General features: G+C 37.7%; 2 protein-coding genes and 1 pseudogene across 2 annotated transcripts; all 3 read left to right on the forward strand.

Annotated features, from left to right (window-relative positions):
• Nucleotides 1-14,912: 14,912 nt before the first annotated feature.
• On the forward strand, nt 14,913-17,100 carry LOC108047791. Its single transcript, XM_017128148.2, has 3 exons — nt 14,913-15,372; nt 15,850-16,018; nt 16,081-17,100. The coding sequence occupies exons 1-3, from the start codon at nt 14,999-15,001 to the stop codon at nt 16,810-16,812; spliced, it is 1,275 nt and encodes a 424-aa protein (XP_016983637.1). The 5' UTR covers nt 14,913-14,998; the 3' UTR covers nt 16,813-17,100.
• Nucleotides 17,101-31,176: 14,076 nt separating this feature from the next.
• LOC123037910 lies at nt 31,177-32,552 on the forward strand (annotated as a pseudogene).
• A 7,677-nt stretch (nt 32,553-40,229) lies between these two features.
• LOC108039504 lies at nt 40,230-41,641 on the forward strand. The gene is made up of 3 exons (XM_017116535.2): nt 40,230-40,594; nt 40,653-41,127; nt 41,191-41,641. The coding sequence occupies exons 1-3, from the start codon at nt 40,230-40,232 to the stop codon at nt 41,602-41,604; spliced, it is 1,254 nt and encodes a 417-aa protein (XP_016972024.2). The 3' UTR covers nt 41,605-41,641.
• The last annotated feature ends 30,448 nt before the right edge of the window (nt 41,642-72,089 follow it).

The following is a 72,089-nucleotide window of genomic DNA, read 5'->3' on the forward strand; positions in this document are numbered from 1 at the left end:
TCTGCCAACAGCATTATGTCTATGTGGTTTTCATTGAGGAATTGAGTTATTTCAAGTTTGTGCCGTGAAACGCCATCGATTATTTGGATTGTTGGGAAGCGATATTTATTATTTATTAATTATTATTATTTATTTATTTTTTTTTTAATTTCATTTGTAGGCGACCTTGATGTATGTTTAAATTTCTTTTTGAGTTTTTCCGGCTCGAGGTCAACAATTAAAAAATGTTTTAAATAAAAGTTTTTAAATTTTATTTTTTATTTTTTCCGATATATTTCGGTTGCACTTCGGCAACCGTCTTCAGGGCAACTATAATTAACATAAAAACATAAAATAACATAAATTTAGACAAAAAAAACAAAGTCTTAAAAATTATTACACCTACATAATTTTACAAGTCTGCACCGTCGGACGTGGAGATTAATACTAGTTGTTATTAAGTAAGTGTCTGTAAATGTGAGCGCAATTTTCAACGTCTGTTTTAAAATTCAGTCTTATGCTTGTGGGTGTGTTTGTTATATGTAACATTTCTATGGTGAAGCGTTTTTTGTAATGTTGTTCTTGTTCCAAAATAGTCGTTGCTTCAAAATTTGGTGAGTGACCGCTGGTTTTACAGTGGGCCATAAGTGCTGTTTTTTGTATATTAGCTTGGTGTCTTAATTTGAAGTCCGATCTGTGTTGTGATATTCGAGTTTTTAGTTTGGATTTAGTTGTTTCTACATATATACTGTCACATTTTTTATTTATATCTCCATTGCATGGTATTTTATATACAACATTGTTTTTGTCAAACATTTGTATTTTGGACTTGGTCTTGTTGAATATTGGTCGTAGGGTATTGTTGGGCTTGTGTGCTATTGTTATTTTTTGTTTATTGTAAAATTCAGACTTTTTAAGGCGTTCTGATAGTCTTGGTATATATGTTACGGACATGTATTGTGTAGGTTCTCTACATTTTGTTTTTTGTTCCATGTTTTGGTGTCTTTTAATTAAAGTTCTAATTAGATGGTTTGGGAAGTCGTTGTCCTTTAAAATTTGTCTTATTTCATTTTTGGTTTCTTCATGGAAAATGTTGTCCGAAATGGCTAGCATCCGTTGTATACAACCTACTGCTGTACTGATTATCATTGTTTTAGGGTGTTTTGAGTTGAAGTTGATGATTCGTCCTGATGCTGTTGGTTTTTTATACCACTTAAGTTTTAGAATGTTCCCCTGTCTATGAACCATTGAGTCCAAATATGGTAGTCCTCCATCTTCTTCCTGTTCCAGTGTGAATTTTATGTTTTTATTGAAAGAGTTTAAAGCGTCAAGTGTGTTTTGTATTTCGTCTTCTTTTACTATTGCGAATAAATCATCCACATACTTCGTCAAAAGTCTTGGTTTGCTGTTCTAGTTTTTTCAGAGTGTTGTCTAATAGCTCTTCCATTACTATGTCTGCAATTATTGGTGAAGCAGGGGATCCCATCGGCATTCCTTTTAGTTGTGTGTATATATCGTCATTAAATTTAAAGTATCTGTTGTCTTGTATGCAAAATTGTACTATGTCCATAAACATTTTTTTTTTTTCGGCATATTTGTATGTTTTTTTATTTTTGTCCATTTTTCTCTAATTATACCCGTTACTCGTAGAGTAAAAGGGTATATTGTATTCGTGCAAAAGTATGTAACAGCTAGAAGGAAGCGTTTCCGACCCTATAAAGTATATATATTCTTGATCAGGGTCACTAGCCGAGTCGATATAGCCATGTCCGTCTGTCCGTCTGTCCGTCCGTATGAACGCTGAGATCTCGGAAACTATAAAGGCTAGAAGATTGGCATTTTGCATGCAGATTCTAGGAGTTCCTACGCAGCGCAAGTTTGTTTCAAAAAGGTGCCACGCCCCCTTTAACGCCCACAATCGGTAATATACGATTTTAAAAATTTAAATATTTCGGAAAAGTAAAAATGCAGTTTTATTGTGTTTATCAATACCTATCGAAATGTAGAAGAAATTTTTAAAATCGGACCATTCGTTAAAAAGTTATGCGTGATCAAAGTTTCTATCTCCATCTCCCTCGCACTTATTTTACCTGAGTAACGGGTATCTGATAGTCGGGGCACCCGACTATAGCGTTCTCTCTTGTTTTTGTCTATAGGTATGCTGGGAAATAGTGAGACTACATCAAATGATATTAATTTTTCATCATCACAGATGTACGTGTTGTTGATTCTTTCTTTAAATTCTACTGAGTTTTTTATTTTGTAGCTGGAGTCTATGGTGATGTTCTTTAATATGTTTGACATATATTTACAAAGTCCGTGTGATGGTGATCCTATAGATGAGCATATGGGTCTTAATGGCGTCCCTTCCTTGTGGATTTTTGGTAGTCCGTATATGCGTGGTGGCAATGCCGTTGTCGTGACTAACTTATTCCTTTCGCTCCGTGAAATAAGTCCTTTTGTGAGTAGATTTTCCGCTAATTCATTGTTTCTTGTTTGAAGTTTCGATGTTATATCCTTTCGTAAAATCCGATATGTGTTCCTTTCCTCCAAAATGTTATTCATTTTTTGATTGTAAGTATCTTTGTCCATAGCAACTGTCTTGTTTCCTTTGTCAGAAGTTAAAATTAGTATTTCGTCATTTTCCTTTAAAAATTTTCGTGTCTGCCCCACTGTGTCTAGTGTTGCGCGATCTATTGCACTTTCCCGAACCGACGTCATATAATCTTTAATAAGTAAAGAGAATTTAGTGCGTGACTCTTCTTGTTGCTCTTTACCTGTAAGGGTTTGCACCAATTCCTCTCCGTCCGCTATATACTTGAAGAGAGGGAAATTCTTCTTCTCTATTGGTATCGCGAACTTTGGACCCTTTGCAAGAAGTGCTTTCACGTCTGGCGGGAACTCCACATTCGTTTTGTTGACAAACCAATCGTTCGTTTTGTTGTTGTTCGTGAATATATTATTCCGTTCCTTTTGTAGTTTTCTATACTTCCTCTCATGTCTCTCTTTCAATGTTGTTGTTAGTGCAGACGTGTAAAATTATGTAGGTGTAATAATTTTTAAAGCTTTTTTTTTTATTGTCTAAATTTATGTTATTTTATGTTTTTATGTTAATTATAGTTGCCCTGAAGACGGTGGCCGAAGTGCAACCGAAATATATCGGAAAAAATAAAAAATAAAATTTATAAAATTTAAACTTTTATTTAAAACATTTTTTAATTGTTGACCTCGAGCCGGAAAAACTCAAAAAGAAATTTAAACATACATCAAAGTTCGCCTACAAATAAAATTACAAAAAACGGAAGGCACGCCGTACGTATACACCAACACAAACATGGGATATACGCATATTAAAAACCACTATAACAACTACAAGGACATAATAAACAAATTCCAGACAACAAATAAAAAACAAGTAAAATTAAAAGATGGTATCATCTTTTTGTTAAAATGTAGAAAGTCCCAGTTAATTCCAAATTTTTTAAAGAATACAACTAAATGTAACAAGCTATTTATATTTGACAATGACGCACATCCAGACATTAGAAGAGCCTTAGCTAGGCATTCAAATATATTCCACAAGAAAGTACTAAACATTATAATAAAACACAAACATGACTTAATGAAGGAACTAAACAAAATGGTAAAGGAAACCAAAGAAATTCTGGAGAGGCAGTTAAACTCAGCTGACTTACAAACGTTTATGAAGAGCGAGATAAATGTCGCGAACAAACTAACAACAACATTGAAAGAGAGACATGAGAGGAAGTATAGAAAACTACAAAAGGAACGGAATAATATATTCACGAACAACAACAAAACGAACGATTGGTTTGTCAACAAAACGAATGTGGAGTTCCCGCCAGACGTGAAAGCACTTCTTGCAAAGGGTCCAAAGTTCGCGATACCAATAGAGAAGAAGAATTTCCCTCTCTTCAAGTATATAGCGGACGGAGAGGAATTGGTGCAAACTCTTACAGGTAAAGAGCAACAAGAAGAGTCACGCACTAAATTCTCTTTACTTATTAAGGATTATATGACGTCGGTTCGGGAAAGTGCAATAGATCGCGCAATACTAGACACAGTGGGGCAGACACGAAAATTTTTAAAGGAAAATGACGAAACACTAATTTTAACTTCTGACAGAGGAAACAAGACAGTTGCTATGGACAAAGATACTTCCAATCAAAAAATGAATAACATTTTGGAGGAAAGGAACACATATCGGATTTTACGAAAGGATATAACATCGAAACTTCAAACAAGAAACAATGAATTAGCGGAAAATCTACTCACAAAAGGACTTATTTCACGGAGCGAAAGGAATAAGTTAGTCACGACAACGGCATTACCACCACGCATATACGGACTACCAAAAATCCACAAGGAAGGGACGCCATTAAGACCCATATGCTCATCTATAGGATCACCATCACACGGACTTTGTAAATATATGTCAAACATATTAAAGAACATCACCATAGACTCCAGCTACAAAATAAAAAACTCAGCAGAATTTAAAGAAAGAATCAACAACACGTACATCTGTGATGATGAAAAATTAATATCATTTGATGTAGTCTCACTATTTCCCAGCATACCTATAGACAAAAATTAGAGAAAAATGGACAAAAATAAAAGAACATACAAATATGACGAAAAAAAAAAATGTTTATGGACATAGTACAATTTTGCATACAAGACAACAGATACTTTAAATTTAATGACGATATATACACACAACTAAAAGGAATGCCGATGGGATCCCCTGCTTCACCAATAATTGCAGACATAGTAATGGAAGAGCTATTAGACAACACTCTGAAAAAACTAGAACAGCAAACCAAGACTTTTGACGAAGTATGTGGATGATTTATTCGCAATAGTAAAAGAAGACGAAATACAAAACACTCTTGTCGCTTTAAACTCTTTCAATAAAAACATAAAATTCACACTGGAACAGGAAGAAGATGGAGGACTACCATATTTGGACTCAATGGTTCATAGACAGGGGAACATTCTAAAACTTAAGTGGTATAAAAAACCAACAGCATCAGGACGAATCATCAACTTCAACTCAAAACACCCTAAAACAATGATAATCAGTACAGCAGTAGGTTGTATACAACGGATGCTAGCCATTTCGGACAACATTTTTCATGAAGAAACCAAAAATGAAATAAGACAAATTTTAAAGGACAACGAACATTAATTAAAAGACACCAAAACATGGAACAAAAACCAAAATGTAGAGAACCAACACAATACATGTCCGTAACATATATACCAAGACTAGAATTTTACAATAAACAATACCCTGCGACCAATAGTCAACAAGACCAAGTCCAAAATACAAATGTTTGACAAAAACAATGTTGTGTATAATATACCATGCAATGGAGATATAAATGAAAAATGTGACAGTATATATGTAGAAACAACTAAATCCAAACTAAAAGCTCGAATATCACAACACAGATCGGACTTCAAATTAAGACACCAAGCTAATATACAAAAAACAGCACTTATGGCCCACTGTAAAACCAGCGGTCACTCACCACATTTTGAAGCAACGACTATTTTGGAACAAGAACAACATTACAAAAAACGCTTCACCATAGAAATGTTACATATAACAAACACACCCACAAGCATAAGACTGAATTTTAAAACAGACGTTGAAAATTGCGCTCACATTTACAGACACTCACTTAATAACAACTAGTATTAATCTCCACGTCCGACGGTGCAGACTTGTAAAATTATGTAGGTGTAATAATTTTTAAGGCTTTGTTTTTTTTGTCTAAATTTATGTTATTTTATGTTTTTATGTTAATTATAGTTGCCCTGAAGACGGTTGCCGAAGTGCAACCGAAATATATCGGAAAAAATACAAAATAAAATTTAAAAACTTTTGTTTAAAAAATTTTTTAATTATTAATTATTATTATTTATTAGAATTTTTTGATTTTGCTTGTTGAAACCGAGTCTTCAGTTCTTTATAGACTAGGCAGCCTCTCCACAGTTAGCACATTTTTGTCTTTGAGGCTTCCTCGCTTGCGGGGCACGGTTCAAAGTTGTGGAAGCCTCCACAAGCTACGCAGACTGATCGAAGCCCGCAGTTGTTTCTAGTATGTCCGTACTCTTGGCGGCTTGTGCATTGCAGCGGACCGTTCCGCTTATGCGGTTTTACAAAAGTATTCTCATTTTCGACCAGCGCAACACTTTTCTTTACTAGGGCATTTGAGTTCTGTTCGCCTATGTAAGTTGGTGGGGTCTTTGACTTCTTTTGGACCACTTGTCCATGTTCGGATTGATTATTTTCAACAATCTGTTGTTACTAGATGCCCCTGGTTGTTCGCTGCCTGTATTAGGGCAGTTTTTCTTTTGGTTTTTTCAACCATTTTTTTTTGCGGGCTAAGTTTTCTTTTGATTTGGATGTAGCGATCCATGCCAGTTAGTACAGCCGGGCTCGCTTGTTGTTGTTTATTTTTTTTCGGCGCTGCAGAAGTAGACAACGCATTCGATACCGCGATATCCTGTTTTTGTTTTATTTTTTAATGTTTGTCAACAAACCCAACTGATTGACAGTAAAAACGTAGCAAACTTAGTTCTGATTTCGGTCACACTGGAATTGAAATTTTTCCCTAGGCGAACTTTTTTTTTTAATTTTTAACAAATTTGGAAAAATAAAGTGGCGTTAGATCACTACACTCAAAAGAAATTAAGAACGAAAAAATCAAGATCAAATCTCGATTTTAGTTTTATTTCTTCTTAATCATTCAAAAAGAAACGTTCTTTGAATTAAAAGGAAATTCCTCTCTACTTTATCTTTCGAGAAAACATTGCTCGGAAAGTTAGCGATATACTTCGTCAAATGTCTTTAAAATGATCTGCCAGCAGTTCGTTTTTTTTTCAGTTTGGTGTGAACAGTAAAAAAATACAGATCGCAAAAGAGTAATTACATACCTCCATAGCCTCCAAAAGAAAAACGAAAACTTTGGAAAAGTGGCGATTTATTTCTCAACATAATCTCCTTTTAGATCGTTACACTTGACCCAGCGATGCTCAAACTTCTTTAACCCGTCTGAAAAATACGTTTTCTCGAGGTCTGCAAAATAGGCCTCTGTGGCGGCGACGGCCTCCTTATTCGACGCAAATTTCTGTCCAGCGAGTGACATTTTCAAGTTTGGAAACAAAAAGAACTCACACGGGTCCAAATCTGGAGAATATGGTGGATGGGGTAGCAGTTCGTAGCCCAATTCGACCAATTTGACCTTGGGATGGCGGAAATTTGGACAATAGCCGTCTACGAGAATTTACTACACGATAGTAAATTTCTCTTGCGATAGTGGCGCCATCGGGCGGTGAGGCTAAGTACTTATCGGACTTCCCTCGTACTGACATTGTGGGTGACATTTGCGTTTTGCCAGGATGTGTCATTCCTGTTGCAAATACATAAGTGCGCCCAAGAACAGATACCCATTTCAATCGTAAATTAGCCAGAAAATTATAATTTTGTACGCTAACGCTTCTAAACAACTATAGTTTTAAAATTTAAATCACTCTGAATTTACCTATCTTTAAAAGTTGAAACATTTGTAAAAAGTTAAAGTTGTCTATTTCCGCAGTTTTTTTAACGGCTCTACCATTTTTTTTTTCAAATTATAAGCTTAAAACGTCTTTTTATTCCGCAATTTTTGACATAAATTTACTTTTTGTTTAAAGTTTGTTAAGCAACAGAAACGCAATTTTTATCAGTGCTGACAGGTAGCTTTACTTGGACATGGCAAGAAGAAGAAAAATGTTCACTAAATGTTTTTAAAAAATAAGTACATTTTAAAAATAAAAATTAAGTGGTATGAAATAAACAGCAAGTTTAACGAAGAACCCAAAATGGTCTAAAAACATCATACTAGACAGGCTTGGTTTTAAGCTAAATATAAGCAAAAAATCCTAAAAACTACGAAGTGTTGAATAATTCAACCAATCGTTCTATTAACAACCAGGGAATATTCTTATTAAGAAAATTATATTAATATAATATAAAATGTAAAAGTTACACTGAACAATTTTGCTGATCGGAAAACTTTGGCTTATTGATTGGTAAAATTTGTTGTTTTACAAGATATTGCTATTTTTTGGTTAATATAATATGATGTTTTTATATTATTTCAGAATCAATCTCGCAGTACATGCTGTCATATACTTTCAGTTTGACTGGAATTAAAAATTCGGCTTGACGAATTACAGTGGCTCACAGCTTAGTTGACCCACACCTAATTTTCAACATTAAACAGGTATAACTCCTGAACCATAAGAGATACGCATAAAAATAAAACGCAGAAAGGTTAACTGTCGTTTTAACTTCAAAAATATGTTTTCATTTATTTATTCTAGCAAGGAACTTATTAATTAAACAAAAAAATCTAAAAATACTGCCTTTTTCAATGTCACAGCTTATTTGACCCAGTTCATCAAATTAATTATAAAAATTTGCAAAAAAATATTTTTTTTTACTTTTAGTATTTGGTATGTCCGCCCTTTTGGTCCACAACTGACTTCAGTCGATTGGGAATAGATTCGACCAATTTTTTTGAGGTTCCTGGGGTGATTTTAGCCCATTCTTCGAGCAAAGCCGTTTTCAAGTCATTTTTATTGGAAATATTGCGCTCCCGAATTTTTGAGTCCCGCAAAGCCCACAAATTCTCAATAACATTAAAATCGGGTGACTGAGCTGGAGATTTCATTATATTGGGACAATTATATCCCAGCCAATATTGAACAATACCCTACTTATGCTTTGGGTCATTGTCTTGGTAGAACCGAAAACCCTGTTTTATTCCCAATTTCTCAGCACTTTGGAGTAAATTATCCTTAAGGATATTAAGATAAACATTTTTATTCATTATGCTTTCAATAAATTTTATGTTTCCGACTCCTGCTGCGGACTTACAGGCCCAAACCATAACGTGTCCGCCGTCATGCTTAACGGTGGGTTTTAGATGTTTGTCCTGCAGCTCTGTATTGGCTTTACGCCATAGCTAAGAACGTCCTCGGACCAAATATATTAAATTTTGACTCATCAGCGAAAATTACGTAATATTTTTGGGTCTAAATGTATAGCGTAAAGCCAATACAGAGCTGCAGGACAAACATCTAAAACCCACCGTTAAGCATGACGGCGGACACGTTATGGTTTGGGCAAAGACCAATATAATCACTAAGATGCGTAACGCCCATACATTGGTTTTGCAATATGCAGCTCGTTTTTTGGTGGCGACGAAAATTCCGCTCTCTCCGCTCGCACAAAGTTGAGAGCGTAAAAATCTAAAAATAGAATTGCACGAATAAGGAAGTGTGTATGTGCGCGTATTTGTTCGAGAAGACGATTTTCGTCCAGAAATCATTTCTGGACTGAGAAACTAATTGTGTGTCAAAAGAACTTCTATGATTGAACAGGATGATTATTTAAATTGCATTTATGTATATATGGCAATGAAGCTTGATGTAAAACTTTTTTATATACCTTAAAAATTAATATCTGCATATTTAATTCAAAGTTTCGTTTTACATATTTAAATTAAAGCTAAAAACATAACTTTTAATACAAAAAATATAAAACTGCTTGATTAAATTTAAAAATATTTCAATAAAGTTTTATAGATTTGAATATACTATGATTGTTAAACAAAAACAAAGCGAACTATATTAAAATTGAATATATTTAAAGGATATTTAATTAAATATATTTCGCTTTTTTATTATCCATGGCTGTTTTTATTAACTTTAAAATGGAAATATTAAATTTAATTTTTATTCAAATATATTAAACTTTGATCTAATGACTTAAAAAATGTTAAGTAAATACAAATAACATCATATCTAATATTATCAACCTGCATTTAAATCTATTCTTATTTACTCAAGCAGTTTTATATGTTTTGTGTTAAAAGGTATGTTTTTATAATTAATTGAAATATATAAAACGAAACATTTAATTTAATATGCAGATATTCATTTTTATTTATCCATCGTTTTTTTTGTATACCTAATAAATATTTAAAGCTAATATTATTACTTTATAAAAAGTTAAACTATTTATAATAACACGAATTGAATGCTTAATTATAAAACTAAGCTACAGGATATCCTATTTATATTTAATATTACGTACATACATATTTATAACTTTTTTCCAAGTTGTCAAAAGCGTTTTTTTATATTTTTTAGAATGTTTTTTCAGTGCCATTTTTTTTTAATTTTTCAATAAAATATTATTTATTTATTAGTGTCGCTTACAATTCACCCAAGCGCGCGTTTTACAAATCAGGCGCAAAATCATTTAAACAACTTTAATATTCATAAGATATACTAAAAATGGGTAATTTTTATAAAATGTACATATATATAATATTTAAGTATGTATTTGTATATTAACTATTTTAATTAGGTAGTATAATTAATATATAAACTATTTTAATTATTAAATAGTATATTCAATATATTGACTACTTAAATTATTTAAACCTTTTTTGTTTCCCCTTTTGGTTTCTCTTTTTTCTAAATAATTAAAATAGTTAATTTACAAATATTTATAGAAATTTAATTTATATTATGATAATCATTTTATATAATGTTATTATAATACGTATCATATAAAAATACCACATATTTTTTAATCCATATATTTAAAATACAATAAATATAAAAATATTCATCCTGTTCAATCGCAAAATTTCTGAGGCTCCTAAAAGTCGTTCACACGTCGCATGCTGAATACCCTAATGACAATTATTCCAATGTGAAGTCATGTATGAAATAAATTATGTAATTTTTTTATACTTAGATATATTTGGTCATTACTAAAAAATATTATACATTCGAATAATTAGTAAATAAAGTAAATATAAAGGCAATACAAAATAAGTATTTTTAATAATGTTATAATTTTAAAATAAAGAGTATATTTCGACAGCGCGCTGCAGCGAATTTCTTCGCTTGTGAATACATGTGTACACATACATTCGTCGGCTGTCGCAGTATGCGTGCAAAAGTGCGGCTGGCTTTAGACATGATACAATAACATAAGGTAGTCTCGTCGGCTGTCTAAACGTTCGGGTTTTGGTCAGTGCGTGTTCGTCTTTCGAAGGGAAAGGTTGTCTAAGGACGAATTTTTTAGGAAATTAACCCTTGAGCAACATGACATTTTGCAATGTGTGCCGCAAACACGTCGATGGCGTAAAGGCACCGAAATGTTTGGAAAAAAGAGCGCTATGGGAGGAATCGCTGTGATACTTTTAAAATAACAAAGAATGTAAACGAAACTTTAATAATCGCAGCGGAAAATATTAGTATAAGTTTTTATGTCTAAACTTATTCTAACATTTTCGGCTGCGATTATTAAAGGTTCGTTTACATTCTTTGTTATTTTAAGATTAGAATATATTTTAGAATTAAGAATCTTAACAAAAGACTCAGTATTCAGAGACAAAAACAACGCCTAATTTCAAATTCAAAATTATTAAAAATTAAATTATAAAAAAAAATTAAACTCCTCTTATTATGAAAGGCAAAAAAAAAGAACCCCTGAACCATCTAAGGGTTAATCCACACATTCTATTGTCCCTCTGCTCGCACTTACTAAACAGTTCCCATCTCACTCGCACTCATTGTTATAATAGTAGGGTACCAAAATTTTGCCGACGAGACTACCTTATGTTATTGTATCATGCTCTCTGGCTGGCTTTTGGGCAGAGAGCGAAAAGCCAGTTGAAAAGCCAGCACAAAAAATTCGTGTGCAAAAAAATCGTATGGCGTTACGCATCTTGGAGTTTATATTGGTCTTTGGTTTGGGCCTGTAAGTCCGCAGCAGGAGTCGGAAACCTAAAATTTATTGAAAGCATAATGAATAAAAATGTTTATCTTAATATCCTTAAGGATAATTTACTCCAAAGTGCTGAGAAATTGGGAATAAAACAGGGTTTTCGGTTCTACCAAGACAATGACCCAAAGCATAAGTAGGGTATTGTTCAATATTGGCTGGGATATAATTGTCCCAATATAATGAAATCTCCAGCTCAGTCACCCGATTTTAATGTTTGAATTTGAGAATTTGTGGGCTTTGCGGGACTCAAAAATTCGGGAGCGCAATATTTCCAATAAAAATGACTTGAAAACGGCTTTGCTCGAAGAATTGGCTAAAATCACCCCAGGAACCTCAAAAAAATTGGTCGAATCTATTCCCAATCGACTGAAGTCAGTGTGGACCAAAAGGGTGGACATACCAAATACTAAAAGTTAAAAAAATATTTGTTTGCAAATTTTTATAATTAATTTGATGAACTGGGTCAAATAAGCTGTGACATTGAAAAAGGCAGTATTTATACCCGTTACTCGTAGAGTAAAAGGGTATATTGTATTCGTGCAAAAGTATGTAACAGCTAGAAGGAAGCGTTTCCGACCCTATAAAGTATATATATTCTTGATCAGGATCACTAGCCGAGTCGATCTAGCCATGTCCGTCTGTCCGTCTGTCTGTCCGTCCGTCTGTCTGTCTGTCTGTCTGTCTGTCTGTCTGTCCGTATGAACGCTGAGATCTCGGAAACTATAAAAGCTAGAAGATTGGCATTTTGCATGTAGATTTTAGAAGTTCCTACGCAGCGCAAGTTTGTTTCAAAATGGTGCCACGCCCCCTTTAACGCCCACAATCGCTAATATACGATTTTAAAAATTTAAATATTTCGGAAAAGTAAAAATGCAGTTTTATTGTGTTTATCAATAGCTATCGAAATGTAGAAGAAATTTTTCAAATCGGACCATTCGTTAAAAAGTTATGCGTGATCAAAGTTTCTATCTCCATCTCCCTCGCACTCCCTTTACCTGAGTAACGGGTATTTGATAGTCGGGGCACCCAACTATAGCGTTCTCTCTTGTTTTAGATTTTATTGTTTAATTAATAAGTTCCTTGCTAGAATAAATAAATGAAAACATATTTTTGAAGTTAAAACAACAGTTAACCTTTCTGCGTTTTATTTTTATGCGTATCTCTTATGGTTCAGGAGTTATACCTGTTTAATGTTGAAAATTAGGTGTGGGTCAAATAAGCTGTGAGCCACTGTACCTTCCGTTATCGTTTGTGTCTAATATAGTTTTCCTTGATTGCTTAGTTGCCGCACCCAAATTACCGAGCGTGATAATACAAAACACACTTGAACTTGTTTAATACATATATTGCCGTGCATACAGATAAAGTGATGGCTCGATCTTTTATTGCTAAGGCAAGTTTTATCAACAGTTACGTCCATGGCCAGATAAATTTCATTTTACCCTGGGCAGTATTAATTTCCGAATCAAAAGGTAAACTAAATTTCTCGTGGGGTCGTGCATGTGTACACGAGTCGACACGTTTCTCTAATACTATATAGATATGTGTATATGTATACATTCGGAAGTCGATAATACCCAAAGTATACATATATTTATGTACATCAAAGGTCTGTTGACCCACTGACAGGCGGTGTTCCCGCTGCGTAGCACCGCCTGCCATTAAACTGGCGTATCAACTATTATGACTTTGAAAAGAACACCTAAAACGTGGCGAATGACGTCGACCAACAGGTTGTTCTGACAACAAGAAAGCAAGCCAAGAACAGAAAATTAAATAGGGCTTCAAGTATGTGTATTTCCATATAATTCATTAGCGTTTTGTTTTTAGTGAATGCGGATGACTTGCAAAATTTCAAGAGCTATACTAGGCTAAAAATTAAGGCACTGAGAAAGCTTCAAGCGAGTAGTTTTTAACGCTTGAACAGTGGAACTTTCTAGGATTTCGTTTTCAGTGAAGAGTAGTCTCGCAAATAAAATATTATTTAAAAGTGCAATCCAAAAACATTATATAATATGATCTTTTATATAATTTTGACATTTTCATTTAATTACCTAGTAATTCTTTTATACTATGCTAATTGTTATTTAGAATGACTATACAAAGAGTGAAACTAATTCAATCGCTGTATGGCGCAATCGACCACATTTTGTAATTTGTATTATTAACTTAAAAATATAACATGTTTTTGTTTTTTTTTTAATTATAATAACAAAAATACGATATTTTAAGAAAATTGGGATCGCCGTTTTTCAATATATTTTAAATTTAATTTTTATTTTATTAAATTCGTTTTTTACAAACTTTTTTATGCATTTTCTATAAGAATATAGTTTTGGATGTGCATGTGGTTCTACATTTTACAGGAAATCACAGCTTTAAGAGAGTGTTAAGAAATAAAAAAAAATAAGCTAGTATTTATTTCCATTTTTTTTCCTTATATTACAATTTTTTTACTAGAACTCAATGCGTTTAATGCCATCCGAATATCAGGCTCCAAATGTAAATACATATCTCCTATACCTACTGTTAGGGAGAGTGGGTGTAGTGATATGGTTTACAGGACAAAAACTTAGGCTTAAAAAGTCATTTTGCAAGTGACCAGGTCAACGACTCACAACATATATCCGGGATTGTGCAGATCTGGTGGGCCGTAAATTCTTTTTTAGTGATAAATACACTTGAATTGATTTTTAACAAAAAGACTCCTAAAACAAAAATATTTTTTTCGATGGAAACTTGTTAAAAAACTGTTAACAAATATGATAAAAGCAAATATTCGTCAAATATATGACATGAAAATTGTCAGAGATTACATTTTTGTACTATCCGTTTTAGTGATACTTGTATTTTGAAAATAAACATTATATTTGTTTCGCTAATGGAAATGTAAATTTTAACCAACATCTCACCACTGTGCTGTTCATCGCTTAATCAGTTTATTTTTATGACGTCATAGCAGTCATTTGTAAAGCTTGAAATTGTCGTAGAAATATCTCCCAAAAGACAAAAACACCACGAGCAAATATAAAACGAAACGTTTCGCCGTCGTCAAATCAGTGTGATCTGAAAGGCGAGCGTTAAAGTGTCGATAAAGAGAGAGAAGTTCCAAAAGCAATTCAACACTTCGAAATGATGGTGATACAAAACAAACAGAAGATCTCGGTGCCTGAGTATCTAAACGAACAGTTTTTCACTGAGACACTAGAGGAGGGGCTAAGAGAGTCGAAAGTGACTTTGAAAGAAATAAACTTTGAGTGGGGCAGCAACCCGGGGGACAACTACTGCTCGGCTATCTATCGGGTCGGTCTCACGTTCGCAAAGTGGGCTGATGGGAAGGAATCCTTAGCAACCGAACAACTCTCCCTGATTGTGAAGACGATTCCTATCACTGAAGCTACCCAGTTTCTGGAGGACGTCAGTGTGTTTACTAAGGAAAAGCAGACCTACACCGATGTCTTGCCCCGTTTGGATATCCTGAGCGGGGGAGACAAATTTGGAGCAAAGTATGTAGAAAAGGTTACATTTTTTGGTAAGCCTTTCGAACTTGGCCAACCATCTCAGAACAATCTGGGTAAAGTGTTGTGGCTATTAATTAGCTTATTAAGTAGCTTATTAATTTGTACCGACAATTTACTCCAGAGATGATATTTTGGTTTTTGGGGGCAGTTGGACTCCTTTATTAAGAAAATGACTAATATAATTTTTTTAATGTACCTTAATTTATTTTTGTGTAATTAATTTGTAGTTCACTTTTGCGTTGAGGTGCTCCGGTTCCCGTCAAATATCGAAACCAAATCCAATACAGCGTTTCAACTAGATCGAAATTTTTTGATGGCGAAAACCAAAAGACGCCTGATAATCGTGAAAAAAACAAGAAAAATGCACTGCATCATGCTTTATTTTCGACATTTTAAAAATATTTTTCAACTGGGTCAAAAATTTTAACTTATCCAAACCCACCTCATCATGTCTTTTCCCAGATACTATCACTCCGTAAAGACTCCGGTGCAGACAATCGTGTTTAGCGATCTTAAAGTCGAGGGATACAAAGTTGCCTCTCGGGAAGCAGGCCTGGACTGGGATCACGCCTCCCTTGTTCTCCAGCAGTTGGGCAAGTTCCATGCCACATCCATGGTGCTGGCCAAAAGGGTAACACTGTCAAAACTCGATTATATAGAATGCCGTTCTGAATACCTTTTTTAATCTCAAAGGATCCTGCCATTGTAAAGCAGTACACCCGCGGTATGTTAAGCGAGGAGATCTTGATGAAAAGTGATACTTTTGAGCAAATGTTTGGCGGCTTCCTCAAGGGCCTAATCAAGAGTTCAGCTGGTTGGCCCGGTTTTGAAAAGATAAGCAAAAACCTACAGCGCCTTTTGGACAACTTTCGGTCCGTATGCGTCGCTGCAGCCAAGCCAAAGAAGGGAGATCGATACGTAGTGCTTAACCACGGGGACATGTGGACGAACAACTTTATGTACGCCTACGGGAACGCGTTGCAGCCTAAGGTTCCCACACAGGCCATCTTTGTGGACTTTCAGCTGAGCTTTTATGGCAGTCCGGCATGCGACCTGAACTTTTTTTTGAACACCAGCATTAAGCTTGAGGTGCTCCAGAAACGCCGCGAGGAGCTAATAAAGTTGTATTACGCGGCCTTCAAGGACGCTCTTGAGTACGCTCGCTTTGATGGTATTCCAACCTACGAGGACCTGCAGTATGAGCTGCGCAGTCGCGAGACCTACGGGCTTTTTGGATTATTCGCTTTCCTACCTATGGTCACCATGCCTAAGGAACTCGCCCAAGACAATAGCATAGAAAACATGCAGGACGAGGCTTTTAAGAACCGCAAGATGGACGCCATTTTTTCGCAGAAGTTTCTCAACGACTATCAAAAGTGGGCCTTACAGCGTGCGGATTCTCTTGGCGTCTTCGGGGACTATTAAACCCCGGCTCGGGGAAGACCTCTCTTACATTTGTGATATAAATACGGTCATCTCCAAGGCATGCAAAGTTTAACTTTTGAGTCTAGGTGTTATTGAAAAAAATCGATATGTATTGTCCGAAAGCTCGCTCCGGCCAAATTGCTGACACAGCGTCTGGCCGGAAGATCGTGCATAGCCGGCAAGCACTACCCATTGGAGTGGCCGCTATGAGTCCCTTTTTATGTTAGCTTTAAGTTCAGTTCATTTTTATATCTCAATAAAGACAGAGCCATCGCTCTTTGATATGAATTTCGGCTCAGCCGTTACACATTTTTTATTATTGGTTGTTGTGCCTTAAGGGCCAACGATAACGGAGGTAGTTCCTCCCTACATAAATCCTAACAAAGAAGGAAGACCGCTAGGCAGACTTGCCCGGGACCACCCCTCCCGCTGCCGACACATTGACTGCTGCGCGGGACTGATTAACTCCCTACATAACTCCCAACAAAGAAGGAAGATCGCTAGGCTGAGTTGCCCGGCACACCCCCTCCCGCTGCCGACACATTGACTGCTGTGCGGGACATTTACTAATTTGTACATATGCTTAATACGCTTTTGGCATTACCACTTTGAATTAATTATTTTTATTTACTTTAATAGTGGTTCGTAGAGTTAAAGGGTACATTGTATGTGTTGAAAAGTATGAAACTATAAAAGTATATGTTCTCGATCAAGATCAATAGCCGAATCCATCTTGACTGTTTCTGTCTGTTTCTTCGTCTGTCCGTGTGAACGTCAATTTATTGGAAAATATAAGAGCTAGAGATTTTGGATTAAGCCTGCAGCCATAGATGCACCAGCACTGATAGCGCATGTTAATTTGAAAAGTTTGGCACGCCTTCTCTTACGCCCACAAATCTCGCAATTTTGAAAAGACATGGTGGGGACATTTAATAAATGTATTCATTATATTTTTCAATCCATATCTATTAACACACAAAAATGTTTTTAATCAAACCATTATTTCAGAGATTATAAAGAATAAAGCCTAGTATCCAGATCGACGAAAACCGTACGCCAGTCATGAGAGAGAGCGAGAGGCAAACAGCTGGCGTTCACTTTTCGTCGGGCCTTTTTTTCACGTCGGTCCCCTGATCGACAAAAAAAATACCAGAAAATTCCATAGCGTTGCCAGTCTGCGGAAATGAAGTTTGGGTGAACCCTAGCGAAAAGATTAAAAAATTTAATCTTTTGGCGTGCGCTTCTCACTGAACATTATAAGAAATGGAGGGAAAAACTCAAAAAACTGACTAAAGTCGGTTGCAGGTGTTTACATGTGAGGACAAAATAACATTAATACTATCTGGGGTGCCTCTTGTCAGAGCAATATGTTTTTTAGGTCCAGAATGTACGAAAAAACACAATAAAAGTGCAGCTATGAACTTTAACTTAGCAAATAATTATCAGTAAATTAAAAAAACAACGGTTAAATTTAAATTGTATTGTTTTTCCATTTCTTTGTACAGCGGCAGACTTGTCTTGCCAAGGTATTTGATAATATCTTTTAAAGGCTCTTTCCCGCTATTTTACAATATTTGAATTTTAACTGCTTGTCAACAAACCCAGCTGATTGACAGTACGACCGTAGCACGCTCAAATCTGATGAACTCTCAAAATTTTGGTCACACTCGAAAGATTAAAGTTTTTACGCTAGCGTAATCGTTTGTCGATCTGGATACTAGGCTTAAAGATAAAAATTATTGACCACGTCGGCTTTAGTAAAATGCGTAAATTTCTACTTAAACTATCCAAGAATGTGTCCCTAAAATGTCAAATGCAAATTCAAAATTAATAAAGTTATGATTAACCCACTTTAGTAAAATGCGTAAATTTCTACTTAAACTATCCAAGAATGTGTCCCTAAAATGTCAAATGCAAATTCAAAATTAATAAAGTTATGATTAACCCACTTTTTAAACAATCTAAACAAAATTTTTTATTTTTAAAATTGCACAAATTTTTAGAATTTCTTACCATTTTTCATTTTTTTCTTTTTTTTTGGTTTAAGCCTAGTACTCAGATCGTCAAAAACTGTCCTCCAGTCATGAGAGAGAGCGAGAGGCCAACACCTGGCGTTCACTTTTCGTCAACGTTTTTTTTCATCTCGGTCCTCAGATCGACGAAAAAAATACCAGAAAATGGCACTGCGTTGCCAGTTTGCGGAAATGAACTTTGTGTGAACCCAGCGAAAAGATTAAAGCCTAGTACTCAGATCGACAAACGAGTATGCCAGCGTAAAAATTTTAATCTTTCCAGTGTGACCAAAATTTAGAGAGTTCATCAGAATTAAAAGTGCTACGGTCGTACTGTCAGTCAGCTGGGCTTGTTGACAAGCAGTTAAAATTCAAATATCGTATTTGCGGGAAAGCGCCTTTAAAAGATAGTATCAACTACCTTGGCAAGACAAAACTGCCGCTGTACAAAGAAATTAAAAAACTATACAATTTAAATTTAACAGTTGTTTTTTTATTTTCTAATTTAAGGTTTATAGCTGCACTTTTATTGTGTTTTTTCGTACATTTTTGACCTAAGAAACATTTTGCTGTGACAAGAGGCACCTCAGTTCCTACGTAGCGCAAGTTTGTTTCAAAATAGTGCCACGCCCCCTCTGACGCCCACAAGCCACAAGCCGTGGCCATAGTTTTGATGCTATTATGAAAATTGTAATTGATATGGATTTGTTTCGTCAATACCTATCGATTGGCCTAATAAAAGTTTGCCACGCCCACTCTAACGCCCAAAAACCCATTAAACGCTTAAGCCTGGCTAGCGCCTACATTTCCGTTTTCATGGCCCGTGGTACCAATGTCTTGGGGTAGATGGCGCAATACAATAGCGCCATCTAACGGATGACTTTGGAGCAGCTGGCCAAGGTGCTCAACAGAGTCAACGTTAATTCTCGATAAGGATTTCTATTAAAGGAAGCATATACATATGTATGTATTTACATTGTACACAGTTGCAATTGCCCGGCAAAGATAACTCCTTTCAAAGAAAGCTATTCGCTATACCCGTTACTTGTGTTGTGCAAACATTAAGACTTTAATATACATAATACTATTTAAGAATGTATGTGTTTAGCCAATATAAGTATGTATGTTTAATATTTCTAGTCAATTCATTACAAGAAGGCATATTTATATTAAGTTGTTTAGCTGAGTAACGGGTATCTAATAGTCGAGGCACTCGACTATAGCGTTCTCTCTTGTTTAAGCTGGTGCCGTACTGCGTGCGCTATATAGCTACGAGCTCGTTTATTTTGTAATTTAACACCTTCTTACGACTCTAGTTGAAGGATCTACGATTCTCCTGCTGAATTTTGGCCAAGTCTTCGATAGCGGGTTTTCAAGAAACATGTTCAGCTCTACTTTGTTAGTTGTAAAAGGTGAGAATGCTTATACCAGCTACAGGGGTTTTCCTGACAAACGCAGTCCCTCTGTCTGATATTATGCGCCTAGGGTTTCCAAACTCTGCCGCTTGACGAGTAAGTCGATCAATAACTCCTTAAGCCGTTTTATTTTTTTCGGGTGCAGCCAGACGAACTTAGAGAACGCATCGATCACAACGAGAATGTAATTATACTTCTTGCTGGTCTGCGCCATTGGTCCTACATGGCTTATTGTCTTTGCTAATAGGTGTTAAAAAACCTTCCTTTCTGCCTGCCTTGCCCTTAGAAACATTACATTCGACTCAGCTTTTTACCACTCTAATTACTTTCATCGACAAGTTCGGTATGTAAAACGTCTTCAGCCCAGCTTCTTGAGTTCTTTTTACTGTGAAAAAAATACGTGCCGCATTTTGCTGCCACTTCGGTGTTCGATGACGTAGTCGTAATCCTGGAGAAACAATGCCCAAACAATGACACTCTTTAAGGAATTTCGCCGAGCTTTTTCATTGTTAAAGCAAAGACGTTGCAGTCGGTTATAATTTTAAACTTTATACCCATTAAATAGACACGCCATTTTTTCAAAGCTTCGACTATAGCCAACACTTTGAGCTCGTAAGAGTGGTATTTCTCTTCAGCTGGCTTCGTTTTTCGGTTTAGATATTGAATAGGGTGCCACAGTTGATCGTTCGGATCTTTTTGGAGAAAAACTCCTTCGTAGCCGTGCATAGAAGCGTCTGTGGGAATCTCCGTTTAAGCTTTTGGATTGTATAATTGTAGCACCGGTGCAGATATGAACGCATTGGCGTTGCTCTTCAGCGAATCGGAAGGGAACTTCCTTACGAAGCAAGTCAGAAAGTGGTTTCGCCTTCATCACGTAGTCTACCTTTCTCTTGAGAAAATGAAACTTGCTTCACTTAATTTTCAAATAAAACTCTGAAGCTTGGTTTAAAACACGCTTTAGCTTTTGGATTCCTTCATTTACATCTTTAGAGGGAATAATGAGATCATATATGTATGTTACAATTGTACCATCTTGCATTATATCCAGTAGAATTGCATAAATGAATCTAGAAAATACGGCTGGTGAATTGGAAATTCCAAGCAGGACATATAAAATCTCAAATTGCCCTGCATGCGTCACGAAAGATGTGTACTTTGTCGAATTCTGGTCAACTGGTACATGGAAAAATCCATTCGTTAAATCAAGTGTTGTATAGGAGCCGTTTCCCTGCAGTCTTTCAATGACATCATCTATAAGTGGCATAGGAAAATGATCTTTGGCAATCTTAGCCGTTTATAGTCGCAACAAAGCCGCTTGCTACCGTCCTTCTTCGGTACCAAGACAACAGGTGAGGCATACTCAGATGAACCAGGCTGAATAATCTTTTCTGCTAGCCATTTCTCAACCTGAATGTCTACAATTGACTTGTCTGGATGTGAAATGCGTTTTTCTTTTGGTTGAAATTTTACCGACTTCTGTGAGAATATCAAGTCCGATGATGAGTACTTAATATCAATTCTGCTCGCAACGTGAAAGTTTAAGTCCAAAAAAGTGTTGTCTACCAATACTTGGGTTAAGAAACTGTCAAGCTTATTTAGATCACTGTTGCAAATGCCGACCAGACAATGCTTTTCATCAACAAGCTCAATATTTCCCAACATCTCAACCACGTCGTCACGGATAAGGCAGAGATCACAGCCTGTATTGATCAAAGCGGAAAATCGAATACATATGCCACTGCTGCTGATATGGTTCGTCATTGAGTTCGCACTTATTCCTTCCTTTTTATACCCTTGCAGAGGGTATTATAATTTTGAAAGTTTGTAACGCAGTGAAGGAGACGTTTCCGACCCTATAAAGTATATATATTCTTGATCAGGATTAATAGGGGAGTCGATATAGCCATGTCCGTCTGTCCGTCTGTTTTAATACCGTTTGTGAGCTCAGTTTAAAAGCTAGCGATCTAAAACTTTCACAGCCGTCCTAAAACATGTGTACGCAGATCAAGTTTAAAAACCGCCCCGATCGGATGGCTTTATCCTATAGCTCACATAGGAACAATCGGATATAACTTGCAATAATGGAAGATATTTTGCGCAGTGTAAAACCTATTGACATAAATCTTTCCAAATCTTATTTTTTTATGAATACCTTGATCAGGGTTAAAGCGCGTGCTGATCGGACGTCTATATCATATAACTCCCATAGGAACAATAGGGTGAAATCGTTTAAAATTTAATGATTTTTAGGATATTTCGCGCAGTATATAAGCTATTGACATGAATCTTTCCAAATCGTATTTTTTATGCATACCTTGATCAGGGTAAAAGCGCTTGATGATCGGACGTCTATATCCTATAGCTCCCATAGGAAAAATAGGGTGAAATCGGTTAAAATTCAATGATTTTTAAGATATTTCGGGCAGTATATGAGCTATTGAATTTAATCTTTTCCAATCATATTTTTTTATGCATACCTTGATCAGGGTTAAGGCGCGTGTCGATCGGACGTCTATATCCTATAGCTTCCATAGGAACAATAGGGTGAAATCGGTCAAAATTTGATGATTTTCAGAATATTTCGTGTAGTGTGTAAGCTATTGACATAAATTTTTCCAAGTCTTATTTATTTACGCATATCTTGATCAGGGTGGAAGCGCTTGCCGATCGGACGTCTATATCTTATAGTTTTTTGTAGGAAAAATTGTTAAAGGCTGCGGAAATATCCCTTTTTTTCTATTTTTATATGACATTTTTGCAGTATAAAAGCATTTGACATGAAACTATGCAAATCTAGTTATTTATGTATACCTTATTCCTTTCGCTACTTTTTCAATTTCGGCTTGCCGAAGTTAGCTTCCGTCCTCGTTTTCAGCTGTCCTAGTACCTGGACAATTCGATGCCTTATGGCCAGGCTGTTCGCACCTGTAGCATTTAATTTGTGAAAATGTGAAGGATCACCACACTTAAAACATTGTTTTAAATGCTGTTTAATCACATTTGGTTTTTTGTCTTCGTTGGTAATATAAGATTTTGCCGTATTAAGCACTTGAGGGCGACTGCCACGAATTTTCTCATATACACTTACTTGCTCCTTAAGTTCCTGCAGAGTCCTGGCCTGATATAAGTTGCTTTTGTTGGCTCTCGAGTCAGGTATACCTTCGATGAAGTACTCAATAAGACTGACGTCATCCAAATTGACAGGCTTTCCAATTTCCATGAGCGAATAGAGATTCTCCTTGTAATCCTCATTTGGGCCCTTTTGGCGATTTTTTGACATTCGGTGAACTTCAATTGCCGAAACCTCAGATCCGAACTCAGCTACTAATGCTCGCTTTAGAGATGACCAGTTGGAAATACCTGACTGGCTTCGAACGAATATTTTCGCAGCGCCTTTTAACAATTGCTTCGAATAGATGAACATTTGAAGACTATTCCACTGGACTGTTGCTGCATTATCTTTAAGCTCCTGGATACAGCTGTGAACAGACGGCTGGCTCGTACCATTAAACTGAGAAAGGGAGTCCTCTATGTCGCGCAATGTAAATGAACTGCGACCGCTCCTGCATCACCGTACTCAGACTCCTCATCCTCGATTTCCTCAGCTGGTATGTTGTAGTGGTCAAGAAGTCTGTCTTGCAATGTCTGCTTTCTACCCCTTGTAGGTAAATTAAGCTGTGATAAGTGCTCCTTCAATGCGTTTACGTTTAACGACAAAATTTCTTCCCTCTGCATTCTGTACTCTTTATTGCTCTCTGTTTACAAAATTTGACAAATTATAATGAATTCTTGAACTTAACTTAATCCCTAAAGATTATAAAATGAAAGACCGATTTTTAAGGGGATACGGCCACAGCCCAAACCGTAAGAGCAAGAGCAGCCAAATTTTTTCACAGTATTCCATTGGGGGCGTGGGCGCCCACTAAGATCCGATATGTCCCCCCAGTGGCCCCAAACAGCTCCAACATCCATTATTCTGAGCAAAAAAAAGTTGATGTATTTGAGCTTAACTTCTAAAGTGGTTGGAATTTCGATATTTTGTTTTTTCCGAATTTTAGGTTTTGAAAAGGCCTAATTAGAAATCTAAAAGAAATTTCGATATCCCTCATAATTTGGGGACTACATTTAAAATTAACTTTTCGATTTAAAAAATCTAAACCGCTGCTCCGATCAAGATGATTTTTCGCTCAATAGTTATTCTATGGCCCAAATGCTTAAGTTTAATTTTTCAAGTTTTTAACATTTTGTTAAGTATTTTTAACGAATTTATTTAGATTTTCTAAGTTATTGCGTTGCATTTTGCGGGAGCCTGTCGAGAGAACGAAACCCAGAGAGCGGATGCCAAGAGAGCGACGGCCGAGAGAGCAACAGCCAAGAAAACTGATGAGGGGGAGGGGTAGTGCTGCAGGGAAAGGGGAGGGGAAAGAGGCAATTTAAGTTAAATTTGTTTTGGATTTTAAAAACTTAAACTGCTGCTCCGATCAATATGATTTTCGATCAATAGTCAGTCCTGTGGATCAAATGCTTAGGTTTTATTTTTCATTTTGTAGCAGAAGTAAGAGCCTTATTTAATTTCCACCATGGAAGAAAATAGAAAATTACTACAAATTCTGTAAGCAAAGCCAAAATGTTTCCAAGTTATATATTAATCTTAAGATTCGAACTTTTGACCAAATACGTATGTACATATGTATATTTGGATATGTTTTGATTTGCTTATATGTACAATACATGTACATACATACAATGTGTGTGTATGTCTCTATTCGAAAGTAGATAATGTGCTTAAATACAAATAAAATGATTTATTATACCCGTTTATCGATCAAATGTGGAATCTGAAAATAATACGTTACTTTGCTGTTTTTGTATTGGATGCCAATCTTTTACTGTGTGTACAAAGGTTTTCGTTTCATTCAAAACAAGAAATTTGAAAACAACAAATTCCAATTTACAAACAAGTATACATATTTGTGCGCAAATTAAAATTGCATTGATAACATTGTAACTGATAAAAAGTATACAAGCTCACGACTTTTACTTGGATCACTTTCATTTATTATATAGCTCTGCCAGTATCCTTCTGATTCTCTCTCTTAAAGAATCTTCTACAAAGGTTGTTTACACAAAGGTTTTCAAAAAACGCCCAAATAAGAAATAAGAAAGTCCTGACAACCCAATTTCCTAACTCCAAACTAATATTAAGCGAACGAGCAAAAAGTCGTATACAATACAATTTTACAAAGCGTTGGGGCTGAGATGGGTGAAATATTTTTTCTGGATGCACCTGGAGGGACAGGTAAAACCTTCTTGACAAACTTATTGTTGGCAAAAGTTCGAAGTTCAAAAAAAATAGCCCTAGCTGTAGCATCTTCCGGTATAGCTGCTACCCTGCTCAATGGAGGTCGAACTGCTCATTCTACATTTAAACTTCCTTTGGATTTAGTTAATTTAGAAACACCTCATTGCTCTATTTCAAAGCAATGTAATATGGCTGCGGTGTTTAAAGACTGTAAGTTAATTGTTTGGGATAAGTGCACAATGTCACATAAAGGTGGGCTTGAAGCCATAAATAGAACCCTGCAAGATATTAATGAGAATACTATGTGGTATTGCAGTCCTGCTAGCTGGAGACGAAAAATGAAAGAGCAACCACTATTAACAATTTATTGGTAAACTCATTTGATGGTTTAGAAGTCTCCTATAAATCGGTCGACTCTGTTCCTGATGCTGATAATGCTGTTCATTACCCTGTTGAATTTTTAAATTCTTTGAATCCTCCAGGAATTCCTCACCATAATCTTTATCTTAGGATTGGAGCACCTGTAATGTTATTGCGAAATTTAAATCCCCCAAAGTTATGCAATGGGACACGATTGCAGATAAAAGGTCTTCATAAGAATGTAATCGAAGCAACAGTATTTACGGGGTGCGCGAAGGGGGAAACAGTGTTTATACCCAGGATCCCATTAATACCATCCAGTCTGCCGTTTCAGTTTAAAAGGCTACAATTCCCTCTAAAAGTTTGCTTTGCAATAACTATAAATAAATCGCAGGGGCAGACTTTGAAGCTGGCTGGACTAGATCTTAGAGAAGATTGCTTCTCTCATGGACAATTTTATGTCGCATGCTCTAGAGTTAGCTCTGCTCAGTAGCCTTATTATTCTCGCTCCTGAAGGATCTTCTAAAAATGTTGTTTACACAGAGGTTTTAAAGTAATCATATTAATTAACATTATTAAACCTAGAAAGTTTGAAATTAGACCTATTCCACTGAAACTTTCTAGGTTTAATAATGTTAATTAATATGATTACTTTAAAACCTCTGTGTAAACAACACACATTAAAAAAAACGCGCAAATTTCTCTACCTCAGGGGTGGTGTGGAAATGGGAAAGTCTTGACAACCGTACTCAAAACTAATTTTAAGCGAACGAAGTCGCGCCGGGTACAGCTAGTTTAATTGAATATAATAGTTAAAAAATATTGATACACTTCGCTCACTCTCCGCTTCTGCAAACAACGCAAACCCTGTGCTCACGCTGATTGATTCGAGGCTTCCTTCCATTTCTGACACGACACACCCTGTGCCCACACTGACGCCGTTTTTTTCAGGCTTTTTACCGGATTTTCGCTTTCCGAAAGGACCTTTGCGCACGATGCTCACCTTGCCATAAAGTCTAGAGCATAGAGTAAGAATCTATATAGAGGTTTCATTTGCTCTGCCCGCACCTCTGCCCATCGAGGCAGAAGCAATAGTATGGGGAGTTCTCTCACCAATCCTTAGGAATCCATAGAAAATACCAACTGCCTATCTTTACAAACACAAAAGTCATGGCATTTCCGATCGTTCAGTTATATGGCAGCTATAGGATATAGTCGGCCGATCCCGGCCGTTCCGACTTATATACTGCGTGCAAAGGAAAGAAGGGTGTCTGCAAAGTTTCAATTCGATATCTTCAAAACTGAGAGACAAGTTCGCGTAGAAACAGACAGACGGACAGACAGACAGACGGACATGCTTATATCGCTTTCACCCTGATCAAAGTATGCATAAAAAAATACGATTTGGAAAGATTCATGTCAATAGGTTTTACACTGTGCGAAATATTTTCTATTCTTGCAAATTATATCAGATTGTTCCTATGGGAGCTATAGGATATAGACATCCGATCCGGGCGGTTTTCAAACATGATCTGCGTACATTTGTTTTAGGACGACTGTGAAAGTTTCAGATCGCTATCTTCTAAACTGAGCTCGCAAACGGTATTGGAACAGACGGACGGACAGACCGACGGACGGACAGACAGACATGGCTATATCGACTCTCCTATTGATCCTGATGAACAATATATATACTTTATGGGGTCGGAAACGTCTCCTTCACTGTGTTACAAACTTCTGACCAAAATTATAATACCCTCTGCAAGGGTATAAAAACTGTTAAATTTAAATTGAATTGTTTTTTAATTTCTTTGTACAGCAGGATACTTGTCTTGCCAAGGTAGTTGATAATATATTTTAAAGTATCTTTTGAATTTTAACTGTTTGTCAACAAACCCAGCTGATTGACAGTACTACCGGAGCAGGCTTAATTCTGATGAACTCTTGAAAAAAATAAATTTCGGAAAAAGTGGCTATAAGTGGCGATTCTAACAATATACATTTTAACAAGAATTTAATACTCTACAAATGTTAAGAATTGGACTCCGCTAGACTCACTCTGTTGCTCTACTTAAAAGTTAGTTTTCTAATTAAAAAAAGCATTTTAGGCAACTCACTTTAACTCCACTTAAGTACAAGGACAGCACAAGTATTAAGTATTAATACTTTAAAACTGGAATGAATAAGTCGAATATCTAAAACACTAGGCATACATCTAAAACATCTGATTTAACAGCTGTTAACTTAACAGAAGCGCACTTTATCAGAATTTCTGAAACGTGACATTGTAAATTGGACTTCTGCTAATTATTGTGGTCCTGGACCCCATACCGCGCTGCTTCAAAATTTGGAGAGTGACTGCTGATCTTACAGTGGGCCATAAGTGCTGCTTTTTGTATATTTGCTTGGTGACTTAATTTAAAATGTGATCTATGTTATGATAATCGAGTTTTTATACCCTTGCAAAGTGTATTATAATTTCAGTCAATATATATATAAATTATATATATTCTTGATCAGCATCACCAGGAGAGTCGATTTAGCCGCCTGTCCGTCCGTCCCTTTCTACGCAAACTGGTCACTCAGTTTTAAAGCTATTTTATATACAACATTGTTTTTGTCAGACATATGTTGTTTTATACCCTTGCAGAGGGTATTATAATTTTGGTCAAAAGTGTTCAACGCAGTGAAGGAGACATCTACGACCCTATAAAGTATATATGATCAGGATTGATCAGGATTGCGTCCTGTCCGTCTGTCTATTTCTACGCGAACTAGTCTCTCAGTTTTAAAGATATCAAATTGAAACTTTGCACACACCCTTCGTTCCTTTGTGCGCTGTATATAAGTCGGAACAGCCGGGATCGGTCGACTATGTGCTATAGGCGCCATATAACTGATTGATCGGAAATGCCATAACTTTGGCGTTTTTAAAGTTAGGAAGTTGAAATTTTCTATGGGATTTTCTGTGGGTTTTATTTTTGGCCAAATTTCATAAAGATCAGCCAACTATATCCTATAGCCGCCATATAACTGATTGATCGGAAAAGCTAGAACTTTGATGTTTGTAAAGTTAGGATGGGTTTTATTTTCGGCCAATCAATCCGACCTACCAACTTTTTTAAGGATCGGCCGACTATATCCTATAGCTGACGAAGCTGAAGTTAGGAAACTAAAGTTTTTTATCGGTTTTATATTTGGCCAATCAATCCTACCTATCGGCCGACTATATCCTACAGCCGCCATATAACTTTGGTGTTTATAAAGTTAGGAAGTTATTTAGTTATGAGTATTAAGAATGCATCATATGAATAATTTTGGAGAATATAATTTACAGAATATTCTGCAAGGGTATATCAACTTCGGCTCCGCCCGAAGATAGCTTTTAAATTAGCAAGTTTATTTTAAATAAGTTTATGCTTGAAAAAACATGTTCTCTGGGTGTAATAAGCCTATAAAGTTTTAGCTACCAGAATTGATAACCTAATATAAGTATGTAATGTTATGTCAACAATTGATTGTGAAGAAATATATATTAAGAGTTTTGAAGATAAATCTACAAGCTACTCCAGTGTCGGAATAATTGCACTGACCAAATTTATAATAGAGAAAGACTGACTACAATCAAAATAACTTGAACTTACGCTCTTTTTATAGCCAGCTGACAGCCGACCATATTTTTCCCATTACTTTTTCCCAAGAAAGCTTAGTCGTGTGCGGGTGCACTGTTCACATAACTTTTCAGTTGAACTAGTGAACGATTGTTCCAAAGAACGAAGAAATTCAGCAAGCCAACTTTTCTATACCCCTGCAGCTCTTACAATTCTTAAATATTTTATATTTTCTTTTGAATTATTTTAAACTTTTTGATAAAGTTAGTTTGGAGCCCTGCTTAAAAATTAAATTGATAAAACCCATTGTTTTATTATAAACAAGAAAGAAAGGCAACTTTGGTAACCAGCTATAACAAAAATGTTCTGGAATATAAAGCCATTTTGTTAATATTTATAAAATTCAAAAGTTTTTCAATCGTAAAAAACATCTAGAACTTTATGCGTATATCTTACGTTATTGGTTTCTGGTTGGGACATTAAAATCAATACAATTCATATGGCTTACATTTATATATTTCATATTTAACAAGAAAGGAAAGCTAACTTCGGGCGGAGCCGAAGTTGAAATACCCTTGCAGAATATTCTGCAAATTATATTCTTTAAAACTATTCATATGATGCATTCTTAATACTTATAAAAAATCCCACCTTCCTAACTTTAAAAACACCAAAGTTATGGCATTTCCAATCGTTCAGTTATATGGCAGTTACAGGATATAGTCGGCCGATCTATATGAAATTTGGTAGGTCGGATTAATTGGCCAAAAATAAAACCCATAGGAAATCCCAACTTTCTAACTTTACAAACACCAAAGTTATTTCATTTCCGATCAATCAGTTATATGGCAGCTATAGGATATAGTCGGCCGATCCTTATGAAATTTGATAAGTCGGATTGATTGGGCAAAAATAAAACCCATAGAGAATCCCAACTTTCTAACTTAACAAACACCAAAGTTATGGCATTTCCGATCAATCAGTTATATAGCAGCTATAGGATATAGTCGGCCGATCCTTATGAAATTTGGTACGTCGGATTGATTGGCCAAATATAAAACCCATAGAAAGTCCCAACTTCCTAACTTAACAAACAGCAGAGTTATGGCATTTCCGATCAATCAGTTATATGGCAGCTATAGGATATAGTCGGCCGATCCCGGCCGTTCCGACTTATATACTGCGTGCAAAGGAAAGAAGGGTGTGTGCAAAGTTTCAATTCGATATCTTTAAAACTGAGAGACTGGTTCGCGTAGAAACAGACAGACGGACAGACAGACGGACAGACGGACATGGCTATATCAACTCAGGAGGTGATCCTGATCAAGAATATATATACTTTATAGGGTCGGAGATGTCTCCTTCACTGCGTTGCACACTTTTGACCAAAATTATAATACCCTCTGCAAGGGTATAAAAATTGTCAATCTTATCAATTAACGATCAGCTTCGTTTGGACATCTTCAAATCGCGTAGGTTCTTTCATCATTAGACCTCTGTCACAGTAGAAAATGCACATCCATTAAGTCAATTGAGAAGTGCACTATTTATTGAGTGCACTATTTATTAAGATCAATTAGAAAACAGAAAACATCGGCAACCCCTCCGAGATTTTTCATAAAAAGACGACAATGAGTACAATGGCAATGGCACATTGAATCATGATGTCAGACCCAGCGGACAATCCTCCACTTTATCTTACTCCGCAGTTCTTCAGGCGCACTCTGGAGCATGGTTTGCAGCAGATCAATCTGCAGGTCCTCGGGGTGCAGCTGATTAATCTGACGCGTGGCGGAGAGAACTACTGCAGCAACATATACCGAGCCATCATTAGGTATCGCAATGCCAATAACTGCGTCCTGGAAACGTCGTTAATTGTTAAGTCATTGCCGGACGAGAAGCAGGCCATTCTGGCCCGCCTGAATATATACAACAAAGAGACCATTTTCTATACAAATATCAAGCCGAAGTTGGAGGCGCTTATGTGGGGGGCGCAAGATGCTTCCAGTCCTTGGACGTTAGCTGCCAAGTGCGTGAATCCAAAATTATAACATTGCTTCACTCAAAAAGTCATTTCCTTTTAAAAGGCACTACTATTCTACCACTCAACCGGAGCAGACCATCGTCTTTGAGGACCTTTTGCTCCAAGGGGTACCAGTTGAAATGCCGTCAATTGGGACTGGACTTCGAACACGCGTCTATGGTCATGCGGAAGTTGGCCGAGTATCATGCCCTTAATATGGTGATGGCCGACCGGGAACCAGAGACAATAGTGGATCGATATCCCTTCGGCCTTCTCCACATGGATGCCATTAAGTCGGAGCCTTTCAAACTTCTTTTTGGGACCCAACTCCTAAAGCTAGCCGCCCTATTGGGTGATTGTGAGGGGTTTGGTTCGATTACCACGAAGCTGTACCATTACCATGAACACTTTACAGAGCGCGTCCTGAAGGCAGTGTACCCGCTTTGCGGACAGCATAATGTCCTTAATCATGGCGACCTTTGGGTGAACAACATATTTTTCAAGTACGATGTTCACTACAACGTGCAGGAGGTAAAAATTGTAAGTATAAGTTTTTTGGAATATCAGATTGACAGATATATACAGATATAATCCCTTATACAGATTGATTTTCAGCTGTGTTTCCACGGCAGTTTGGGCTTTGACATAAACTACTTTTTGAACACTAGCTTGGAGCTGGACGTTCTACGTGACAGGCGGCAAGAGCTTATCGACATATACTACAAGATTCTAGTGGACAAGCTAGAGCACCTGCCATGGGTCAAGCCGCTGCCCAAATATGAGGGCGTCATGGATGAAATCCGGGAACGCGAGGCCTACGGTTTTTTTGTAGCCTTTGGCTTTTTCCCGCTGATGAGCATGATCGGAGTAGATTCGGAGGACAACTCGTTGAAAAACTTCCACAATGAGGCATTCGCCAGGCATAAGGTCCAGCTCATGTTTGAAGAAAACACTAAAACCCTAGAGAGCTTGAAATGTACACTAAAGCGTCTGGATGAGTTAAAAATGTTTGACTAACCGTTTCAAAAATCGAAATATATATATTTTTTTCAAATCAAACATGCAATGATTCAGCCAGAATTTGCGTACAATTCGGGCTGGTGCCAGTTAGCCCTTTTTAAGGGCGTAAAGAATAAAAAAACCGTCGTCTTCCAATAATGCAAACAATAAAATTGAATTCATAAAAAATCAAGAAAGGAAGCCAACTTCGGCAAACCGAAGCTTATATTCCCTTGCAGTTATTACATATCGACTAAATTTCGATTTCTTTGCCTAGAGGCCTTTCTAGAAGTGGGCCCACTTTTTTCTGCACAGTATATCTGGGTATGAGCATAGAGTAAGAAACTATATAGAGGTTTGATTTGCCATGCCCGCACCTCTGCCAAAGCTCTGCTGAGAGCCATGTTCGAAGCTAGCTTCGGTTTCTCACCACACTCAACATGTGCGAGGCACAAGCAATAGTATGGGGAGTTCTCGCACCAATGCTTATGAATAAGAGCGACCAGTGCAGCTGCAGAAACTCACCGCGGGACTCGATTCCAGTTCGATCGAACAAATGAAAAACTTTTTTTTTATCAGTTTTTCCCCTACGTGACATCACTGGCAAAGTCACTCGAAGGCGCGGGCAGAGCAAATGAAACCTCTATATAGATTCTTACTCTATGGTTGTATGAAATGACCAGTCTATATGTTGTATGGTTAGTGGTTTCATAGAGTTAGAAACTATATAGAGGTTTCATTTGCTCTGCCCGGGCCTCTGCCAAAGCTCTGCTGAGAGCTATGTTCGAAGCTAACTTCTTCTAACTTCGGTTTCTCACCACTTCTAACATGTGCGAAGCACAAGCAATTGTATGGGGAATTCTCGCCCCTATCCTTAGGAATAAGAGCGACCAGTGCAGCAATAAGAATTCACCATGGGCATCGATTCAAGCTCGATCCGAACAAATGAATTTTTTTTTTTTTTTTTTTAACATTTGCATTTTATTTATTGGATCTTCTCTGAATTGAGACTAACAATAAGTATATAGAATCTTAAATTAAAAAGCTATCTGACAGTCAAGGTGACTGGCGCGAAAATTTAGGGGCTCTAATAACTATTGCTGAGCTGGAAGGTCATTGCGTTGCAATCGGGTCCGGATGGAAGCCCTGGCTAGGCCCCTGGCGAGCTGGTTTGGATGAGAAGTTAGCTTGGTGTGGTAGGACGCTTTTTGTTTTGATATTTCATCTTTTACGGGTAGAATGCCAAGATCTCTGTGGATGCTGTCGTTCCGAACATACCAAGGTGCCCCAGTGATAGTTCTCAGGATTTTTGATTGTGCTCGCTGAATAATGTCGATGTTGCTGCTGCTCGCGTTTCCCCACAATTGGGAGCCGTAGGTCCAGACTGGCTTAAGCGTTGAATTGTAGAGCAGGACCTTGAAGTCCAGGCAGAGGGGGAGCGCGCGTTTAAAAGCCAATGGAGACTGTTTGATTTTAGTTTTAGGTGAATTTTCTTAGCTTCGATATGTCTCCGCCATGTAAGTCTCCTGTCTAGGTGGATGCCAAGGTACGTTACATCGTCAGCTTGTGGAAGTGGCGTGTTATTCAGGGTTAGCGGGGGACACGTTTGTCTGTTAAGAGTAAACGTTATGTGTTTACACTTTTGCGCATTTATTTTTATACGCCAGTCTGATAACCACCTCTCCACTACAACGAGATGATCAGCTAGTAGTGCTGTTGCCTGAGTTGGGCATTTGGACCGACTTATGATCGCGGTATCGTCTGCGAATGTAGAAGTAGTTAGCCGCTCGTTCGTGGGAATATCTGCGGTGTAGAGGAGAAATAGAGTTGGACCAAGGGCGCTACCTTGGGGAACTCCAGCCTCTATAGCGTAGTTATCGGATGTTGTGGTGTTGCATCTCACGGCGAAGGCTCTGTTGTAAAGGTACGATTCCAGTATCCTGTGAGTGTTTCCTGGCAGGATCGTTCTGATTTTATGGATAAGGCCATCAAGCCAGACTCGGTCGAAAGCCTGTGCAACGTCAAGGAATACCGCACTGCAGTATTCCCGAAGCTCGAATGCAGTCCTTATTTCTGTTGTTAATCTGTTGACTTGCTCTATTGTTCCATGGCTTTCTCGAAAGCCAAATTGATGTGCTGGAATAACGTTGTGCTCTTTCAGATATGGAATGATGCGCGTCAGAAGGCATTTTTCGAACAGTTTTGACAGACACGAGAGTAAACTTATCGGTCTATACGAAGCTGGTATTGTGTGATCTTTCCCTGGCTTTGGGATCATTATGATTACCGATTTTTTCCATTTTTTTGGGAAATAGCCAAGTCGTGTAATCCCGTTGAAGAGTTTACAAATAACCTCAACTGCACAGTTTGGTAGTTCGATTAACATTTTGGGAGTTATTTGATCACCGCCTGGGGCCTTTTTTGGTTTCAATTGCTCGCTGATTACTTTTGCAATTTCATTTGGTTGAAACAGAATTGGCTCCGTCTCAGATTCAATTCGAATTGACGGCGACGGTAGTGCGAATGAATTAGTTGCAGGGTTTGGCTGAAAAACATTTCGAAGGTGTAAAGCAAATGTACAAGCTCTGTCTTTGTCGCTTCTGGCCCAGCTGCCTGAAGAGTCTCTTATGGGGATTACTGTTTCGGCCGGCGCACTTAGTTTTGGGTGGGCCCTCCACAAGGGATGCTTAGTGCTGGTGGGTGAAAGTTTCTCAATGTACTGGCGTTGTGCTTTTTCTTCTTCTTGCCTTAGAGCCCTGGTAAGTCTGCGACCAGCTTCTTTAAGACTTTGTTTTGAGGATGGCGATCTGCTGGTTTGCCAAGTACGTCTCAAACGTCTTTTCTCCAGAACAAGCTGTTCGATTTCATGGTTAGTTTTGTGTTGGTGTGTGTGCCCATCCCTCCCTTGCGGTGTTGAGACTTTGGCTGCTGCGACGAGTACAGACTCCAGGGCATCGGCGTAGCAGTCGATGTCCTCCTTGATGTTGAGCTGTGGAGTTAGTTCAATGTGGGAACTTACGTACTTTTTGAACTTCAGCCAGTTGGTTCGATGCGACGTCAGCCTGTGAGGGTGCTCGATTAATTCAGGGCTTTGATGAAGAGTTATTAGCACTGGTGAGTGGTCCGATGATAGATCCAAAAGCGATTTTGCAGATATTAAATTGCGAGAGATGTTTTTTGTCACAGCAAAATCAATTAAATCAGGTAGTTTTCTAGGATCTGTAGGCCAGTATGTAGGGCTGCCTGGTGAAACGTAGTCCAGTTTGTTGCATGTTTTAATGAGTGCATTATATAGTTGCCTTCCTTTGGGGGTCACAAGGCGGGATCCCCAGTGCGTGTGCTTGGCGTTGTAATCTCCTGCTGCTATGAATCGCTCTCCAAGCGAATTGTAGAAGTCCATGAATTGGTCTTCGGAGACTGTAAAGCGGGGTGGGCAGTAGACAGCGGCAATGGCAAGGTTGCAGTTGCCCAACTGTAATTTTATCGATGTAGCTTGCAGATGATTTTTAGCAAACCGTTGGTGAAAGTGGTGTTTGACGCGGTCTCTTATTAAGATTCCAGTGCCGCCATGCGCTTTACCATCTGGATGATCTGTGCCATAGAACGTGTATCCCCGTATTTGAAAGTTATATTTGCTGGTGAGATGCGTTTCTGCCAGCAACATAACGTCGATGTGGTTTTCGTTCAGAAATTGAGTTATTTCAGGTTTATGCCGTGAAACACCGTTGGCGTTCCACAGAGTTATTCGAAGGCTAGGCATGGTTTATTTGGACTGCTGAGCTGCAAGCATTTGAAGTAAGATATTTTGGTTTTGCATAAGGGTTTGCATGGTGGTTTTCATGAAGGACATAAATTCCATCATATTTTGTTGCAAAGTAATCATCATAGATTCCATGTTACTTTGTGGCTGTCCCATGGCCTGCTGGATGTTATCAACTTTCGGCTCTATGTGAGCTGTGCCTGATCTTAGAGCACTGGCGTAAGAAATTCCGTTGGTGGTAATTGAAGGGCCAAATGATGATCTGGCTGCTTTTGCGAAGAAAACTTCCGGTGTCGTTTGTGATCTCATGTAAGTGTTTTGTGTGTTCAGGGAGCGTGCCGTTGTTGCTCGTTGCATCCGACTTTTCATCGCCTTGTAGACTGGACAGCCTCTGTAGTTAGCTGTGTGGTTTCCTTGGCAGTTTACACACTTTTTAGTGAGAGAGTCTTCCTTGTTGGCAGGGCAGGGTTCGGAGCCGTGGCAGTTTCCACAAGCTACACATACTGACCTGAGGGTGCAGTAAGCCCTGGAACAAATGAATAACTCTCTCTTTTTTTCCGTTTTTCCCCTACGTGGCATCACTGGCAAAGTCACTCGAGAGCGCGGGCAGAGCAAATGAAACCTCTATATAGATTCTTAGTCTATGGTGGTTTCATGTATTTATTAAATCCAGAATTTATAAATTATTAATATTTTATTTAAAACTATTTATAAAAATTATTTTATGTTATTAAAGAATCTATATTTAAGTTATTAATATTGGAATGAAGGAACATTATTTTATTTACCATGTCTTCAGTGGTGTCAATTTTTGACTGCACTCATCTGCAAAAGGACAAATGTAGTACTCATTCACGAAGAGTACAACGCCATATAACTGATTGAGCGGAAATGCCATAACTTTGATGTTTGTAAAGTTAGGAAGTTGGGATTTTCTATAGGTTTTATTTTCGGCCAATCAATCCGACCTACCAAATTTTTTAAGGATCGGCCGACTATATCCTATAGCTGTCATATAACTGAACGATTGAAAATGCCACAACTTTGGTGTTTTTAAAGTTAGGAAGCTAGGTTTTATATTTGGCCAATCAATCCTACCTATCGGCCGACTATATCCTACAGCCGCCATATAACTTTGGTGTTTATAAAGTTAGGAAGTTATTTAGTTATGAGTATTAAGAATGCATCGTACGAATAATTTTGGAGACAAGAAAGGAAAGCTAACTTCGGGCGGAGCCGAAGTTGATATACCCTTGCAGAATACTCTGTAAATTATATTCTCCAAAATTATTCATATGATGCATTCTTAATACTCATAAAAAATCCCAACTTCCTAACTTTAAAAACACCAAAGTTATGGCATTTCCAATCGTTCAGTTATATGGCAGCTATAGGATATAGTCGGCCGATCCTTATGAAATTTGGTATGTCGGATTGATTGGCCAAATATAAAACCCATAGAAAATCCCAACTTCCTAACTTGACAAACACCAAAGTTATGGCATTTCCGATCAATCAGTTATATGGCAGCTATAGGATATAGCCGGCCGATCCCGGCCGTTCCGACTTATATACTGCGTGCAAAGGAAAGAAGGGTGTGTGCAAAGTTTGAATTCGATATCTTTAAAACTGAGAGACTAGTTCGCGTAGAAACAGACAGACGGACAGACAGACGGACAGACGGACAGACGGACATGGCTATATCAACTCAGGAGGTGATCCTGATCAAGAATATATATACTTTATAGGGTCGGAGATGTCTCCTTCACTGCGTTGCACACTTTTGACCAAAATTATAATACCCTCTGCAAGGGTATAAAAATAATTTACAGAATATTCTGCAAGGGTATATCAACTTCGGCTCCGCCCGAAGATAGCTATTAAATTAGCAAGATTATTTTAAATAAGTTTATGCTTAAAAAAACATGTTTTTTGGGTGTAATAAGCCTATAAAGTTTTAGCTACCAGAATTGATAAGCTAATATAAGTATGTAATGTTATTTCAACAATTGATTGTGAAGAAATATATTTTAAGAGTTTTGAAGATAAATCTACAAGCTACTCCAGTGTCGGAATAATTGCACTGACCAAATTTATAATAGAGAAAGACTGACTACAATCAAAATAACTTAAACTTACGCTCTTTTTATAGCCAGCTGACAGCCGACCATATTTTTCCCATTACTTTTTCCCAAGAAAGCTTAGTCGTGTGCGGGTGCACTGTTCACATAACTTTTCAGTTGAACTAGTGAACGATTGTTCCAAAGAACGAAGAAATTCAGCAAGCCAACTTTTCTATACCCCTGCAGCTCTTACAATTCTTAAATATTTTATATTTTCTTTTGAATTATTTTAAACTTTTTGATAGTAAGTAAGTTTGGAGTAAGTTTGGAGCCCTGCTTAAAAATTAAATTCATAAAACCCATTGTTTTATTATAAACAAGAAAGAAAGGCAACTTTGGTAACCAGCTATAACAAAAATGTTCTGGAATATAAAGCCATTTTGTTAATATTTATAAAATTCAAAAGTTTTTCAATTGTAAAAAACATCTAGAACTTTATGCGTATATCTTACGTTATTGGTTTCTGGTTGGGACATTAAAATCAATACAATTCTTATGGCTTACATTTATATATTTCATATTTAACAAGAAAGGAAAGCTAACTTCGGGCGGAGCCGAAGTTGAAATACCCTTGCAGAATATTCTGCAAATTATATTCTTTAAAACTATTCATATGATGCATTCTTAATACTTATAAAAAATCCCACCTTCCTAACTTTAAAAACACCAAAGTTATGGCATTTCCAATCGTTCAGTTATATGGCAGTTACAGGATATAGTCGGCCGATCTATATGAAATTTGGTAGGTCGGATTAATTGGCCAAAAATAAAACCCATAGGAAATCCCAACTTTCTAACTTTACAAACACCAAAGTTATTTCATTTCCGATCAATCAGTTATATGGCAGCTATAGGATATAGTCGGCCGATCCTTATGAAATTTGATAAGTCGGATTGATTGGGCAAAAATAAAACCCATAGAGAATCCCAACTTTCTAACTTAACAACTTTCTAACTTAACAGCTCATGTCCTATATCCTATAGCTATAGGATATAGTCGGCCGATCCTTATGAAATTTGATAAGTCGGATTGATTGGGCAAAAATAAAACCCATAGAGAATCCCAACTTTCTAACTTAACAAACACCAAAGTTATGGCATTTCCGATCAATCAGTTATATAGCAGCTATAGGATATAGTCGGCCGATCCTTATGAAATTTGGTACGTCGGATTGATTGGCCAAATATAAAACCCATAGAAAGTCCCAACTTCCTAACTTAACAAACAGCAGAGTTATGGCATTTCCGATCAATCAGTTATATGGCAGCTATAGGATATAGTCGGCCGATCCCGGCCGTTCCGGCTTATATACTGCGTGCAAAGGAAAGAAGGGTGTGTGCAAAGTTTCAATTCGATATCTTTAAAACTGAGAGACTAGTTCGCGTAGAAACAGACAGACGGACAGACAGACGGACAGACGGACAGACGGACAGACGGACATGGCTATATCAACTCAGGAGGTGATCCTGATCAAGAATATATATACTTTATAGGGTCGGAGATGTCTCCTTCACTGCGTTGCACACTTTTGACCAAAATTATAATACCCTCTGCAAGGGTATAAAAATTGTCAATCTTATCAATTAACGATCAGCTTCGTTTGGACATCTTCAAATCGCGTAGGTTCTTTCATCATTAGACCTCTGTCACAGTAGAAAATGCACATCCATTAAGTCAATTGAGAAGTGCACTATTTATTGAGTGCACTATTTATTAAGATCAATTAGAAAACAGAAAACATCGGCAACCCCTCCGAGATTTTTCATAAAAAGACGACAATGAGTACAATGGCAATGGCACATTGAATCATGATGTCAGACCCAGCGGACAATCCTCCACTTTATCTTACTCCGCAGTTCTTCAGGCGCACTCTGGAGCATGGTTTGCAGCAGATCAATCTGCAGGTCCTCGGGGTGCAGCTGATTAATCTGACGCGTGGCGGAGAGAACTACTGCAGCAACATATACCGAGCCATCATTAGGTATCGCAATGCCAATAACTGCGTCCTGGAAACGTCGTTAATTGTTAAGTCATTGCCGGACGAGAAGCAGGCCATTCTGGCCCGCCTAAATATATACAACAAAGAGACCATTTTCTATACAAATATCAAGCCGAAGTTGGAGGCGCTTATGTGGGGAGCGCAAGATGCTTCCAGTCCTTGGACGTTAGCTGCCAAGTGCGTGAATCCAAAATTATAACATTGCTTCACTCAAAAAGTCATTTCCTTTTAAAAGGCACTACTATTCTACCACTCAACCGGAGCAGACCATCGTCTTTGAGGACCTTTGCTCCGAGGGATACCAGTTGAAATGCCGTCAATTGGGACTGGACTTCGAACACGCGTCTATGGTCATGCGGAAGTTGGCCGAGTATCATGCCCTTACTATGGTGATGGCCGACCGGGAACCAAAGACAATAGTGGATCGATATCCCTTCGGCCTTCTGCACATGGATGCCATTAAGTCGGAGCCTTTCAAACTTCTTTTTGGGACCCAACTCCTAAAGCTAGCCGCCCTATTGGGTGATTGTGAGGGGTTTGGTTCGATTACCACGAAGCTGTACCGTTACCATGAACACTTTACAGAGCGCGTCCTGAAGGCAGTGTACCCGCTTTGCGGACAGCATAATGTCCTTAATCATGGCGACCTTTGGGTGAACAACATATTTTTCAAGTACGATGTTCACTACAACGTGCAGGAGGTAAAAATTGTAAGTATAAGTTTTTTGGAATATCAGATTGACAGATATATACAGATATAATCCCTTATACAGATTGATTTTCAGCTGTGTTTCCACGGCAGTTTGGGCTTTGACATAAACTACTTTTTGAACACTAGCTTGGAGCTGGACGTTCTACGTGACAGGCGGCAAGAGCTTATCGACATATACTACAAGATTCTAGTGGACAAGCTAGAGCACCTGCCATGGGTCAAGCCGCTGCCCAAATATGAGGGCGTCATGGATGAAATCCGGGAACGCGAGGCCTACGGTTTTTTTGTAGCCTTTGGCTTTTTCCCGCTGATGAGCATGATCGGAGTAGATTCGGAGGACAACTCGTTGAAAAACTTCCACAATGAGGCATTCGCCAGGCATAAGGTCCAGCTCATGTTTGAAGGAAACACTAAAACCCTAGAGAGCTTGAAATGTACACTAAAGCGTCTGGATGAGTTAAAAATGTTTGACTAACCGTTTCAAAAATCGAAATATATATTTTTTTCTCAAATCAAACATGCAATGATTCAGCCAGAATTTAGCCAGTTAGCCCTTTTTAAGGGCGTAAAGAATAAAAAAACCGTGCAAACAATAAAATTGAATTTATAAAAAATCAGGAAAGGAAGCAAACTTCGGCAAGCCGAAGCTTATATTCCCTTGCAGTTATTACATATCGACTAAATTTCGATTTCTATGCCTATATTACTAAAAACAATGAAGCTATGTCGATTTTGCGCGCAATTTTTCCATCGTTTCTATGGCAGCTATATGATATTGTTGTCCGATTTAAATTTAATTAATATTACCAAATCCCAAAAAAACAAAACCAAAAATTAAAAACAATAATGTTATAATTTTTTAAAATTTTTTTTTCCAAATACTCCTATGGGAGCTGATATAGTCGCCCGATTCGACTCGTTCCGACTTTCATATATACTACCTGCAATAGAAAGACAACTTTTGGGAACGTTTTAAGCAGATAGCTTTAAAACTGCGTAGAAACGGACGGACAGACAGACGGACGGTCAGACGGTCAGACGGGCGGACTTACAGACGGACATGGCTAAATCGATTCTCCCGGCGAAGCTGATCAGGAATATATATACTTTGTAGGGTCGGAAGTGTCTCCATCAATGCCTTGAAAACTTTTGACTAAAATTACAATACCCTCTGCAAGGGTATACAAATGAATGCCAAAATCTTCCGACAAAACATTATTAAAGAACTTCTGGGGCTATTTTTCTTCATTTTTTCGCTTCCATAATTGCAAGAGTTAAAGAAAATGTTGGGAAACCCGTTAGGAAGATGGATGAAACGCCATTTTTCGTATGAAGTAGACCTTAGAAGCATGCAAAACATACAATGTGCCCAATAACAATGATGTCGCATTGGTGACTTTTGGAACTGTGAAATTGTGAAATGACCTTATATTGTTTTTAAGAGACTTATCAGACATACAGCTGTGGTTTATCACTTTTCTCTTTTTATTTACATATGCTTAATTTTCGTTCGCGTTCACTTATTTTACATGGTCATAGAAATAGCACATTTTAATGAAGCGGCGGGTAAAAAGTTGTTTATCGCAGAATTCTTTCTTTAATTTTCTAAGTTTCGGTTACGAATTATACTTCTGCATGAAAGCATCCAAAACGACAAATGAATAACTTATTCTAGAAATGGGCACACTTTTTTTCTGCACAGTATATTTGGGTATGAGCTTAGAGTAAGAAACTATATAGAGGTTTTATTTGCTCTGCACGCACCTCTGCCAAAGCTCTGCTGAGAGCCATGTTCGAAGCTAACTTCGGTTTCTCACCACACTCAACATGTGCGAGGCACAAGCAATAGTATGGGGAGTTCTCGCACCAATTCTTAGGAATAAGAGCAACCAGTGCAGCTGCAGAAACTCACCGCTGGACTCGATTCCAAAGTCACTCGAGAGCTCGGGCAGAGCAAATGAAACCTCTATATATATTCTTGCTCTATGCTGCGACCATGATACAATAACATAAGGTAGTCTCGTCGGCTGTCTAAACGTTGGGGTTTTCGTCAGTGCGTGCATAGAGTAAGAAACTATACGTAGGGGAAAAACGGAAAAAAAGATAGTTTTTCATTTGTTCGAATCGAGCTTGAATCGATGCCCATGGTGAATTCTTATTGCTGCACTGGTCGCTCTTATTCCTAGGGATAGGTGCGAGAATTCCTCATACAATTGCTTGTGCTTCGCACATGTTAGAAGTGGTGAGAAACCGAAGTTAGAAGAATTTAGCTTCGAACATGGCGCTCAGCAGAGCTTTGGCAGAGGCCCATGCAGAGCAAATGAAACCTCTATATAGTTTCTTACTCTATGGTGTTCGTTTTTCGAAGGGAAAGGTTGTCTGCGGACGAATTTTTTACGAAATTAACCCTTGAGCAACATGACATTTTGCAATGTGTGCCGCAAACACGTCGATGGCGTAAAATGTAATAGTACTTATATAGATGAAGTGTCTTACGGGGGACTCATGAAACCGTCTGCCCAGTTCGTTGAAAAAATAAAACAATTAGAACTTATATTTGTACACTACATTAACGATACTTTTAAGATAACTAAAAATGTAAAAGAAACTTTAATAATCGCTGCTGATAATATTAGAATAAGTTTAGACATAAAAAAGTTTTATTTTAAGATTAGAATATATTTTAGAATTAAGAATCTTAACAAAAGACTCAGTGTTCAGAGACAAAAACAACGCCTAATTTCAAATTCAAAATTATTAAAAATTAAATTATAAAAAAAAATTAAACTCCTTTTATTATGAAAGGCAAAAAAATACCTCTGAAACATCTAAGTGTTAATCCACACATTCTATTGTCGCTCTGCTCGCACTTACTAAACAGTTCCCATCTCACTCGCACTCATTGTTATAACAGTGCGGTACCAAATTTTGTCGACGAGACTACCTTATGTTATTGTATCATGGCTGCGACTGAACGACGGAACTCGTGCAATAAGCGCGCGAGCATAAAAGGAAGAATAAAAACAAAAGAGAACGCTATAGTCGGGTGCCCCGACTATCAGATACCCGTTACTCAGGTAAAGGGAGTGCGAGGGAGATGGAGATAGAAATTTTGATCACGCATAACTTTTTAACGAATGGTCCGATTTGAAAAATTTCTTCTACATTTCGATAGGTATTGATAAACACAATAAAACGGCATTTTTACTTTTCCGAAATATTTAAATTTTTAAAATCGTATCGTATATATTAGCGATTGTGGGCGTTAAAGGGGGCGTGGCACCTGTGGGCCCTGCTGTAAAAATATTTTTGTGTCCATTTTCGTTGTGTGAAATGACCAGGGTATATGTTGTATGGTTAGTGTTTTCATGTATTATTAAATCAAGAATTTATAAATTATCAATATTTTATTTAAAACTATTTATAAAAATTATTTTATGTTATTAAAGAGATTCTTTATTAATTATTATATTTATTTAAGTTATTAATATTGGAATGAAGGAACATTATTTTATTTACCATGTCTTCAGTGGTGTCAATTTTTGACTGCACTCATCTGCACAATTGTACATAGTCCGACACACAAGCTGTAAAGCGTGTTTAAAAAAGGACAAATGTAGTACTCACTCACGAAGAGTACAACCATATACAGTACTCACTCGATGTGAGTACACTGAAATTGTTGTGCTATCTTCTTCTGGCCTATAGAGTATATTGTACAGTAAAGAATGAGTGCAGTATTTTTAGGAAGACTACACTACTATACAGATATTTTATGCTACAAATGAGTACGTTCATGCAGAAGTCTATAACGAATTAATAAAATTGATCGAAAACCTTCAAAAATGGGTCGTCGAAGTCATTGCTCAGATGAAAAAAGGAAGGTTATATTCACACTAAGTGAATCAAGAAAAACCCTCTGAAATAGCAGAAATAATGAAATGCTCCAGAAAGATGGTGTACAACGCACTTAAATTAGTGAGTTTAAGTCCAATATATTTGACTGATAATAAAATTTGTAAGAAAGAACCAAGAAAAACTGATTCCACGTCTGATAGGCTCATAGTCCGGAAGAGCAAAGCGAACCCTTTTAAATTCTCTCGAGAGATTATGAGGGAAATCAATGATGGGTGTGGTATGAATGTGTCAAGAAGACTCGTATCTTTGGACGCATCAACAGGAAGAGACACTCCTGTTAAAAGGAAACATCAAATTGAAAATTATTGAAAATAATACAAATTCAACTAAATATTACGTTTTTCAAACAATTATACCTTTTGAGAGTATTTTCTATTAATTATTGGCAGCACTTTGAAATTTTGCTGTTTCTGTGTATTTATCAAGTTTTCTTTATGAATTAATTAGGTAATAAGCTATGCTATGATATACCCGCACATGTCAGAACACGACTACAATTAAATCAACCCAAGATCAAAATTGTATGGATCCCCGGACACTAAGACATTAAAGGAAACAAACTCGCAGACAAAACTTGAAAAAAGGCAACAAAAAAGCTACTAATATATACTCACAAAGAAAATATAATAAATTTCTATAAAATCCACTAAGGCAAGAAAACGAAACCTTAATAAATAAATACAACTTATGGTACCAAAACACTAATAACATCCACACATCAACACTCTTTAATTTAACTCAGAAAGGGAGTAGCCGAATTGACCAAATGAAAATTATTAGAGTCGGGTTAGGAGATTCAAACATAAGTGCCCTTCTGCCAATCATCAACTCCCGTAAACACGGAACTCTTCCTAGACTCTGTAGCGCTGGAAGTCAAGTGGGAACGGATCGTAGCTGGCGTCATCTGTGGGGTGGATGCCGAACTAGGGTTAGGGGTAAGAGAAAGCGTAATAGGTCAACAGGGCGAAATGTCAGTTGATTTCTGCTGAGAGCGTTTGGCATTTTGGCTGTTAAGGGACTTGCCGCCAGCGGCAAGCGGCATCCGCGTTATTTTCTATTTGAACCTTCCACCGATCAAGAAGTGAATCGTCAAAGTCAGTGTGCCAACAGTGCCAAAAGTCTTGAGCTGAGCGAGCCTATATAGGGAGGATTTTCAAAGGGAAAAGGCAACCAAATTTAATCATTTCGGCCGAGTCCTATTATTGGGGGTGAGCTCAAAATAAATGGACGAAAATCAACGGGTCCGTCAGCAGCACTTTATGTGATTTATAGGCTCGGCGATCAAAGACCAGAATCTACGATATTCAATACCGGCGGGAACACTTGAAACTGCAAGCAGCTGAGGCAGAAGTTTTCATTGAAGTTCTATTTCGGAGAGGGCGACCAGTTGCTGCGAGACTTACGATCGGCGCGGAACCACGAGAGAATCGCGGGAGGAAAAGGGCTTAAAAGTGCTGAAACGTCTTGCGTGAGGGTCTAAATTTACCCAGTCCCCGACCCCGTTAAAAGTGTGAAAAAAGTTTGAAAAGAAAAACCCTTTAAAATGTGGCCGAAAGGGATGTAAAACCCATCGCGAAAAACCAGCCGAAAACGCCGTTTAACCTCACATTTCCTTTGCCGTAAAGAAGAAAGAAAAAAAAAGAACGTAGAAATAAGAGTAATGGAAAAAAAAGATGTCAGAATAGAATAGTTTTTTTTAATTATTAATCCTAAGCAAATTTTTTTTCATATGTTATTTTAAAGTGTATTTTTGTGAACTGGTTGAAGTGTTTGAGACTAGGTGTGCTGCCAAAACTCCGGCATTGTGTTCCCTCTTTCATAGAGAAAAAAGTCAAAGTTTAAAGGGAAAAATTGTATGGCCACTTACCCCCTGGAAAAAAATTTAAAAAGGTAATTTGAAAATGAAAGAGTGAAAGCCCCATGTGTCCCCCAAAAAAAAAATACCCTTTTCTCCTTTCGCAGCATTTTCAGCCGACTTCGAAAAAAGCGCTTTAAAAATATAAAAAAAAAATATAATTTTGGGTGATGGGCGGCAATTTCAAGTTCCTATTCTAAATTTTATTATGTGGTGAGAGTAATTTCCCGAATTTAAATTTTCCCATAAGTATAACCGGCATTACGTAATGGCCCAAGAATAAGAAGGCAAAGACAATCGCGAAATTGGGTGCCAATACCGTAGATTTGAACAGCAAAAACCCACTCAACGCCAATATCGTAAATGTTTTGATTTAGTATGCAAGTGGGAACGGTAACATGTCAACGTAACGTAACGTAATTAAAAGTTGAAAAACCACACCATGAAAAGTCATTTATATTTGTCCTTCTTTTAAATTTAAAGTAAATGCAAACCTAATTGGCATGCCGTCTTTAACATATATATTTTGGAAATTTTTTTATGGCAGTATGATTAGTATGATTATTATAATTATTCTGGCGGCCAAACGTGTGGCTGAATTTTTTTTCAGTCTACCACCCACACACTACTACACCCATCCACATTTTTTTTTTTACAAATACACTTTAAAGGTATAGAAATTTCGTTCCGACGCATTTTTTATACTTGTCCGCATTCATTTTTGTTTTTGCATAAGCACAATCAGGCGCTTGGAAAACGATTGCCAGAATTACTCGTAATTAGGAATCGGCCACGACTGACGATATGCAAAAACATTTTTTATACCCTCGCAGAGGGTATTATAATTTTGGTCAAAAGTGTGCAACGCAGTGAAGGAGACATCTCCGACCCTATAAAGTATATATATTCTTGATCAGGATCACCTCCTGAGTTGATATAGCCATGTCCGTCTGTCCGTCTGTCCGTCTGTCTGTTTCTACGCAAACTAGTCTCTCAGTTTTAAAGCTATCGGATTGAAACTTTGCACACACCCTTCTTTCCTTTGCACGCAGTATATAAGTCGGAACGGCCGGGATCGGCCGACTATATCCTATAGCTGCCATATAACTGATTGATCGGAAATGCCATAACTTTCGTGTTTGTAAAGTTAGGAAGTTGGGATTTTCTATGGGTTTTATATTTGGCCAATCAATCCGACCTACCAAATTTCATAAGGATCGGCCGACTATATCCTATAGCTGCCATATAACTGATTGATCGGAAATGCCATAACTTTGGTGTTTGTAAAGTTAGAAAGTTGGGATTTTCTATGGATTTTATTTTTGGCCAATCAATCCGACCTACCAAATTTCATAAGGATCGGCCGACTATATCCTATAGCTGCCATATAACTGAACGATTGGAAATGCCATAACTTTGTTGTTGTTAAAGTTAGGAAGTTCGGATTTTTTATGAGTATTAAGAATGCATCATATGAATAATTTTGGAGAATATAATTTACAGAGTATTCTGCAAGGGTATATCAACTTCGGCTCCGCCCGAAGTTAGCTTTCCTTTCTTGTTTTACTTTTCATTCAGTTTTCTTTTATTTGAGTACCTTAACTTTAACATTCAGCCGCATAGGATTTATAGTCTTGCAGTTATTATTAACAGCTCGCCTAGCCACGTCTGATGTCAAACACAGGGTATTCATTCCGTCGTATGTTGTGAAAAATCAGTTCACAGTCAAATGCTTTGGATGCACTTAGAAAAATTCTTTGAAAAGAAATTAAGTGCCCACGTTATAAGACTAGCTGATAAGATCAGTGCATAAGGGCATATGGGCGAAATCGTTTGGAACGCAGTCTGAGCGGACCGCTCGCTGACCACGATTTGCATTTAGCTTTGTGTTGTTGTTGTTGCTTGTTTAGAGATAAGCGCAGCCCATACGCATGCCCAGTTATGTGTTTTTTTTGTTTTTTTTCCAATCCTCTTTACACTTGTTTGATCGACGTCTGAAATTTGGTTTTCGCAGGGGAATTAGTCACGCTAGAGGCAAACGACTTTTTTCTGAGAAATTTTATTTGTTTGGTGAGCAATTTTTTTGTTCTCCGTGACTTTGCTCGTTTCTTACGCATACATTCACTTACATGTACATGTATGTAATATTCATGCTGAGCGATAAGCGTTTGAGGTCGTTGAACTCTGGTAATAAGAATTCGAGTCAAAGGAAGGTAGCAAATTTATTGTATTTGATTAGATGATTGATTTTTAAAAGAATAAATTATAGTTTTAATATTCATTTAATAATTGCCTTTTCTTAGTCGGATTTTTTGTTGTGTCAAATATATTAATGATTAATGAAATTATTTTTTTTTTCTTTATATTTCAATTCCTAATATATTTTTTTGTAACTGCGTTTTCTTAGTAGAATATTATTTTTTGTGCTGAATAAACTATTGATTAATTAAATTATTTTTTTTTATCTTTATATTTAAACTAGCTGTACCCGGCGCGACTTCGTTCGCTTAAAATTAGTTTTGAGTACGGTTGTCAAGACTCTCCCATTTCCACACCACCCCTGAGGTAGAGAAATTGTCGCGTTTTTTTTAATGTGGTATCTCCAATTAGACCTATTCCACTGAAACTTTCTAGGTTTAATAATGTTAATTAATATGATTACTTTAAAACCTCTGTGTAAACAACATTTTTAGAAGATCCTTCAGGAGCGAGAATAATAAGGCTACTGGCAGAGCTAACTCTAGAGCATGCGACATAAAATTGTCCATGAGAGAAGCAATCTTCTCTAAGATCTAGTCCAGCCAGCTTCAAAGTCTGCCCCTGCGATTTATTTATAGTTATTGCAAAGCAAACTTTTAGAGGGAATTGTAGACTTTTAAACTGAAACGGCAGACTGGATGGTATTAATGGGATCCTGGGTATAAACACTGTTTCCCCTTCGCGCACCCCGTAAATACTGTTGCTTCGATTACATTCTTATGAAGACCTTTTATCTGCAATCGTGTCCCATTGCATAACTTTGGGGGATTTAAATTTCGCAATAACATTACAGGTGCTCCAATCCTAAGATAAAGATTATGCTGAGGAATTCCTGGAGGATTCAAAGAATTTAAAAATTCAACAGGGTAATGAACAGCATTATCAGCATCAGGAACAGAGTCGACCGATTTATAGGAGACTTCTAAACCATCAAATGAGTTTACCAATAAATTGTTAATAGTGGTTGCTCTTTCATTTTTCGTCTCCAGCTAGCAGGACTGCAATACCACATAGTATTCTCATTAATATCTTGCAGAGTTCTATTTATGGCTTCAAGCCCACCTTTATGTGACATTGTGCACTCATCCCAAACAATTAACTTACAATCTTTAAACACCGCAGCCATATTACATTGCTTTGAAATAGAGCAATGAGGTGTTTCTAAATTAACTAAATCCAAAGGAAGTTTAAATGTAGAATGAGCACTTCGACCTCCATTGAGCAGGGTAGCAGCTATACCGGAAGATGCTACAGCTAGGGCTATTTTTTTTGAACTTCGAATAAGTTTGTCAAGAAGGTTTTACCTGTCCCTCCAGGTGCACCCTAAAAAAAATATTTCACCCATCTCAGCCCCAACGCTTTGTAAAATTGTATTGTATACGACTTTTTGCTCGTCTGTAAGCAAATTTTCGTTGTTGGTAAGGAGAGTGTTGTTACTTTCATAACTTATTTCTCTTAGATAATCGGTATTATTTTCTTCCAATTCGGCTTCAGGAATAATTGGTTGAGGAAGACCATATTCTTTAAGACATGTTCCACCAATAGACAATACAAAATGTTCAATGCTTATTAGACATTTGTTATAGACTCTTTCCATAATTTCGTCATTAATGTCAGAGTTTACGGGCATTTGTAATGAATGAAGTATATCTTCGGATAAGAAAGTCTTGTACTTATTCCAAAGACCTAAAGGATCCGAGAGTTGACAAAAAACTAACATAATTCCAAAGAGATCACGTAAGTTTTTTGGAACTTGACAAACGCTAGCTTCTGCCAAAGTTTTGTCCCAATGACTATCATCCTCTAGTAAGCCCAATGCTTTGCAAGCTAATTGAAACGTACTGTATATTACGCCATTAACAGTTTTTAAATACGAAAATGAAGTTGGACCTCGTACCTCATGGAGTAAAAGTCTAAGAAAATAACATTCACTGTTATGTGGGTGAACGGTATAAACTCTGCCCAAAGCTGAATCCTTTTTAACTCCAGAAAAATGAGGTACGTCACTGCCTCGTTTTCTTCTAAGAAACTTTGTATTGTTCCATGTGTAATAGATGGAACTTCAACATATAAAAGAGTTTTGGCGAAATCATCAATTTTACAAAGTCCAAAGAAAGCGAGAAGTGTAGTATTCGAAGGAGTGTTTATCTTCTTCGCTAGTTGATTCGGATCATTGGGATTAAAGTACACACGCTGCCCATTTTCTAAATGTACAGACAATTGCATAACTGCTGGAAATCGTTCGTGTATAGGGAAAGCCAGGATTCTCCACACGGCTTCCGAACTGCTTATATATCTTCCATTTTCATACGTTTTAACTTCATTTCGTCGGTCTTCAAGGGAAAATGAAGCCTGATCGCTGCCTTTATTGACATGTTTGCATACGTATTTTATAGACTTAACTGAACTGCAGGCTTCAACATTTATGTGTGCTTCCATTGCACGTAATAGTACTAAATTATATGGCACAACCCAACGGTTGTCTAAAATATTACCATTCTTTTCTACAGTAAAGCCACCATCATCTGAAGCCCTTCTTCGATACAGAGGATAACTATCGATTCCTGTTACTGTTTCCTTTGAAAGCTGACGGGGAATTTTTTTTGAACATTTGCCATCTTTCATGCACGGTGAACTACGGTTTAACATTCCGCAAGGTCCATGAATCATATTGGACTTTACGATATTATGTAGAACGGGATCTTTCTGTGGATCTGGAATTTCTGCACATATTGTATCGTCTATTTGATCAGCATAAATTCGATTTTTAAGCCAAAGTAGTATATGAACATGTGGGAGGCCACGTTTTTGCCATTCTACAGTGTACATGAAACATTGAACTTCTCCAAACAATTCGTTCTTAACTAAAAGAGCCTTTAGTGCTTTAACTTTTAAATGAAATACTCGCGCTATTATATCATGGCGGTCATAGGCCATCTGACCGGGTAATAATGACTCTGTAATGTATTTCCACACAGGACGGCCATAGTGCCGGACATATGTCATAGCATCCTGAGTTTTCTCATGCATATAACGTGCAGAACTCGTGAATGAAGATGGTAAAATAACCATTTGGCCCAGCTGAGCTGGATTTACATCTTGTCTACCTATAGCGTCTTTAAGGTGTATATAGCTTTCAGCCCTAAGTTTTTCTTGATTGTTTCGAATAAAATTAAGCCGTTCTGCTTCCATTTTGGCACACATATCGACTAAAAACTGACTTAAAAGAGCTTTGAAATAAATTAAATGATTAATTTCACCCTCCCGAATCATTATTCGGTAACTATACAAATTTAGTGCCGATACGGTTTTTTTTAAATGTTTTTTTTACTAGAGGATCTACTTGCGGTATATCAATTGAATATCCATCCTCTTCATGTGGAAAGAGAAGCGGATACTGCAAAGCGTCATAGGAACGGTGTAGTTCATTAATTTTTTGTAATTTTGAATTATGATTCGAGAATAATATCTCTCTGTTTGAACTGCTGACCAACAATAAGTAAAGCTACTTCACTTGCTCTTGGAGCATTATAGCAACCCTTGTGAGATCCAGATGGTGTGCGATCGGCATGAATTATCATTTTGTAGTCAGTAGTATTTGCAGGAACTTTGTCAATAGTTGATTTTAAATCTTTAACGAACGGATTAATTTTATGCAACATAGATTGTAAAGCTTTTACCAAATCACGATTCACATCAGACGCATTTTTATACCCGTTACTCGTAGAGTAAAAGGGTATATTGTATTCGTGCAAAAGTATGTAACAGCTAGAAGGAAGCGTTTCCGACCCTATAAAGTATATATATTCTTGATAAGGGTCACTAGCCGAGTCGATATAGCCATGTCCGTCTGTCCGTCTGTCTGTCCGTCTGTCTGTCCGTCCGTATGAACGCTGAGATCTCGGAAACTATAAAAGCTAGAAGATTGGCATTTTGCATGCAGATTCTAGGAGTTCCTACGCAGCGCAAGTTTGTTTCAAAAAGGTGCCACGCCCCCTTTAACGCCCACAATCGGTAATATACGATTTTAAAAATTTAAATATTTCGGAAAAGGGAAAATGCAGTTTTATTGTGTTTATCAATACCTATCGAAATGTAGAAGAAATTTTTCAAATCGGACCATTCGTTAAAAAGTTATGCGTGATCAAAGTTTCTATCTCCATCTCCATCTCCCTCGCACTCCCTTTACCTGAGTAACGGGTATCTAATAGACGGGGCACCCGACTATAGCGTTCTCTGTTGTTACATCTCAGTTCTGTTTCCTTTTCATCCTCACCAACAAAATATATTTGAAGGAACTGTGCTTCTTTTTCCTTTGTAGGCCATAGACTGCCAATTAGGTGATATACCTGACCCTGAACCTTAACAGTTGGCATGAAACCTTTTTCATAAACTTTATTACAGCCGAATGAAGTCATTTGAAATAATGAATTGTATTTTCGTAAACGGTCTAAGAAGTGGGCATGCTTGGGATGACCGCCTAGGATTAGGCTCTTAAGAGGCTCAGGTAATGTTTGAAGTTGGGGAAGTTTAACTTTTCCGGAACTACAGCAAATTCCGTCAAATTCGTTCTTCCATTTCAAAGCATTGCAATAGTTGCATTTCTTATTCATGGGCCCAATTTCAATAATTTTGTCAGCACTATACGCTATTTGGCAATCATATGTAAATCCAGACATTTTTTTTACTTTCCATAAAAGATGTCCTTCTGACGTCTTATTAGCGTAATATTCCTTATTTTTATCTTTTATTTGTTCTGTATGATCAATCCTGAATTTTTTTTAGCTCCCTTTATTTGGTTGGACTTAGTTCTATCAGAAAATCGAGCTCTCCTTTTGGGAGCTTTTTTTTTGTGCTAGCCTCAACTAATCTTTGTGACGGTGAATCTGTTAACGGTGATGATTCATACATTCGTACATCGAAATGTCCATTTTCAAGATCACCAGAAAATTTCAATAATTTAACAGGGTTATCTTCTGAACCATAACCGCTATGAAAATTTCCATTTCGAAAAACATGAAAGCAAACTGAATATACATTAGCAGCTGCTTGAAGCTTACTCTCTGTTCCGTAAGTACGGGACTTCATCATTTCCTCTTCATATTGTGCAGAATTTATGAAATTTAGTCCATTAGAGTTTAGTGCGTGCACTTGAAAAAATCCCAATTGTTAACAACGTGAGCTACAATTTCCTGGCGAATCACTCCAGAGAAATGCTGTGAGCCTTTTAAATGATATGAAATGGCTCTAAACAGGCAAGCACCATCGCCAATTATTTTAACCACCATATGGGGCACCAGCTCACCATTAATACTTAGGTTCTCAATTGACATATTAAAGCTTTAAATTTGTATTAAAGGTCAAAGATCAAATTAAACTTTTACCAAAGTTTTTATAGCCAACTTCAATTAAAGAAGTTAAAAACAAGAGAGAACGCTATAGTCGAGTGCCTCGACTATTGGATACCCGTTACTCAGCTAAACAACTTAATATAATATTAAGTATTAAATAGTATTATGTATATTAAAGTCTAAATGTTTGCACAACACGAGTAACGAGTATAGCGAATAGCTTTCTTTGAAAGGAGTTATCTTTGCCGGGCAATTGCAACTGTGTACAATGCACTATTGGGAATTTGCCCGATTTTTTGGAATAAATGTATTTTTTAAAAGTATGCCGATTTTCTATTTTTTTTTTAATGTATTAAGAAAACATCAAGCTGTTTGGTAACATACCGCAAATGTTAACTTAAAAGTCTAGTATTTAAATACCAACTGTTAAAGTCAGCTGTTGCAAGCGCACATGGTTTGTTTACATTTTGCTTAACTTTGAAGCTCACTTTCAAATCATTACCTCTGCAACAAAATGACGTAAGACAGTCAAATTTGAAATGATTACCAATTCTCAAGGTATGTTCTGTGTAAAAATACTTATATATTGCTTAATATGTGCGTCCAATTTTAACAATTTGTAAATGTAGCAGGTGATGTTTTCGTTTGGGTTTTGGAAAGAAAGCTAAACTTTCAATAGAGTTTTAAAAAAATTTTTAACTTTGTTCAGTGAGTGTCTATATCCATGTTGTAGAGTCATTTATTGCGAATTCAGAACATATTGTCTCATCGTGCGCTTCGTGCGACTTTTCGCTTAATTTCATTTTTTAGAAACCAATCTCTTGATCAAAAACGCAGCCCTGCTGGAAGTTTTGCATAAGCAAAAGGGTCTTCGAGAAAAAGAAGATGGCGAATTCACTTTTGTTAGCAAGCTAGTTGATCCCACAGTCGAATCTCCAACCTTACAGATGTTTTTCAGAGAGCCATGGTTACTTCAGACCCCATCATTTCATCAATGAATTTAAAGAAGCGCGTCCGAAAACATAAGCTGCTTGCTCTTCCACCAGAAGTCATTCAATTGTTATTATGCGAATATGAACCTGGAGACGAGTCTCTAGATGTTGATAATTATGAAGAAGAAAACGACTATGATTTTTTGTACAACATTGAAATTGAAAATTAAGAGCATATAGAGCTAAATTTGTTATAAAAAATATAAAAAATTGGGTGGGGGAGGTGTATACTTTCACTTTTCCAACAGGTGTGTATAGGTATGTAGAACACTATAAAAAAAACCTCACTGAAATATGTTACATAGTTCGCGAGTTATTAATTTATCCAAAAAAATCGGGCAAATACCCCATAGTGCAATGTAAATACATACATACCCTGCAATACCGTTCATCACCTTTTAATCGCTTTTTCATCACCAAAAATTCATCACTGCTGATTAATCGGCGATGAAACTTCATACAAATTAGTGATGAATTTAACATTGGCATGTCCTAGGAGTTAATCAGTGAAAAATTCATCACTCTTTAATCAGTAATTTATCACTCTTTTTTCAGTTTTTCATCACTCTTTAATCAGTAATTCATCACTCTTTGAACAGCGTTTACTGATGAACATGCGATGAACGAGTGATTAAAATGCGATGAAATAGTGATTAACGAGTGATGAATTACTGATTAAAGAATGATGAATTCATCACATTTTCATCAGTAATTCATCACTCGTTAATCAGTAATTCATCGCTTTTTCATCTCATTTTCATCGCTCTTTCATCGCATTTTCATCGCTTTTTCATCGCATTTTCATCGCTTTTTCATCGCATTTTCATCGCTTTTTCATCGCTTTTTTTTCATCAGTAAAATTCATTCAGTAAATTTTCATATAAATTTAATTTTTTATTTTATTACAATATTTCATTATTATTTCATTTATTTCATTACATATAACTAATTAATTTAACTTAATTCAATCTACATATGTACGTTTTCAGTTGTCCCCGAGGTGTTGAGGATGTTTCGGTTTCCGTGCCCTTTTTTTGACTTCGTGCTTTATGTACTGGCTCTTCCTGACCAAGTATATCTGAAATAGAAAAATTATTAAAAAAATAAAAACTTACTGCGTTTTTTGTTTTGCCGCCGGCCAAGTCCAGCTTAGTTTATGCTGGCCCAACAGTTTTATTATAAGCTTCGCCTTAAATAATGAATAAATATATTAACAGTATATGTAGGTACAGTTCAAAATAATTAATAAAATAAAACTTACATAAATTTCTGATAAATTTAGTTATAAAATTTCACAAAAAATCTCAGCTTCAATCTGTTCTCTCCGTTCTCTCAAATGCAAGTGCACGTAAAAACCGCGAAAACAACTTCAGTTGAAAACAAGGGCGCCGTTAATCCTATTGTTCTTTCCTCTGCCTAATTTGTCTTTACAAGTTTCGCTTCGCGTCAAAGCAGGGTATATAAAACTATGCAAAATAATCACATAACTTTAATTCACTTAAAAAGGAATCAATACCTTTCAAAACTATCATAATAATTTTATTTTTAAAAAGTATTTCCATAAAATAATATAATTAATAAGAATCAACGACTACAATACAAAAACAAGAGAGAACGCTATAGTCGGGTGCCCCGACTATCAGATACCCGTTACTTAGGTAAAGGGAGTGCGAGGGAGATGGAGATAGAAACTTTGATCACGCATAACTTTTTAACGAATGGTCCGATTTGAAAAATTTCTTCTACATTTCGATAGGTATTGATAAACACAATAAAACTGCATTTTTGCTTTTCCGAAATATTAAAATTTTTAAAATCGTATATAAGCGATTGTGGGCGTTAAAGGGGGCGTGGCACCTTTTTGAAACAAACTTGCGCTGCGTAGGAACTCCTAGAATCTGCATGCAAAATGCCAATCTTCTAGCTTTTATAGTTTCCGAGATCTCAGCGTTCATACGGACGGACAGACAGACGGACAGACAGACGGACAGACAGACGGACAGACAGACGGACAGACAGACGGACAGACGGACATGGCTATATCGACTCGGCTAGTGACCCTGATCAAGAATATATATACTTTATAGGGTCGGAAACGCTTCCTTCTAGCTGTTACATACTTTTGCACGAATACAATATACCCTTTTACTCTACGAGTAACGGGTATAAAAATCGATTTAGTTATGTCAACTTAACTCGCTAATCAATGTTAAAAAGCAACGTGAAAAGCGTTCAAGCACAGCTTGTTTATATTTAAAGTCAAAATTGCCTTCACTGACCAACGTTAAATATTAACGTGAAAAGTGTCCATACATTGTAAGGAAATGGATGAAAGTCAACTATGACTTCGCTTCTCGAGAATTTGATTAGCGTCTATACGAAACTTGTATAGTGGAAATAGTGGAAATAGAAAAAAGAACTTACGTGTAAGAATTTAAATTAACTTTACGCCCAGAAAAATTTTAAAATGTTTGCGCTTCACAATAGCTTTCACTTGCTGCTTAGGCATCCAAAATAAAACTAAACTTCTCGCGCCTGTTTAGCTGTTATTAGTTTCCTTCATATTCTTGTCCTTAATTTTCAGCTATTTGCGTAGCGGCGACGCAAGCACAAATACAAACATCGTAAGATGTGGATGTATTGGTTTGTAACCGCCCTGCAGTTCCGAAATTCATCACTACAAAAATTCATTACTGTTTAATCAGCAGCGGACTGCGACGCCGGCAGAGCCAAAGGCAAAGTCGGCAGAGCCGGGTGCGACGCAGGCAGAGCCGAAACTCTCAGTCCCCGATCGTAGGCAACGCAGAAAAATTTCCATCTCCCTCTCTTACTCTGTCTCTCCCCCATAAAATGAGCTGAGAGGTGGAGGACAATGTATTAAAATCAGATCGACCTTTATACACCCTTGAAAATAAATGAGCATAATTATACCCGTTACTCGTAGAGTAAAAGGGTATATTGTATTCGTGCAAAAGTATGTAACAGCTAGAAGGAAGCGTTTCCGACCCTATAAAGTATATATATTCTTGATCAGGGTCACTAGCCGAGTCGATATAGCCATGTCCGTCTGTCCGTCTGTCTGTCCGTCTGTCTGTCCGTCTGTCTGTCCGTCTGTCTGTCCGTCCGTATGAACGCTGAGATCTCGGAAACTATAAAAGCTAGAAGATTGGCATTTTGCATGCAGATTCTAGGAGTTCCTACGCAGCGCAAGTTTGTTTCAAAAAGGTGCCACGCCCCCTTTAACGCCCACAATCGCTTATATACGATTTTAAAAATTTTAATATTTCGGAAAAGCAAAAATGCAGTTTTATTGTGTTTATCAATACCTATCGAAATGTAGAAGAAATTTTTCAAATCGGACCATTCGTTAAAAAGTTATGCGTGATCAAAGTTTCTATCTCCATCTCCCTCGCACTCCCTTTACCTAAGTAACGGGTATCTGATAGTCGGGGCACCCGACTATAGCGTTCTCTCTTGTTTTTGTATTGTAGTCGTTGATTCTTATTAATTATATTATTTTATGGAAATACTTTTTAAAAATAAAATTATTATGATAGTTTTGAAAGGTATTGATTCCTTTTTAAGTGAATTAAAGTTATGTGATTATTTTGCATAGTCGGACATGGTTTTATATACCCTGCTTTGACGCGAAGCGAAACTTGTAAAGACAAATTAGGCAGAGGAAAGAACAATAGGATTAACGGCGCCCTTGTTTTCAACTGAAGTTGTTTTCGCGGTTTTTACGTGCACTTGCATTTGAGAGAACGGAGAGAACAGATTGAAGCTGAGATTTTTTGTGAAATTTTATAACTAAATTTATCAGAAATTTATGTAAGTTTTATTTTATTAATTATTTTGAACTGTACCTACATATACTGTTAATATATTTATTCATTATTTAAGGCGAAGCTTATAATAAAACTGTTGGGCCAGCATAAACTAAGCTGGACTTGGCCGGCGGCAAAAAAAAAAAACGCAGTAAGTTTTTATTTTTTTAATAATTTTTCTATTTCAGATATACTTGGTCAGGAAGAGCCAGTACATAAAGCACGAAGTCAAAAAAAGGGCACGGAAACCGAAACATCCTCAACACCTCGGGGACAACTGAAAACGTACATATGTAGATTGAATTAAGTTAAATTAATTAGTTATATGTAATGAAATAAATGAAATAATAATGAAATATTGTAATAAAATAAAAAATTAAATTTATATGAAAATTTACTGAATGAATTTTACTGATGAAAAAAAAGCGATGAAAAAGCGATGAAAATGCGATGAAAAAGCGATGAAAATGCGATGAAAAAGCGATGAAAATGCGATGAAAGAGCGATGAAAATGAGATGAAAAAGCGATGAATTACTGATTAAAGAGTGATGAATTACTGATGAAAATGTGATGAATTCATCATTCTTTAATCAGTAATTCATCACTCGTTAATCACTATTTCATCGCATTTTAATCACTCGTTCATCGCATGTTCATCAGTAAACGCTGTTCAAAGAGTGATGAATTACTGATTAAAGAGTGATGAAAAACTGAAAAAGAGTGATAAATTACTGATTAAAGAGTGATGAATTTTTCACTGATTAACTCCTAGGACATGCCAATGTTAAATTCATCACTAATTTGTATGAAGTTTCATCGCCGATTAATCAGCAGTGATGAATTTTTGGTGATGAAAAAGCGATTAAAAGGTGATGAACGGTATTGCAGGGTATGTATGTATTTACATTGCACTATGGGGTATTTGCCCGATTTTTTTGGATAAATTAATAACTCGCGAACTATGTAACATATTTCAGTGAGGTTTTTTTTATAGTGTTCTACATACCTATACACACCTGTTGGAAAAGTGAAAGTATACACCTCCCCCACCCAATTTTTTATATTTTTTATAACAAATTTAGCTCTATATGCTCTTAATTTTCAATTTCAATGTTGTACAAAAAATCATAGTCGTTTTCTTCTTCATAATTATCAACATCTAGAGACTCGTCTCCAGGTTCATATTCGCATAATAACAATTGAATGACTTCTGGTGGAAGAGCAAGCAGCTTATGTTTTCGGACGCGCTTCTTTAAATTCATTGATGAAATGATGGGGTCTGAAGTAACCATGGCTCTCTGAAAAACATCTGTAAGGTTGGAGATTCGACTGTGGGATCAACTAGCTTGCTAACAAAAGTGAATTCGCCATCTTCTTTTTCTCGAAGACCCTTTTGCTTATGCAAAACTTCCAGCAGGGCTGCGTTTTTGATCAAGAGATTGGTTTCTAAAAAATGAAATTAAGCGAAAAGTCGCACGAAGCGCACGATGAGACAATATGTTCTGAATTCGCAATAAATGACTCTACAACATGGATATAGACACTCACTGAACAAAGTTAAAAATTTTTTTAAAACTCTATTGAAAGTTTAGCTTTCTTTCCAAAACCCAAACGAAAACATCACCTGCTACATTTACAAATTGTTAAAATTGGACGCACATATTAAGCAATATATAAGTATTTTTACACAGAACATACCTTGAGAATTGGTAATCATTTCAAATTTGACTGTCTTACGTCATTTTGTTGCAGAGGTAATGATTTGAAAGTGAGCTTCAAAGTTAAGCAAAATGTAAACAAACCATGTGCGCTTGCAACAGCTGACTTTAACAGTTGGTATTTAAATACTAGACTTTTAAGTTAACATTTGCGGTATGTTACCAAACAGCTTGATGTTTTCTTAATACATTAAAAAAAAAATAGAAAATCGGCATACTTTTAAAAAATACATTTATTCCAAAAAATCGGGCAAATTCCCAATAGTGCATTGTACACAGTTGCAATTGCCCGGCAAAGATAACTCCTTTCAAAGAAAGCTATTCGCTATACTCGTTACTCGTGTTGTGCAAACATTTAGACTTTAATATACATAATACTATTTAATACTTAATATTATATTAAGTTGTTTAGCTGAGTAACGGGTATCCAATAGTCGAGGCACTCGACTATAGCGTTCTCTCTTGTTTTTTTTTGTTTTTTTTTATTTAAAACGAAATTTTAATGAAATTAAACTTAAAACTAAGAAAGGGAAAAAGAACAAAATTAAATTAAAGTAAGGACTAAATAAGAAATTAAAAACAAATAAAAAAAATTAATTAATTCGAAATGTCTTGCTGCTGGAGCTGTTGCTGCAAGCCCTGGATTTGCTGCGCCATCATTGAGCCAGGTTGACCCGGCTGATCTCGCCGCTCTTCCTCGGGTGCTCGCGCCTGCGCCTGTTGCTTTTGGAGCTGCTGTTGCAACATGGCGATTTGCTGCATCAGCTCATCCGCATAAGGGCCAGACTGGAAACTCTGCGACGGCACTGCCAGCAAGGGCACTGTCTGCAGCGGTACAACCTGCGGCGGCACTGCCTGCGGCGGACTCCATGTTTGGGGCAGGCGCATCACGGAGCTCACATAAGCCTGGAAACTTTCCAAGGCAACTACCTTGTCCTGAAAGCCCTTTATTTGGCGCTGCTGCTTCTGAATCTTGTTGTGGGCCTCTCGCAGCGTTTGAAATGGCGGCCGATCCGGTTGTTGCTGCATTTAAATTTGCTGCTGCATTTGCTGAAGCTGTTGTTGCTGCTGCTGCAATTGTTGATGCTGCGTTGGCTGTTGGCTGTTCAATTGCAGCTGGAGCAACACAAGCAGCAGCTTGCAATTGCAAATTCTGCTGCTGATGTTGTTGGGGCTGCCATGCAGCCTGGAATGTTCCGCTCCTGTTGAAATTCATATTGCTACTGAATAGTCGAAATGTGTAGCCATTAGTTGCCACATTCCTTTTGTCCTATTTACGCTTGCATATGTATTTGTGTGACGGTCACATGATCTGTGGCGACACAATTAAATAAGGCTCTTACTTCTGCTACAAAATGAAAAATAAAACCTAAGCATTTGTTCCACAGGACTGACTATTAAGTTTTAAGTTTAAGTTTAAGTTTTTAAAATCCAAAACAAATTTAACTTAAATTGCCTCTTTCCCCTCCCTTTCCCTGCAGCACTACCCCTCCCCCTCATCAGTTTTCTTGGCTGTTGCTCTCTCGGCCGTCGCTCTCTTGGCATCCGCTCTCTGGGTTTCGCTCTCTCGGCAGGAACCCGCAAAAAGCAACGCAATAACTTAGAAAATCTAAATAAATTCGTTAAAAATACTTAAAGGAAAGCTAACTTCGGGCGGACCCGAAGTTGATATACCCTTGCAGAATATTCTATAAATTATTTTATCCAAAATTATTCATATGATGCATTCTTAATACTCATAAAAAGTCCCAACATCCTAACTTTAAAAACACCAAAGTTATGGCATTTCCAATCGTTCAGTTATATGGCAGCTATAGGATATAGTCGGCCGATCCTTATGAAGTTTGGTAGGTCGGATTGATTGGCTAAAAATAAAATCCATAGAAAATCCCAACTTCCTAACTTTACAAACACCAAAGTTATAGCATTTTCGATCAATCAGTTATATGGCAGCTATAGGATATAGTCGGCCGATCCTTATGAAATTTGGTAGGTCGGATTGATTGGCTAAAAATAAAACCCATAGAAAATCCCAACTTCCTAACTTTACAAACACCAAAGTTATGGCATTTCCGATCAATCAGTTATATGGCAGCTATAGGATATAGTCGTCCGATCCCGGCCGTTCCGACATATATACTGCGTGCAAAAGAAAGAAGGGTGTGTGCAAAGTTTGAACTCGATAGCTTTAAAACTGAGAGACTAGTTTGCGTAGAAACAGACAGACGGACATGGCTATATCAGCTCAGGAGGTGATCCTGATCAAGAATATATATACTTTATAGGGTCGGAGATGTCTCCTTCACTGCGTTGCACACTTTTGACCAAAATTATAATACCCTCTGCAAGGGTATAAAAATGTTAAAAACTTGAAAAATTAAACTTAAGCATTTGGGCCATAGAATAACTATTGAGCGAAAAATCATCTTGATCGGAGCAGCGGTTTAGATTTTTTAAATCGAAAAGTTAATTTTAAATGTAGCCCCCAAATTATGGGGGATATCGAAATTTCTTTTAGATTTCTAATTAGGCCTTTTCAAAACCTAAAATTCGGAAAAAACCAAATATCGAAATTCCAACCACTTTAGAAGTTAAGCTTAAATACATCAACTTTTTTTTGCTCAGAATAATGGATGTTGGAGCTGTTTGGGGCCACTGGGGGACATATCGGATCTTAGTGGGCGCCCACGCCCCCAATGGAATACTGTGAAAAAATTTGGCTGCTCTTGCTCTTACGGTTTGGGCTGTGGCCGTATCCCCTTAAAAATCGGTCTTTCATTTTATAATCTTTAGGGATTATTTTTTGTCTTTATATTTATTCTTAATATTTTTTGGACAAATGATAGTACTCCAACTCCACCAGAATGCGTACAGTGTGGAAAAGCACTAACAGTTGCAACAGTTTTTAGAACCAAATGCTTGCACGAATTTCACAAATCCTGCATAGCGATTTATTCTAAAAAGAAACCAACTTGTCCCACCTGTAGTACTGTCTGCTTTGAGAAGCCTGCTACGCCCAACACTAGGTCGCAGGGTAAAGTTAATCTCGACAGTCCAGGAACTTCAGCTGGCTTAAATCAGTCGACTCGCCAGCCATCGGATTCAAATGCAGGACAAACCGAATCTATAACAACTGCCATATCAGAGGCCGTCCGAGGAATGCAAAGCGAATTAATGGCCCAACTATCAAGGGAGATAAGACAGCTAGTTTGATCAGCTATAGCAGCTCAGTTACAACCAATTAGTGAACAGCTATCTCAGCGCGGTAGTCTTCCTCCCAGTGGCCAACCATCGCCCAGTAGACTTCCGAAGATAAACTTAGACACTGCTCTAGGTTTTGTTGGCAGCCACGGTCCTGGACCAGGGTCGCAGCGAAGTTTTGTCTCTGATTTAGCACAAAGGCCAGATAAGGTTGCGCATATCATGAATGGTTGGAAGATTCGTTTTAGCGGAAATCAAGATGGTCTTGGTGTCGACAATTTTATATACAGGGTGGAAGCTCTCACTCGTCAGACACTTGAAGGGAATTTTACCATTTTGTGCAGTAATGCTAGCATGCTTTTTGAAGGCAAAGCCAGAGATTTTTATTGGCGGTTCCAAAAAACATCTCCAATATTGAAATGGGATCTGCTTTGTCAAGCTTTTAGGAAGCAATTTAGAGACACCCGTACTGATGTTGACATTAGGGAAGCTATTCGTGATCGCAAGCAAAAAGAAAAGGAGACTTTCGACAGCTTTCACGACGCAATTATGCAGATGATGGACGGATTGGCGGTGCCTTTAGAGGAGTTCACAGGTCGATATTCTGAAGAGAAATTTGAGACCAGAAATAAGGCACGAGTTGCTAAATGTAGCCATACATTCTGTGGATCATTTGAGGGAAGTTTGCTGTCGTCGTGAGAGTTTCCTAGACGATGTTAGGAAAAATCAAGGGTATCAGAAGGTTGTTCCTTTTCGGAGACAGGTTGCTGAGCTGGTAGAAGAAGAGGATCTCGATGAGCGTGTCATGTTTTCAGATGATGATGAATTCGAAGTTGGTGCCTTGGCTTTAATTTGCTGGAATAGTCATAAAGAGGGCCATCGCCACCAAGATTGCCGCGAAAAGAAAAGAATTTTCTGTTCGGGTTGTGGGGCTAAAAATATTCTGAAAACTCACTGTGCTCGTTGCCAAAAAAACGTAAAGCAGCGCACACAGTATCGTCAGCAACCGGGTGCTCAGAAAAACAAAGCCACGAACACCGAGCTGAGCCAGTAGAATAGTCATCGTCAACACTTAAAGAAAATAACACAGATATGTCAGGCGAGGAAAGAATTCATCCGAATTTTTGGCCTCAACTTGCTAAGCAGCAACTTCTCAATAATACTCTAAGGTTCCATGCAGATCCATATCAAGGCTAGAATCCAGAAAAAGCTAGGAAATTCATGCTATGAACTGGAGGATTTGCAAGGTCGTTCCTTGGGCCGTTATCATGCCAAGGATTTAAAACAATAAGCAGGTTCAGCTACCATCTTTGTTTGGATCTGTTTTGGGATGTCAAACCCCATTCCAGATCTTGTGGGGGGAGTTTTGTAGCGCTGGTAGTCAAGTGGGAACGGATCGTAGCTGGCGTCATCTGTGGGGTGGTTGCTGAACTAGGGTTAGGGGTAAGAGAAAGCGTAATAGGTCAACAGGGCGAAATGTCAGTTGATTTCTGCTGAGAGCGTTTGGCATTTTGGCTGTTAAGGGGCTTGCCGCCAGCGGCAAGCGGCATCCGCGTTCTTTTCTATTTGAACCTTCCACCGATCAAGAAGTGAATCGTCAAAGTCAGTGTGCCAACAGTGCCAAAAGTCTTGAGCTGAGCGAGCCTATATAGGGAGGATTTTCAAAGGGAAAAGGCAACCAAATTTAATCATTTCGGCCGAGTCCTATTATTGGGGGTGAGCTCAAAATAAATGGACGAAAATCAACGGGTCCGTCAGCAGCACTTTATGTGATTTATAGGCTCGGCGATCAAAGACCAGAATCTACGATATTCAATACCGGCGGGAACACTTGAAACTGCAAGCAGCTGAGGCAGAAGTTCTCATTGAAGTTCTATTTCGGAGAAGGCGACCAGTTGCTGCGAGACTTACGATCGGCGCGGAACCACGAGAGAATCGCGGGAGGAAAAGGGCTTAAAAGTGCTGAAACGTCTTGCGTGAGGGTCTAAATTTACCCAGTCCCCGACCCCGTTAAAAGTGTGAAAAAATTTTGAAGAAAAAAACCCTTTAAAATGTGGCCGAAAGAGATGTAAAACCCATCGCGAAAAACCAGCCGAAAACGCCGTTTAACCTCACATTTCCTTTGCCGTAAAGAAGAAAGAAAAAAAAAGAACGTAGAAATAAGAGTAATGGAAAAAAAAGATGTCAGAATAGAATAGTTTTTTTTAATTATTAATCCTAAGCAAATTTTTTTTCATATGTTATTTTAAAGTGTATTTTTGTGAACTGGTTAAAGTGTTTGAGACTCGGTGTGCTGCCAAAACTCCGGCATTGTGTTCCCTCTTTCATAGAGAAAAAAGTCAAAGTTTAAAGGGAAAAATTGTATGGCCACTTACCCCCTGGAAAAAAATTTAAAAAGGTAATTTGAAAATGAAAGAGTGAAAGCCCCATGTGTCCCCAAAAAAAAAATACCCTTTTCTCCTTTCGCAGCATTTTCAGCCGACTTCGAAAAAAGCGCTTTCTTCGAGGACGCCTCTGAAAAATTGGTAAGCGTTTAAAAATATAAAAAAACGAGGACGGAAGCTAACTTCGGCAAGCCGAAGTTTTAATACCCTTGCAGACTTTGCCGAAATTGCTAAAAGTGAAAAAGTAGCGAATGGAATAAGGTATACATAAGTAAACTAGATTTGCATCGTTTCAAGTCAATTGCTTTTATACTGCAAAAATGTCATATACAAATAGAAAAAAAGGTATACTTTCGCAGCCTTTAAAAATTTTTCCTATCTTCTTTAAGATATAGACTTCCGAGCGGCAAGCGCTTTTACCCTAATCAAGATATGCGTAAATAAATAAGAATTGGAAAAATTTATGTTAGTAGCTTACACACTGCGCGAAATATTCTGATAATCATCAAATTTGGACCGATTTCACCCTATTGTTCCTATCGGAGCTATAGGATATAGACGTCCGATCGGCACGCGCTTTTACCTTGATCAATGTATGCCTAATACGATTTGGAAAGATTCATGTCAATAGCTTGTATACTGCGCGAAATATCCTAAAAATCATTAAATTTTAACCGATTTTACCCTTTTGTTCCTATGGGAGCTATAGGATATAGACGTCCGATCGTCACGCGCTTTTACCCTGATCAGGGTATGCATAAAAAAATACGATTTGGAAGGATTCATGTTCTTGCAAGATATATCCGATTGTTACTATGGGAGCTATAGGATATAGACATCCGATCGGGGCGATTTTCAAACTTGATCTGCGTACAAATTAGTATTTTACTCCGTAGAGGTTCCCTCGCAGCCGTCTCCGTGAAGGTAGCCGGTTGGCTGTTGTCATCCGTCGATAAATTAGGAAGAATAGGGTGGAAGGGTGACTGCCCTTCTTTATCTGCTGGCCTGAGTCTCTAGGTCAGTGTGAAATAATAAGATCTTTAACGGCGGTAGCCGGAGTTAAATATTATCAGAGCTGGTGCTCTTTATTCAAGGCTTTAATATAAACTGAATTGAAAAGAAACTTAAAGCTAACAAAAGACTCACAGCGGCCACGCAAATATGCAGTGCTTGCCGTCTGTGCACGAGCATCCGGGCTAAAAGCTGGATCAGCAGTTTCGGCCGAAGCTAAATAACAACAAAAGTCAGCGGCTGGTCCATTGACTTTTGCTGGTTTATGTTAACTTGTTAACTACTCCCCCCTTTGAATTAAGGCCGCCCTCGGCCGCCGCTATTTCGGTGATGACTTCCTTCAGCTGTGCCGCAGATCTTCTTGCCTTGAAGAAATGGAGATAGATCATGACAATGGCAATCATCGCACAACATAGAATTCCTACTATGAGCATTGCGCGATATTTTAGATTGGTCCCAATATCCTTGTAGAACTCTCGAATGAGCTCCACATTACGTTCGTTTAATCGATGAAGGTAAGGGAGGCTCAATACGTCGTGATTAATGGTATTGTTAAGCAATGGTGAGCTTGCAACTCCTGGAGTTCTTCTTTGGATCTTGTCATGATTTACGTAGAGGGTTTCGTTGATGGAGACGCAATCTTCAAATGCGACAAGGTGAGTACCGTGCAGCCAGACCTCAGTACCATTGTCTACCCGGACTTTAGCTGTTTGGTCGTTGACAATGATTATTCCTTCATCGACTCGAGTTACGGGTTGTAAGTCGGTTGGTTGGGTCTCGCAGTGCGCCAAAACACCTGCATAGAGTTCTCTAGCGCAAGAGCTGCCTGATGATATTTGGCAGAACGTAGCTCCTGGCGACACGGTACAATCCTTAACGGTGTGGACTTCTCCACCACATGTTGCCACAACATTGTTCAGTATCCGCAGCATGATATTATGGTGAGTGACCGGTAATATTGTGACTTTCTTACAGGCGAACTTTACCTTTGGAAACTTAACTATGAAATGCAAGGAATTGGCAGATTGTAATATTTTAACGGACGCTACGGACAAAAGATCCCTTATGGGGGTATTAGTGGGTTCCTCAAGCCAAATTGACTTTAGGTCTTGCTTGGTCAAATATATTTGGGCTGACAATATTAATTTTAGCTAATGTAATTGCAAGCATAAGGTTCTGTAGTTCCATCATTAGCATTCTATTTCTAGCAAGGAGGGTTTCATATAAATGGCCTGTGTCAATTTGTTTATTTTTTGTAACCGTGAGGATTTGATTTACTGTGGCGGTCAATTGATTGATTTTACTTTGAACTTTAGTGTTAATTTCCACCTGTCTGTTTTTTGTGTTTATTAGCTGCATTTCCGTAAATCTTGTCTTCTCCATATCACCGGCATCCGGTGTTCCTGCTACTACCTTTAAGATTGATCCCAAAAAATCTAAGCTCCTGGCGACCCTATGGTGCGCGCCTAGCGATTCCAGTAGGTCTCGCATATGCGCGGTATCTACTTCCAGCAAGTTTCTCATGTGCGATTGGGGAAACTTGTCACACATGTTTGTTGTTTCGTCTAGTATTCGTGTGTACTCCGAAAGGTTTGCAGTGTGAGTCGCGTATGCAAATTCTTCCCATACTAATACCTCACCATCAATGATGGGAATGTATTTAGCTTGCGAATAGTCGACGATGTGTGCCGACACCATAGACAGGGATAGTAGGATGATAAGTCCGCACCTGTGGAATGATCCTTGATGTAATAATTTTTTCCAGGAATGTTATTCTAACTTAACAAAAAAAATAAGTAAGTAAACGGTTGCCAAGTGGCTAAAGATGTAAAAAATTAATCCTATTTTAGGTTATCTTTGTGGACCACCCTCCCCTTAATGAGGACCGTGGTCCCCAGGTCCGCTTCAACGGCTTTCTCCTCACACAGCGGTGTGAGTTTATTGCCAAGTCTTCGGTTTGTTTCACCAAGACTTTTTCGCCGACCTCGAATACTCTGTTTTGCCGGGAGGCATTTTCCCTAGTCCTGAGAGTGTTTTGGGCTTGTATTATTTTATTTTGGACTTCCATCTTCGGGTCGTCTGGGTGTGTTTGCACAATGTCGGCTGGTCGTTTGTTAACAACCGAGTGTATCGACTTATTGTATTTGGCGGTGGCCAATAAAATTATCTCTACAGTGTCCGTCATTCCCTTGTCGATTTTCAGGGATCGCGCAAGTTCCACAAGGGTACTATGAAAGCGCTCTACTTGCCCGTTTGAGACGCTGTGGAGGGGCGGTGCGTTTGCAATGCTAACGCCAAAATGGGTGTCGAGCATGGCTGAGATAGTGTGTGAATTTAATGATGGTTCATTATCACAGTAGACTACCCTAGCTCTTGGGAAGAAATTCATAATTTGTAGTAGGGCCGGTTTGAGGTCTTCAATTGTCCTTGAGTGGACATGTTGCACGACGGCAAACTTCGAAAACTTGTCGATGCAAGTAAGGAAGTATTTTTTATCTGTAGAGAAAATGTCAATATGCAACATTTCTCCTACATGAGAGGGGATCGGTGTCTCGCCGAGCTCCTGTTTCTTTGGGTGCTAATTTGGCCATTTTTGGAAAGTAGTACTCGGAGAGTACCTGCTTTACATTTTCCTGGGATGACCTGTGGGCCCTGTTGTGTTCGACGGTGAGGATTTCCCGTCTTTCGCTGACTGCAAAAATGTCTGTTACACGATTTTTGCAATGCCAAAATTTTGTGGCCGGAAACTGCCGAACCAGTTCGTCCTGTACCATTGCCAACGTGTGCAATTCGCAATAGATAGCGTTTACGCCTTTAGGAACGATTACATCTGCGAGCTCATCAAGTAAACTCTCTATGCAGGAAAAATTAATCACATGCCGTCTCTTGTTACCAAAAAGGACGAAGCTGCGTTTTGACGGGAAGCGTGCCTCCTCCAAGATTATTTGGTTTTGGAAGCAATTTAATGGCTTTTCCGTCGTCTCGATTGTGTGTGTCAGGGAGAGTTCGCTGTGTATAGTGGCCGCGCACGATTCAGCTTCTTGCTCCTCCATGACATTAAGTTGTTGTCGCGAGAGTGCGTCGGCAACTAGATTTTCCTTACCGGGTTTGTAAAATATTCGCGCTCCGGATTCGTCAATGCGCGCTTTCCATCTTTTAATCTTTGCATTCGGATTGGATTCCGATACTGCAAAAGTTAATGGCTGATGGTCGGTGAAGATGTTTATATCTTTGACCGCGTATAAATAATGCCTTAGTTTGGCCAGTGCCCAAATTATGGCTAATAGCTCCCTTTCGTTGGTAGCATAGTTAACCTCTCTGTCCTTCAATGTCCTTGAGATCATTGTAATCGGACGTCCCTCTTGGGACAGCACTGCTCCAATGCCATAGGCCGAGGCATCTGTCGTTAGATCGAATGCCTTTTTATAATCGGGGTATCTCAGCATGACATCGTCAGACGCCAAGATATTTCGAAGCTTCTGAAACGCTTGTTTTTGCGCTTCAGAGAACTGTACCGGAATGTTTCGTGACCTGTGTCTACTAACTGTTCCGTTTTCCCCTTTTAAGATTTCCGAGATAGGTCTTGCTATTGCCGCAAAATCCCTAGCAAATCGTCTTTGACTTTCAAAGTGAACGGTCGTGTTTTTTTTCTGCGCTTCGAATTTTGCATTTTGTTTTCGTTTATTCCCATCGGTGGGTTTTATCAAAACAATTCTAATTCTCTTCCGGTTTATTTAAACATAAATTTAAACTCCGTTCGCTTCGCGAGTGCACTTTGTATTTAATACTAATTAATTGTTTTAGTTTTTCGTAATTCTTATCTGTGTTTTCTTTTCTTATATCCCCGCCGTTTCTCTTTTGTGCATGCACCTTAACTTATTTACGCTCCCGCTCTCTTGCTCTCTTTGCTTTTGAAAGTTTTAAGCGTGTAGTTTCTGCGCTCTTGCGGTTCTTATAACTGCTCGCTTATAAATTTCAATTTCGCTTTCTTGGTACAGTGGTAAATAAATAAAATGAATAATAAAAATTTAGTCTGCTTCTGCAAAAAATGCAGCCTCGTAATCAGGGCTGACCAGTCTAATATGACTTGCTGGCTGTGTGAAAATATGGTGCACACCAAGTGCGCCGGTTTTACTGGCCGGACAAGTGATGACCTTTCAAAGGGGCCCAATTTGCAGTTTTGTTGTGACGCTTGTGTCGAGGTTGCGAACGAGATGAAATCGTTCATGCGCCAAACTAAAGGCGGCCTGATGGGACTGGTTAGCTGTTTCGGAGTGGCTAGAGATAGTTTTCGCCGAGCTGATGATCTTCTATCTGCGCTGGACTCGCAGTTTAATAGTCGTAAGCTATTAGAAGAGTCCCCTAAGCGCAAAAAGGCCGCTGGTGGTAAGGAGCAAAAGGGGAACACCCCGCAACCGAAATAAAAAGAACAACAGAGCATTC

This window comes from Drosophila rhopaloa, unplaced genomic scaffold, assembly GCF_018152115.1.
Source record: "Drosophila rhopaloa isolate 14029-0021.01 unplaced genomic scaffold, ASM1815211v1 contig_218, whole genome shotgun sequence".
Taxonomy (NCBI): domain Eukaryota; kingdom Metazoa; phylum Arthropoda; class Insecta; order Diptera; family Drosophilidae; genus Drosophila; species Drosophila rhopaloa.

Coding starts and splice junctions, on each gene's coding strand:
- LOC108047791 (XM_017128148.2), top strand. CDS start 14,999: ATGATGGTGATACAAAACAAACAGAAGATCTCGGTGCCTGAGTATCTA. Junction 15,373..15,849: donor GGAGACAAATTTGGAGCAAA/GTATGTAGAAAA, acceptor GTCTTTTCCCAG/ATACTATCACTCCGTAAAGA. Junction 16,019..16,080: donor CCATGGTGCTGGCCAAAAGG/GTAACACTGTCA, acceptor TTAATCTCAAAG/GATCCTGCCATTGTAAAGCA.
- LOC108039504 (XM_017116535.2), top strand. CDS start 40,230: ATGTCAGACCCAGCGGACAATCCTCCACTTTATCTTACTCCGCAGTTC. Junction 40,595..40,652: donor CCTTGGACGTTAGCTGCCAA/GTGCGTGAATCC, acceptor TCCTTTTAAAAG/GCACTACTATTCTACCACTC. Junction 41,128..41,190: donor ACGTGCAGGAGGTAAAAATT/GTAAGTATAAGT, acceptor TCCCTTATACAG/ATTGATTTTCAGCTGTGTTT.